Genomic DNA, 72,089 nt, shown 5'->3' on the forward strand with positions numbered 1-72,089 from the left:
CGTGGCCCTAAGCACTTTGTTTTCCAGTATTACCACCGGATACATAAATGCCACAGACACATAATTGGGTGAACCTTTTCAGATTGTGACTCAGCTTTGCTAGAGTCCCCAATTAGAGGTGTCCAGAGTTCTTAAGCACACTCTTTTGCTTTGGATCACGACTTTAACCACTCAGTCTCAAACTTTTCACTTGGACCTGCATGCCACAAGCACATGGTTAGGGACAACTTGATTTAGCCGCTTAGGCCTGGATTTATTTCCTTGGGCCCTCCTATCCATTAATGCTCAAAGCCTTCGATCCTTTTTACCCTTGCCTTTTGGTTTTAAGGGCTATTGGCTTTTTTTGCTTGCTTTTTCTTTCTCTCTTTTTTTTTTCGCAAGAATGTTTTTTTTTCACTGCTTTTTCTTGCTTCAAGAATCAATTTCATGATTTTTCAGATCATCAATAACATTTCTCTTGTTCATCATTCTTTCAGGAGCTAACAATTTTAACATTCATAAAATTCAATATCAAAAATATGCACTGTTCAAGCATTCATTCAGAAGACAAAAAGTATTGTCACCACATATAAATAATTAGAATTTTCCTTATTAAGAACTCGAAAAGATTAAATTGCCTCTTTATTAAAAAATCTACTATTTTATTCATGTTTGATGATGATGAGAAAAATAAATTATAACTTAATTGAAAATAAAATCAAAATAGATATGCTAATTACTACTACTCCTATATAACTTCTAAGGTAGAATCTTATAATAATACTATCACAGAGTTAAAGCTAGAATTAGAACTTAACAACCTGTATTTTGGGAAGTGGATGTTCCTCTAGTCTGTGGGGTGCCTTCAAGAATTAATTTCTAACGCTTCAGCTCCCTTAAGTTCACATCCTCGCTCTTCCTGTTCACTTAGGTGCCATGATCTTAATGAGTTTTAGCTCAGTGATCATGGCAAATCACACCAAACTTAGAGGTTTGCTTGTCCTCAAGCAAAAGAAAGGAAAGGAGAGGAATAGAAGGAGAGGCAGTTTCGAAAAAAAGATAAGATGAGTTGAAAAAGATATGAGAAGAAATTAAAAAGATTTGAAAAAGAATTCAAAAAGATAGATGAGTTTTGAAAAAGATTTGAAAAGAAATTAAAGAAAAATCAAGAAATATGTTTAGGATTAAAATTTTTGGAATTGAAGGATGAGATTTTGAAACATGTTTATGCAAGAAATCATGAATTGAAACATAAAAAAAATTAGAAAATTTGTGAAGAAAAATGAATTTTACCTCCTCCCCACCATCCTGGCGTTAAACGCCCAAATGTTGCATGTTTTGGGCGTTTAACGCCCAGTTGCTGCTTCTCCTGGGCGTTCAACGCCCAGTTGTTGCTTCTTTCTGGCGTTGAATGCCAGGAAGTCCTTTGTCACTGGGCGTTTTTCTAATCGCCCAGGATGCTGTAATTCTGGCGATAAACTCCCAGAAGATGCTCCTTTCTGGCGTTCAACGCCCAGAAGATGCTCCTTTCTGGCGTTCGATGCCCAGATGGCTATCCTTACTGGCGTTGAACGCCCAGTGGATGCTTCTTTTGGGCGTTCAATGCCCAAAACGTTTCTTACTGGCTTTTTCACGCCAGTGAGCTTCTAAATTCCCTTGTAACTCTGTGAATTCAAGCAATTGTTATTTTACCTTTTGAAGATACTTTGACACATACCTGTAAAAATTAACAAAAACAAAAGAAATTAAATTTTGTAAATGGCTGGGTTGCCTCCCAGCAAGCGATTCTTTATTGTCTTTAGCTGGACTATTACTGAGCTCTAATCATGTCTCAGTTTTGAGCATTCTTACTCAAAATTGCTTTCAAGATAGTGTTTAACTCTCTGTCCATTAACAATGTCTGCAATGTCTGCAAACCATGGCACTTCCTGGATGGTGAAGAGTTGCTCATCTGGAAAGTTTTCAGAGATTTCAGTAAGAGGGAGGGACACCCCTTCTACTGGTTCTATTCGGGACAGGTGGTCTGCTACCTGATTCTCTGTCCCTTTTCTGTCTCTTATTTCTATATCTAACTCTTGCAGAAGCAACACCCATCTTATGAGTCTGGGTTTTGAATCCTGCTTTGTGAGTAGATACCTAAGAGCAACATGGTCAGTGTACATAATCACTTTTGATCCTACTAAATAGGATCTAAACTTGTCAATGGCGTAAACCACTGCAAGTAACTCTTTTTCTGTGGTTGAGTAGTTCTTCTGTGCATCATTTAGAACACGACTGGCATAGTAAATGACGTGCAGAAGCTTGTCATGCCTTTGTCCCAACACTGCACCAATGGCATGGTCACTGGCATCACACATTAGTTCAAATGGTAGTGTCCAGTCTGGTGCAGAGATTATTGGTGCTGTGACCAATTTAGCTTTCCGAGTCTCAAATGCCTGCATACACTCCTTATCAAAGAGAAATGGCGTGTCAGCAGCTAGCAGGTTGCTCAGAGGTTTGGCAATTTTTGAAAAATTCTTTATAAACCTCCTCTAGAATCCTGCATGCCCCAGAAAGCTTCTGATTGCCTTAACATTGGCAGGTGGTGGTAATTTTTCAATTACCTCTACCTTAGCTTGATCCACCTCTATTCCCTTGTTCGAAATTTTGTGCCCAAGCACAATTCCTTCAGTCACCATAAAGTGACACTTCTCCCAGTTTAAAACCAGGTTAGTCTCTTGGCATCTCTTTAGAACAAGTGCTAGATGGTCAAGACAGGAGCTGAATGAGTCTCCAAATACTGAAAAGTCATCCATGAAGACTTTCAGAAATTTTTCCACCATATCAGAGAAAATTGAGAGCATGCACCTCTGAAAGGTTGCAGGTGCATTGCACAGGCCAAATGGCATCCTTCTGTATGCAAATACTCCGGATGGACATGTGAATGCCGTTTTTTCTTGATCTTGGGGATCTACTGCAATTTGATTATAGCCTGAATATCCATCCAGGAAGCAGTAGTATTCATGACCTGCTAGTCTTTCTAGCATCTGGTCTATGAATGGTAAAGGAAAATGATCCTTTCTGGTGGCTATATTGAGCCTTCTATAATCAATACACATACGCCACCCTGTAACTGTTCTTGTAGGAACCAGTTCATTTTTTTCATTATGAACCACTGTCATGCCTCCCTTCTTAGGAACGACTTGGACAGGGCTTACCCAGGGGCTGTCAGAAATAGGATAAATAATCCCAGCCTCTAGTAATTTAGTGACCTCCTTCTGCACCACTTCCTTCATGGCTGGATTCAGCCGCCTTTGTGGTTGGACCACTGGCTTGGTGTCACCCTCCCATAGGATCTTGTGCATGTATTTGGCTGGGCTAATGCCCTTAAGATCACTGATAGACCACCCAAGAGCTGTCTTGTGTGTCCTTAGCACTTGAATTAGTGCTTCCTCTTCCTGTGGCTCTAAGGTAGAGCTTATGATTACAGGAAAGGTATCACCTTCTCCCAGAAATGCATATTTGAAGGATGGTGGTAATGGTTTGAGCTCGGGTTTGGGAGGTTTCTCCTCTTCCTGAGGGATTTTCAGATGTTCTATTATTCTCTCTGAATCCTCCAAATCAGGCTGAACATCTTTAAATATGTCCTCCAGCTCTGATTCGAGACTCTCAGCCATATTGACCTCTCTTACCAGAGAGTCAATGATATCAACCCTCATGCAGTCATTTGGGGTGTCTGGATGTTGCATGGCTTTGACAACATTCAACTTGAACTCCACCTCATTGACTCTCAGGGTTACTTCCCCTTTTTGGACGTCAATGAGGGTTCGGCCAGTTGCTAGGAAAGGTCTTCCTAGAATGAGAGTTGCACTCTTGTGCTCCTCCATTTCCAGCACCACAAAGTCAGTAGGAAAGGCAAATGGCCCAACCTTGACAATCATGTCTTCAATCACGCCTGATGGGTATTTAATGGAGCCATCAGCAAGTTGAAGACATATCCGGGTTGGTTTGACTTCTTCAGTCAAACCGAGCTTTGTGATAATAGATGCAGGTATTAGGTTGATACTTGCCCCAAGATCACATAGAGCTTGCTTGGTACAATTACCCTCTAATGTGCATGGTATCATAAAGCTCCCGGGATCTTTAAGCTTCTCAGGTAAGATTTTCAGAATGACTGCATTGCATTCTTCACTGAGGTAAACTTTTTCAGTTTCCCTCCAATCCTTCTTATGACTTAAGATCTCTTTCATGAACTTAGCATAAGAAGGTATTTGCTCAATTGCTTCTGCAAACGGAATCTTTATTTCAAGAGTCCTTAGATAGTCTGCAAAGCGGGCAAATTGCTTATCCTGTTCCGCTTGGCGGAGTTTTTGAGGATAAGGCATTTTGGCTTTGTATTCCTCAACCTTAGTTGCTGCAGGTTTATTACCTACAGAACTCGGTTGGGAAGCCTTTTTAGAAGGGTTGTTATCAGCACTTGTATGTGACTGATCCCCCACTGGCATTTGAATGCCAGGGGTGGAAGCTGGAGTTGCATTAGACGCCAACTCCTTATCCGTTGCTGGCGTCTGAACGCTAGAACTGTGCTCCCTTTGGGCGTTCAACGCCAAATCCTTGCTTGTTTCTAGCGTTGAACGCCAGGAATGAGCATGGTTTGGGCGTTCAGCGCCAGCATTATTCCTCTCTGGGCTCTGATTGTCCTCAGAGGGATTTTGAGTAGCCATTTGTTCATTTCTTGGCTTCCTGCTGCTTTGAAGTGAGGTATTTAATGTTTTCCCACTTCTTAATTGAACTGCTTGGCATTCTTCTGTTATTTGTTTTGACAGTTGCTTTTCTATTTGCTTTAACTGTACTTCCATATTCCTGTTAGCCATTCTTGTTTCTTGTAGTATTTCCTTGAATTCGGCTAGTTGCTGAGTTAGAAAATCCAGCTGCTGATTGAATTCATTAGCCTAATCTACAGGACTGGGTTCAGCAGTTACTGTTTTAGCTTCTTCTTTCATGGAAGATTCACTGCTTAGGTACAGATGATGATTTCTGGCAACTGTATCAATAAGCTCTTGAGCTTCTTCAATTGTTTTTTTTATATGTATAGATCCACCAGCTGAGTGATCTAGAAAAATCTGAGCTTTTTCTGTAAGCCTATAGTAGAAGATGTCTAATTGCACCCACTCTAAAAACATTTCAGAGGGGCATTTTCTTAGCATCTCTCTGTATCTCTCCCAGGCATCATAAAGGGATTCGTTATCTCCTTGTTTGAAGCCTTGGATGCTTAGCCTCAACTGTGTCATCCGTTTTGGAGGAAAATATTGATTCAGGAATTTTTCTGACAGCTGTTTCCATGTCCTTATGCTGTTCTTAGGTTGGTTATTCAACCACCTCTTAGCTTGATCTTTTACAGCGAATGGAAACAGTAATAGTCTGTAGATATCCTGATCTACTTCTTTATCATGTACTGTGTCAGCAATTTGAAAAAATTGTGTCAGAAACTTTGTAGGTTCTTTCTGTGGAAGACCGGAATATTGGCAACTTTGCTGCACTATGATAATGAGATGAGGATTCAACTCAAAATTACTAACTCCAATGGAGGGTATACATATACTACTCCCATATGAAGCAGTAGTGGGGTTAGCATATGACCCCAGAGTCCTTCTGGACTGTTCATTTTCACTTATGTCCATGTTGGAGTAAAGGGGTAATGTGGATTTAAATTTTTAGTTTATAAATAAATAAAAAAAATTCAAAATAAAATAAAAACTAAAATAAAAATAAGATAAAATAAGAAAATTAAAATAAAAAAATTTAATAAGAATTTGAAAATATTTTATGAAGATTTTTGAAAAAGTGAGGAGAGAGAAAGTGGTTAGGATATTTTTGAAAAAGATAAAATTTTTTTTTAAACTTAAAAAGATAAGAATTGAAAAATTTTAAAATTGAAATCTGAATTTTTATAAAAAAATTTCGAAAAAATAGTTCAAAATTTGTTAGAAAAGATATTTTTTTGAATTTTGAATTTTATGATGAAAGAGAAAAACACACAGAAGACACAAGACTTAAAATTTTTAGATCTAATGCTCCTTATTTTCGAAAATTTTGGAGGTAAAACACCAAGGAACACCAAACTTAAAAATTTTAAGATCAAACACAAGGAAGACTCAAGAACACTTTGAAGATTCACAAGAACACAAGAACAAAAGAAAGAACACCAAACTTAAAATTTTTAGAAAACTTCAATAAAATTTTCGAAAATTACAGAAAGATTAACAAGAAAACACCAAACTTAAAGTTTGGCACAAGATTCAATCAAAGAAAAATTATTTTTGAAAAAGATTTTAAAGAAGATACCCAATTATCAAGAACATAAACTAATGCTCTAGCCAATTGGGCAGTAACTTTAATGTTGATTTTAAAGATGTATTATATTTATGGATAAAAGTATAAATTTTTAAAAACTAATGTTTTGAAAAAGTACAAGGAAAACACGAAAACACACAGAACAAGAAAAACTAAAGATCAAACAAGAAAAATAAACAAGAACAACTTGAAGATAAAGGAAGAACAAAGAACACTCATACGAAAAATTTAAAGGAAAATATAAAATATTCAATTGACACCAAACTTATAACAAGACACTAGACTCAAAGAAAAATTAAAATTGATAAAGAAAAATAATATTTTTGAAAAAAAAATTTTTTTTTTGAAAAAGGAATAAAGGACTCAGATTTAATGACTCTATAGCATCAATACTATATTCCTAATCTAAGCAACAAAATAAACCTTTAGTTTGTTCAAACTCGAACAATCCCCGGCAACGGCGCCAAAAACTTGGTGCACGAAATTGCAATCACACTTTTTGCAATCCGCACAACTAACCAGCAAGTGCACTGGGTCGTCCAAGTAATACCTTACGTGAGTAAGGGTCGAATCCCACGGAGATTGTTGGATTGAAGCAAGCTATGTTTATTTTATAAATCTTAGTCAGGATACCAATAGGGTTCTTTAGCCTCGTATTAAGTAAAAAGGGCATAAAATAAATAGTTGTTACTTTAATAATGGAGAATATGTTGGAGTTTTGGAGATGCTTTGTCTGCTTTATTTCAGCTTTTCTCTTGTAATCCTCTTCCCACACGCAAGGTTCCTTCCATGGCAAGCTCTATGTAGGGTGTCACCGTTGTCAATGGCTACTTCCCATCCTCTCAATGAAAACGGTCCAAATGCTCTGTCACAGCACGGCTAATCATCTGTCGGTTCTCAATCAGGTTGGAATTGAATCCAATGATTCTTTTGTGTTTGTCACTAACGCCCAGCCTTCAGGAGTTTGAAGCTCGTCACAGCCATCCAATCCCAGAATCCTACTCGGAATACCACAGACAAGGTTTAGACTTTCCGGATTCTTATGAATGCCACCATCAATCCAGCTTATACCACGAAGATTCTGATTAAGGAATCTAAGAGATACTCATTCAATCTGATGTAGAATGGAGGTGGTTGTCAGGCACACGTTCATGGGTTGAGGAAGGTGATGAGTGTCACGGATCATCACCTTCTCCTTAATTAAGCGCGAATGAACATCTTTAGATAAGAACAAGCGTGTTTGAATGGAAAACAGAAGTAATTGCATTAATTCATCAGGACGCTGCAGAGCTCCTCACCCCCAACAATGGAGTTTAGAGACTCATGCCGTCAAAGTGTATAAAATTCAGATCTGAAAATGTCATGAGGTACAAAATAAGTCTCTAAAAGTTGTTTAAATAGTAAACTAATAACCTAGGTTTACAGAAAATGAGTAAACTATGATAGATAGTGCAGAAATCCACTTCTGAGGCCCACTTGGTGTGTGCTGGGGCTGAGACTTAAGCTTCTCACGTGCCTGGGCTGTTTTGGGCGTTCAACGCCAGGTTGTGACGTGTTTTGGGCGTTGAACTCCAATTTGTAACCTGTTTCTGGCGCTGGACGCCAGACAACAGCATGATACTGGCGTTGAACGCCAGTTTACATCGTCTATCTTCGCGCAAAGTATGGACTATTATATATTGCTGGAAAGCCCTGGATATCAACTTTCCAACGCCGTTGAGAGCGCGCCAATTGGACTTCTGTAGCTCTAGAAAATCTATTTCGAGTGCAGGGAGGTCAGAATCCAACAGCATCAGCAGTCCTTTTTCAGCCTAAATCAGATTTTTGCTCAGCTCCCTCAATTTCAGCCAGAAATTACCTGAAATCACAGAAAAATCACACAAACTCATAGTAAAGTCCAGAAATATGATTTTTGCTTAAAACCTAATAAAATTCTATTAAAAACTAATTAAAACATACTAAAATCTACATGAAATTACCCCCAAAAAGCGTATAAAATATCCGCTCATCATGATGCCAGGGTATCTAGGCCAGTTTCACTGACCTTTTCTTTACTGTTTTAGGGTAGTTTCATGCATTTTCTTAGTGAATAAGGCAAGTACTTACACCTTGATTCAAGCAACTATTGTGAACTTTGCATGGTTTTATGAGAATTTTGCTAGAATTGCATGATAAATTGATGATGCATAATATCATGACTTTGGCTAGAGCTTTGATACACCTTAATTACTTGATTTCAGGGCAAAGGAAGCAAGGAAGAACCACGTTAGTATTCACGTTAACCTAGTTAACGTAAACACTAACGTGGAATGGTAAAAAGTTTGCAATGTTAATGAGAAAAGTGATCACCAATTACGCCTGCGAAGCCATCCATAGCTCACGTTACTTGCCACGTTAACTAAGTTAACTTGGTAGTTAACGTAGAAGCAAAAGAGAACTCCAACGTTAAGAGAAAACGTGAACACCAATAATATTTTTCTCCAACGTTAGTGGTAAAAGTGAACACCACTATCGTTGAAAAACTTGGTAATGATCCACGTTAACAGTCACGTTAACTTAGTTAACGTGAACTCTAACGTGGAAGAGGAAAACAAAAGCCAACGTTAGTGACACTCACTTTTGTCACTAACGTTGGACCAACTAGCATTGCCTACGTTAACTTTCACGTTAATACTATTAACATGAAAGTTAACGTGGTGTTGAGATCAAGGAGCCAATGTTAGTGACACTCACTTTTGTCACTAACGTTGGAAGATGGCATCACTACTACATTAAGAGCCACGTTAACTTAGTTAACGTGAGTTCTAACGTAGAAAATTTGGGCATTTGGAGCGTTAGTGACAAAGGTGAGCGTCACTAACACTCTCAAAGGTGAGACACACCCACGTTAAGAGTCACGTTAGCTACACTAACGTGAACTCTAACGTAGGAACAAAAGGCACCAAGAAACGTTAATGGGAAAAGTGATTCCCAATAACGTTCGCGAAGGGGTATAAGCCAACGTTATTGGGAAAAGTGAGTCCCAATAACGTTGGCCAAAAATTGAGAAGGCAACGTTAGTGGTCACGTTAAGACCACTAACGTTGGAGTTAACGTGAGTACATGAGGGCGGAACGTTAGTGGAAAAAGTGAATGCCACTAATGTTCTCGAACCCACAATGGCACTTAACGTTAATCTCACTAAATGCCCAAGCCTAATTCATATTTCTCTACAAGCTGAGCCCACTAAAGATGAGAACTGCTTCAACTCAAGATCCAGAGCCCACATCCAAGACTTGAAGAACTCACTAAAAGATCAAAAGAAGTAGTATATATAGGAGTAGTTTTGAATTATAGAGGAGCTTGGCACTTTTGGGAACTACTCTCTGTATAGTTACTGTTCTGCACTTTTAGCATGGATTCTTCTTTTCTGCTATTTTTCATTTCTATAGCTATGAACAACTAAACCCCTTTCATTGGGTTAGGGAGCTCTGTTGTAATTTGATGGATCAATTATAGTTTTCATTCTTCTTCTTCTTTCTTTTCTCTTGATCTTACTAGAAAGCTTTCGATCGTAATTCAATTGGTTAGTTGTCTTGGAAAAGAAAATCTCCATAATTGGATCTCCTTTGAGCCTTGGAAAAGGGATGAGGAGATCATGCTAGAAATGCTTTCTCATGTTAGACCAAATTGGGGTTTGGGCGGATATAGTGACATGTAATCCTCCCAACACTTTGATTTGGAAATACATGTGGTATAATCAGTGACCACACTTCATCTCTTCCCTTGAGCAATTAAATCAAGGAATTGGGCAATTGTTCAAGCTAAGAGAGATTGGATTGCCAAGGAATTGGGATCCAATCACTTAAGATTGCCAAGGAGATCAATGAATGCATTGATTGAGGAAGAGATGAGAATGAACTTGATCCGGAGAATGCAATATCTCCTGAACCCAATGATTTCCCCATTTCTGATCTTACCCATTCTCTTTACTTTCTGCCATTTATTTTCATGCTCATTACCCCAAATCCCCATTTAAGATTCTGCACTTTAATTTCTGTTATTTACTTCTAGTCATTTAAATTTCTACAAGTTCCCAATCTAAATTCTGTTTAGCTCAACTAGCATATTCTTCTAACTAAAGTTGCTTGACCAATCAATCCTTGTGGGATTCGACCTCACTCTATTGTGAGTTTTACTTTACGACAATTCGGTATACTTGCCGAAGGGAAATTTGTTGAAAGACAAGTTTTCATGCATCAAGTGGTCTGACTTCTTTAAGTCGGCCTGTCTTTTAAGTTATTTATAGCAACCTATTTTGTTAAGATCTCGTCAGGTCCTTTCTATGGATTACTTTCGATAACTTCTTGCATTATTATATTTTCGTCACTTTTTCATCTTTGCCGATATTGTAGAGATTGGGTTTTGTTCCCCATTTGGTCGACCTTTTGATGAATTCGGTTTTCATCTATTTTGGTCCTTTTCGTGATCGAGCAGTGAATTTGATTTTCACTTTCTGCTGACCTTGTAGCTTTATAATCGGGCGATGAATTTTTAGCGTATCAGATTAATGCGTCTTGAGTATTTGTAGAAAATCTAAAACTTTTTTCAAAGAGAATGCAGATATATACATGTGGGTGCTTTATCCCTCTAAGTCGGGCAATTTGTAGATCTTGGCTTGGCACCTCATTAAAAAACCTTTTCAGGAAAAAGAGTGCGCCTTATCCTAAGATCTTTATTACCTCTAACTGTAGTACCTTCTTAGGTTGCAGGTGTGCCATGACCTTGGAAACTCTCGCCCTTCGAGTTCAGACAGTCTGTAGTAGCCCTTTCCAAGTACCTCTATGACTCGGTAGGGTCCTTTCCAGTTTACCGCCAGCTTTCCTTCTCCGGGTCGAGTTGTTCCGATATCATTTCGGATTAGGATGAGGTCGTTCTCGGCAAAACCTCGTCGTACTACCTTTTGATTGTATCTTGAAGCCATTCGACGTTTTAATGCCTCTTCCCTGATCCGAGCTCTTTCTCGGATTTCTGGGAGTAGGTCGAGTTCTTCCCTTTGAAGTTGGGAGTTGGCTTTTTCATTATAGTGGATCACTCTGGGTGACCCTTCTTCGACCTCAACCAGGATCATTGCCTCCATTCCATAAGCTAATTGGAAGGGTGATTCCTTTGTGGTAGAATGTGGCGTTGTCCGGTATGCCCATAGGACTTGTGGGAGCTCGTCGACCCAAGCTCCCTTTGCCTCTTATAATCTCCATTTTAGCCCAGCCAATATGACTTTGTTGTCAGCTTCGGCTTGTCCATTGGCCTGGGGATGTTCTATGGAAGTGAATTGGTGTTTTATGTTTAGATCGGCCACCAACTTTTTGAAGCCTGCATCTGTAAATTGGGTGCCATTGGCTGTGGTGATGGAGTATGGAATCTCAAATCTTGTGACAATATTTCTATATAGGAACTTTTGACTTCTTTGAGTAGTGGTATTAGCTAAGGGTTCTGCCTCGATCCATTTTGTGAAATAGTCTACACCTACGATGAGGAATTTGACTTGTCCAGATCTTTGAGGGAAAGGACTGAGAAGGTCGAGTCCCTATTTTGCGAATGGCAAGGGTGAGGTTACGCTGATAAGCTCCTCTGGTGGGACGATGTGAAAGTTGGCATGTTTTTGGCATGGTGGACATGTCTTTATGAATTCTGTGGCTCTCTTTGTAGAGTCGGCCAATAGAATCCGACCCAAAGTACCTTTTTGGTAAGAGCCTGTTCTTCGAGAGGGTTGCCACAGATGCCACTGAGTACTTCTTCTAAGACTTCCTTTGTATTGGAAGTCGGCACACATTTTAACAACGGTATTGAAATCCCTCTTTTGTATAGGGTATTGATTATGATAGTGTAGTATTGTGCTTCCCGTTTTAATCTCTTTGCCTCCTTTTCATCTGTGGGGAGTGTTTCTGTTTTGAGGTAGCTAATTATGGGAGTCATCCATCCTTGATCCTGACCTGTTATGGCTAGGACTTTTTCTTCTTTTGAGATTGACGGGTTCTGCAGTATTTCTTGGATGAGGCTTCTATTGTTACCCCCTGGTTTGGTGCTGGCTAGTTTTGAGAGTGCATCAGCTCAGGCATTCTATTCTCGGGGTTTGTGGGGTACCTCATATTCCTCGAGTTGTCTGAGCTGTTCCCTGGTTTTGTCGAGGTACTTTTTCATGGTGGGATCTTTGGCTTGGTAGCTCCCTGCTATTTATGAAGTGACTACCTGTGAGTCACTGAAGATGATGAGCTTTTGAGCTCCAACCTCTTTAGTCAGCTTCAAACCAGCCAGTAGTGCCTCATACTCGGCTTGGTTGTTTGAGGCAGGGAACCCGAATTTGAGGGAAAGTTCGTTTTGGGTTCCCTGGTTACTTTCTATGATGACACATGCGCCGCTTCCAGTTTTGTTTGAGGAACCGTCTACATAAAGATTCCATTCTGTAGGAATTTCTGGAGTGTCTGTAAATTCTGCAATGAAGTCGGCTAGATATTGCGATTTAATGGCTGTCCGAGCTTCATATTGAAGGTCGAATTTGGACAACTCGACTGCCCATTGCAAAATTTTGCCTACTAAGTCCGTTTTCTACAAAATCCCTTTTATGGGTTGGTTGGTCCGAACCCTATGATGTGAGCTTGGAAATATGGACGGAGCCGTCGAGATATTAGTATGAGAGCATAGGTGAATTTTTCTATTTTTTGGTAGTTCAGCTCGGATCCTTGTAATGCTTTGATGATGAAGTATACAGGTTGTTGCCCATTGTCATCTTCTCGGACTAGTGCTGAGGCTACTTCCCGACTTCCTACTGCGAGATATAATATAAGCAGTCCTCCTTCTCGTGGCCGAGTTAGGATAGGTGGCTGTCCCATGAATCTTTTGAAATCTTGGAAGGCCTGCTCGCACTCCGTTGTCGATTCAAACCACTTTCCCTTCCTTAGAGTGGCATAGAAGGGGAGAGATTTTATTGCTGATCCAACTAGAAATCTGGACAAGGCTGCCAACCTTCCATTGAGTTGTTCTACTTCTTTAACACAAGTCGGGATCTTCATGTCGAGTATGGCCCGGCATTTATCCGAATCTGCCTCAATTCTTCTTTGTGTGAGCATAAAACCCAAGAATTTGCTAGCTTCTACTGCGAAGGTGCATTTTGCAGGATTATGTCGCATGCCATGCCTTCTTATAAAGTAGCTGTGTTCAAGAATCAACATATTAAACTAGGAGAATCAATAACACTATATGAATTCTGAGTTCCTATGGATGCCAATCATTCTGAACTTCAAAGGATAAAGTGAAATGCCAAAACCATCGAGGATTATAGTTATAAACTCCACTATAAAAAGTGACATGAGCTTAATCAACTCTCATTCTCATGCAAATTCACATCCTAAGCTTATATTAGTTTTGGTTGCTTGAGGACAAGCAACAGTTTAAGTTTGGTGTTGTGATGCGTGAGCATCTTTCCTATCTTTTCCTAGTGAATTTGCATCTAATTTGTTGAGTTTAATTAAGAATTAAATATATTTTAGCCACTATGGATGCTATTTTGAGTTATGTGCAATACTGTTTATTTTAGGTAGCATTCGACTAGATTTGATGGAGTTCTGTAGCACAAGAATCAAAGGGGAGAGGCTGCAAGGAGCGACGCGCATGCGTGCCTGACGCGTGCGCGTGATTTGGAAGTATCCATGGCGGCGCGTGCATGTGACCGACGCGTACTCATGATTTGAAGAATTGCACAGCGGCGCGTGCGCGTGACCGACGCGTCCGCGTGACTCACGAAAAAGACCATCGACGTGTACAGTGACTGACGCGTACGCTTGACATGTGCCACGTGCAGAAAACACAGAAACCGCTGGGGGTGATTTCTGGGCCCCATTTTAGCACCCAAGTTAGGCGCGGATGCAAGGAAACCAAGTGGTCCCCACGTTACAAGACGCGAAGTAGTTAGTTATTTCTGATTTAAATTCAAATTTGATTTTAAAATAGGAAAAGATATTATCATAATTTTAAATATTAGATTTTAAATTAATTAGAATTAGTCATAAAAAGGGGAGACTTCTCTTATATTAGGGAAAGTGTATTAGGGGAATTCCATTAGGGAATTCTATACAAATTTACATTCTACATTCCATGAGCAACTAATCCTCCATTTTTAAGGTTAGGAGCTCTGTCTATTTGTATGGATTTATTTTATTGCTTTTTCTAATTTAATTCATGTTTTAATTTGTATTTCAATAATTATTTTTGCTCTTTATTCTATGAATTTGGGTGGAACGGAAGTATGACCCGCTTTCTATTTGAGTTATTGTAAAACTTGGAAAAGCTCTTTACTTGAACAATAGCTTGAAAACATATTATCCTGAATTTTTAATTGTTTGTATTTAATGGGATACGTGACATATAATTCCCTTATTTTTGGATAATTAGGATTCTTGTGGCATATAAACTGGAATTTGATCATCACCTTCTAATTGGAATTAATTGACCAAGAAATTGGCAATTAATGAATTTTAGAGGAGACTAGGAAGGTCTAAGGAATTAGGGTCTAGTCACATATAGTTTGCCATGAATTAAATCATACATGATTAAAATAGTTAGTAAGAAAAATCAATCCGGAAAAATAGATAACTCTGAAGCCTTAATTATCTTCTCCATATTTTATTCCAAACACATTGATGCTTGCTTTCTGAAGTTCTTAATTTACTGTTTAATGCTCTTTGAATACCAAACCACTCTTTTCTGTTTGTCTAACTAAGCCAATCAATCAATCATTGTCGCTTGCTCCATCAATCCTCGTGGGATTGACCCTTACTCACGTAAGTTATTACTTGGTACGATCCGGTGCACTTTCCGGTTAGTTTGTGGGTTGTAAAAATCCCTCACCAAGTTTTTGCCGCAGTTGCCGGGGATTGACTGTGATTAATAACTATTAGTTGTTTGATTGCTTAGATTAGGTGTTTTATTTTTAATTTTATTAAAATCTATTTTAAAAAAATTCGAAAAATATATATATATATATATATATATATATATTGATTTATTTTATTTAAAATTTTTTTCCTCTTAATTTTTGAAATTAAGTTTGGTGTCCCCATAGTAATTTTTCTTTAAAAAATAATTTTTTAAAAATCCTAGTATCTTTCTTTTTTTAATTTCTGAATTTATAATTCACTTCTTTTCATTTATTTTCAAATTTTTATTATTTTTTTCCTTTTCAAAAAAAATAATATTTCTGTTCTGTCTTCTTTGCTTTCCTATTTACCACATAGTGCATTTAATTCTTTTTGGTGTTTTGTGCTAAGGAAATATAATAGAGAGAGATCACATGGGTTACTACTCACACCCAAGTAGCGATTCATATTATGGTGGATAGAGGAACTATCCAAATTTTGGTTGGCAAAGTCAAAACCAAAGAAACTTCAATGCTCCATGTTCCAACTATCTAGAGCCACCACCTCCATATTCATATCAAGAATCACCATCTCAATATTCATATCAAGAACCATCATCTTTCTATCCATATCAAGAACCATCATCTTTCTACCTATACCAAGAGCCACCATCTCCCTATTCATATCAAGAACCATCACCTCCTTCTTATGCATATCAAGAGCCACCATCTCCTTATTCATCTCAAATACTATCAGATCTTGAGCTCCTCATAAAAGAATTCCTACATGATATAAAGATGAGTGTCAAAAATGTAGAGAATTATGTGCAGACGATGATCAAGAACCAAGAAGGGAAACAAGCAAATTCCTTACCAAGAGATACAATGCAAGATCCTATGAAAAAAAAGTGAGGAAACTAATCAAAGGAGTTTATACTCCAGTGAATTAGAGAACTTTCCACCCTTATATATGGAAGAAAAGGAAGATGCAAAAACAAAGGAGGAAGATGCACCCACAAAGGAGGAAGATGCACAACCTCCCATGCCCTTGGTAAGCAATGAAGAAGAGATTGAATTAGAAGAAAGCTACCAAGAGGAAGAGGTTGAAATTGAGGAAGCTTGCAAAGAGGTAGATGAATTCAAAGAAGAACACAAGAGAGTGGAGTTTGCAAGACATCTTCCAAAGCCATCACCATTCAATACAACATTCAAGTGGGTAAAATTCCTATCCTTATCCTTTACTTTCCCACTTGAACATGGGCTACTAGAGACAGATGGTCAACTTAGAGCTCTTTGTGGCATTAAGAGTAAGAGGAAGATGGTTAGTGGCAAGAGTTGTCAAGCAAGGTTCAATATGGTGGCATGCTCCAAATTGAAGTGCAAGGATTGGTATAGAGCTAATTGAATGGGTCTAGAAGGTTGTTTGGATGTCTATATGAGAATTCAGACTGCTTGCCACCTGGTGGAAACAATGGTGATCCACAAGAAGACGGATGTAAAAGCAAGGTTTGGGACCCTAGGATTCATTCCCATAATCAACACTCTTGGGGCCTTGTCACTTGCTTCAACCTGCTCAAAGGCGTTATACGCCTAGTTTGGGATCTCGGTAGCCATTGAAATTACAAACATTGGTGGAAATTCCTGGATCAGTACAAGCACAAGCCACCATGACAAGAAGCTCACCATATGTCCAACTTAAGGACTTTAACTAAAAGTGCTTGGTGGGAGACAACCAACCGTGGTATGATCGTTCCTTTTCATTCTTAGTTGTTTTTCGTAGTAGTAGTTTTATTACTTATTTGATTTTTATTGAGTTCTTACTAATTTTCTGATCACGCAGCTATTTTAGAACAGGAACCTAAAAAAAAAGAGAAGAAGAGCACATGATGCGCAAGCGTCGAAGACACGTACGCGTCATATGCATGTGTGTGAAAAATAAAATTTAACTGAGAGTTGCACGGGAGTGGCGCAGGAATAATGCCTTTCGCACAAACAAGTCCACGCGTACGCGTACCCCACGCGTGCGCGTCATTGGTGATTTTGGCACTCCACGCGTGCACGTCACTGACGCGAACGCGTGACCTGGAAAAACGGCATAAATATGCGTTTGGGCAGAGACTTGTGCTGGTTTGGGGCTGGAAGTGTGCTAGAAGCAGAAAACTTGTTCACGCGTACGCGTCCCTGACGCGTGCGCGTGCATGACGCGAACGCGTCGTATGCCAAAATTGGTTCCCTAGCCACGCGAACAGAGAGTTGTGCGTGCGCGCGGCTGGCTTCGCACGAATCGCACAAAACCCATAGAACGCGAACGCGTTCCTGACGCTAACATGTCATTAAGAAAATTCGCGACCCATAATGTGTATGCGTCGCTTGCGGCGCACAACTCCACTAGTTCGCTGTCCAAGTTTTAATTTTCTTTCTCTCTCTCCCAATCCTAATTCTCTCTTGTTCTTTTATCCTTTTATTCTTCTTTCATCTTACTATTTGTTTTTATTTTTCAGTTCTTCTTTGCTTGAGGACAAGCAAACCTTTAAGTTTGGTGTTGACGCTTTGCTTAAGGGTTTTCTGTTTATTTTTATGGCACTAAGGGAGGTGAATCATCTTCACAAAGGAGCACAACCTGAAGAATAAAAGGACCTCTTGGATAACTAAGGTGGTTGAGTTCCTTTCATTTCTTTTATTCCTTCCCGCTTTTACTATGTTATGTTTCGGTTTTTCTGCTATTTTGCTTTGTTTGCTGCAAGATCCTTTATTAGTTAGAATCCCAGGAATAGTTTAGTTCCCCCTATTACTTTAATTCTGAAAAGATGTCTCATGTATTACTCACTAAGCTTGAATCCAAATAAAAAAATACAAGAGTGATATACTGCATGAGAAAGTGGATCTATATTGAAGAATAGTATTATTTACTTAAATGTGGTGGTATTTTCTGTGATTCAGAATGTATGACATGAACAGTGCATATTTTTTATAGTGAAGTTTATGAATGTTAAAATTGTTGGCTCTTGAAAGAATGATGAAAAAAAGAGAAATGTTATTGATAATCTGAAAAATCATAAAATTGATTCTTGAAGCAAGAAAAAGTAGTGAAAAACACAAAGCTTGCAAAAAAAATAATAAAAAAATGAAAAAAAAGGATTCAAAGCAAAAAAGTGTACTTAAGAACTCTAGGCACCTCTAACTGGGGACTCTAACAAAGCTGAGTCACAATCTGAAAAGGTTCACCCAGTTATGCGTCTGTGGCATTTATGTATCCGGTGGTAATACTGGAAAAACAAAATGCTTAGGGTCACGGCCAAGACTCATAAAGTAGCTGTGTTTAAGAATCAACATACTAAACTAGGAGACTCAATAACACTATCTGAATTCTGAGTTCCTATGGATGCCAATCATTCTGAACTTCAAAGGATAAAGTGAAATGCCAAAACTATCCAGGATTACAGTTATAAACCCCACTATAAAAAGAGACATGAGCTTAATCGAACTCTCATTCTCATGCAAATTCACATCCTAAACTTATATTTGTTTTGGTTGCTTGAGGACAAGCAATAGTTTAAGTTTGGTGTTGTGATGCGTGAGCATCTTTCCTATCTTTTCCTAGTGAATTTGCATCTAATTTGTTGAGTTTAATTAAAAATTAAATATATTTAGCCATTATGGATGCTAATTTGAGTTTTGTGCAATACTGTTTATTTTAGGTAGCATTCGACTAGATTTGATGGAGTTCTGTAGCACAAGAATCAAAGGGGAGAGGCTGCAAGGAGCGACGTGCAAGCGTGCCTGACGCGTGCGCGTGATTTGGAAGTATCCATGGCAATGCGTGCGCGTGACTGACGCGTACGCTTGATTTGAAGAATTGCACAGCGACGTGTGCGCGTGACCGACGCATCCGCGTGACTCGCGAAAAAGACCATCGACGCCTACGCGTGACATGCGCCACGTGCAGAAAATGCAGAAACCGCTGGGGGTGATTTCTGGGCCCCATTTTAGCACCCAAGTTAGGCGCAGATGCATTGAAACTAAGTGGTCCCCACGTTACAAGACGCAAAGTAGTTGGTTAATTCTGATTTAAATTCAAATTTGATTTTAAAATAGGAAAAGATATTATCTTAATTTTAAATATTAGACTTTAAATTAATTAAGATTAGTTATAAAAAGGGGATACTTCTCTTCTATTAAGGAGAGTGCATTAGGGGGATTCCATTAGAGAATTCTATACAAATTTACATTCTACATTCCATGAGCAACTAATCCTCCATTGTTAAGGTTAGGAGCTCTGTCTATTTGTATGGATTGATTTTATTACTTTTTCTAATTTAATTCATGTTTTGATTTATATTTCAATAATTGTTTTTGTTCTTTATTCTATGAATTTGGGTGGAACGGAAGTATGACCCTCTTTCTATTTGAGTTCTTGTAAAACTTGGAAAAGCTCTTTACTTGAATAACAGCTTGAAAACATATTATCCTGAATTTCTAATTGTTTGTATTTAACGGGATACGTGACATGTAATCCCCTTATTTTTGGATAATTAGGATTCTTGTGGCATATAAACTGGAATTTGATCATCACCTTCTAATTGGAATTAATTGACCAAGGAATTGGCAGTTAATGAATTTTAGAGGAGACTAGGAAGGTCTAAGGAATTAGGGTCTAGTCACATATAGTTTGCCATGAATTAAATCATACATGATTAAAATAGTTAGTAAGAAAAATCAATCCGGAAAATAGATAACTCTGAAGCCTTAACGGTTTCTCCAATATTTTATTTTCAACTTATTTATTTGCGTGCCTGCCTTCTGATATTTTCGAATTTAAACCTTTTGAATATCTCAAAACCCTTTTTTTGCTTGCCTAACTAAGTAAATCATTTAAGCATTGTTGCTTGATTCCTCAATCCTCATGGGATCGACCCTTACTCGCGTAAGGTATTACTTGGTACGACCTGGTGCACTTGCCAGTTAGTTTGTGAGTTGTAAAATACCGCATCAAGCTCTCGCATTTTTAAGTCCAAAAGGCATGACGATGTAGAAGTAGTTTGCTTTTCGGGTTAACAATGAGGTTTTTCTTGGTCGGGTTGATACATTGGGATTTGATTGTATCCCGAATATGCGTCCATAAACGAGAGGTATTTCTATCTAGAGGAAGCATCTACCAGAGCAGCGATACTTGGGAGTGGATAAGGATCTTTTGGGCAGGCTTTATTGAGATCAGTGTAGTTGGTGCACATCCGCCACTTCCCATTTGATTTTTTCACCAAGACAACGTTAGCTAGCGATAGTGGGTATGTGACTTCTCTTATGAATCCTGCCTCCAGTAGAGCTTGTACCTGCTCTTCCACAGCTTGGGATCATTCTGGCCCGAGTTTTCCACATTTCTGTTGTACTGGCCAGGATCCTGGGTAGACTGCTTGCTTGTGGCACATTAACTTGGGGTCTATGCCTGGCATGTCTGCAGCCTTCCATGCAAAGAGGTCGGCGTTATCTCGTAAGAACTGTACGAGTGATTCTTTTATGTCTCCTTTTAAGATTGTACCGATATTGGTTGTTTTATCTGGGATATCTCCGATCTGGACTTTTTCTACTTCACCTTCGGGTTGTGGGCGGAGTTCTTCCCGCCTCTGAGCTCCACCAAGTTCGATTGTATGGAATTCTTCTTCTCTGCCTCTGAGGTTTAAACTTTTGTTGTAGCAGTGACGCACCGTCTTCTGGTCTGCTTTTATTATAGCTATTCCTTCTGCAGTTGGAAATTTCATGCATAGATATGGAGTCGAGACTACTGCTCTGAGCTGATTCAATATTGCCCGACCTATTAAAGCATTGTAGGCTGAACTTACATCGACCACGATGTAGTCTATCTTCAGTGTTCTTGACTGGTTTCCTTTTCCAAAGGTCGTGTGTAGTAAGATGTATCCAAGTGGTTGAACTGGGGTGTCTCCCAGTCCGAATAGGCTGTTCAGATATGCTCTGAGTTCTAGGTCGAGTTTGTCGAAGGCAGTTTTGAAAAAGATGTCGCCGGAGTTTCCTTAGTCTATCAGTGTGCAGTGGAGATTTGCGTTTTCCAATATGATAGTGATGACCATAGGATCGTCGTGTCCTGAGATGATGCCGGATGCATCCTCTTTAGTAAAAGTAACTGTGGAGATGTCGGGTGTTTCCTCTCTTCCCTCAACATGATATACTTCGTTAAGATATCTTTTGCGAGATGATTTGGAGATCTCGCCTCCCGCAAATCCTCTGTGTATCATGTGGACGTGTCTCTCGGGTGTTCGAGGTGGTCGTTCTGCCTGTCCGACATCTTCATCCCTTCTTCTTTTTCTGGGATCGTCTGGTCGGCTCGCCAAATACCGATCTAATTTTGCTTCTCTTACCAGTTTTTCTATGATATTTTTTAGATCGAAACATTCGTTAGTGGAATGTCCATAGATTCGATAATATTCACAATATTCTGACCGGTTTCCTCCTCCTTCTTTGCTTTTGAGTGGCCGAGTTGGAGGTATCTTTTCAGTATGGCATACTTCTCTGTTGACATCCATAAGGGATACTCGAAGAGGGGTATAATTGTGGTATTTTTTTATCTTTTCCCTATGTCGATCTTCTTTTTTCTTGGATTCTTTCTCCTTATCTCGGGAGGAGTAGGAGAATCCAGATTATGAGGTCTCTCCTAGTCGAGAGTTTTCCTCCATATTGATATTCTTCTCTGCTCGTTCTTGTTCTTCATTTAGAGATGCGGGATGTTTTTTTGATATGGATTGGCTAAAAGGCCCTTCTCGTAGGCCATTGATGAGGCCCATGATGGCCGCTTCTGTGGGCAGACTTTGTATGTCTAGACATGCCTTGTTAAATCTTTCCTTGTAGCTGTAGAGACTTTCCCGATCTCCTTGTTTGATTCCTAGTAGACTTGGGGCGTGCTTGGTTTTGTCTTTCTGGATAGAGAATCTGGCTAGAAACTTTTTGGCTAGGTCGTCAAAGCTTGAGATGGACCTGGGGGGTAGATTGTCGAACCACTTAATCGCCGTTTTTGTTAAGGTAGTCGGGAAGGCTTTGCAGCGGACTGCGTCCGAGGCGTTAGTGAGGTACATTTGACTCCTGAAATTACTGAGGTGATGGTTGGGATCTGCCGTGCCATCGTATAAAGCCAAATCCGGGAGTTTAAAGTCTTTTGGGATTTTGGTCTTCATGATCTCCTTGGTAAATGGATCTTGGTCCTTGCGGGAGCTATCCTCGTGAGTGGATCGAGTCACTTTGGCTTTGAGATCAGCTTCGAGTTTTAGGAGTTTGTCCTCCAATTCCCAGCGTCGCCTTATCTCCCTTTGTAGGTCCTTCCCAGCTTCTCGTTGATGTTGGGCTTCTTCCTCAAGTTGTTTTAAACGATCTTGAAGCGTCTAAAGGGCTCCCGGGTTTGGAGAATTTTTGTCTTTGTTAGGTTGAGGAGTGTCCTTTGGTGTGGAGTCTGCGTTCTTGTGCGGCGCCTATTCTCTAAATCAGAGTCGTGGTCATTGTCAAGGTTGTCCGCCATGATGATGGGATGACTTCTAGGTTCCCCGGCAATGGCGCTAATGTTCCGAGGGTTACCTGAAACGGCAGGTCAATCTCGGATGTGATTTTCTGTACTGATCGGAGATAACGTGTCCGGCTTGTGTGTGGCGGCCGAAGCTGTCGTGTCTGACTTGTTGGACTGACAATGCTGCTGATCCTTCTTCACCGGAGGGTGGTGGTACCTGCAAGGGAATCTGGTGCGCGAAATTGTGAACAATACTTTTCACAACTCTCATAATCCCCGGTCATGAACTCCAAAAACTTGGTAGCTCAATCCCATGGCATTACACAACTTCGCACAACTAACCAGCAAGTGCACTGGGTCGTCCAAGTAATACCTTACGTGAGTAAGGGTCGATCCCACGGAGATTGTTGGTATGAAGCAAGCTATGGTCATCTTGTAAATCTTAGTCAGGCAGACTCAAATGGATATGGTGATGAACGAAAATAACATAAAAGATAAAGATAGAGATACTTATGTAATTCATTGGTAGGAACTTCAGATAAGCGCATGAAGATGCCTTCCCTTCCGTCTCTCTGCTTTCCTACTGTCTTCATCCAATCCTTCTTACTCCTTTCCATGGCAAGCTCGTGTAGGGTTTCACCGTTGTCAATGGCTACCTCCCATCCTCTAAGTGAAAACGATTGCATATGCTCTGTCACAGCACGCGGAATTTAGCTGTCGGTTCTCGGTCAGGCCGGAATAGAATCCATTGATTCTTTTGCGTCTGTCACTAACGCCCCGCCTGCTAGGAGTTTGAAGCGCGTCACAGTCATTCAATCATTGAATCCTACTCAGAATACCACAGACAAGGTTAGACCTTCCGGATTCTCTTGAATGCCGCCATCAGTTCTCGCATATACCACGAAGATTCCGGTTAAAGAATCCAAGAGATAAACATTAGAGCCTCGTTTGCTTGTAGAACAAGAGTGGTTGTCAGTCACTTTGTTCATGAGTGAGAATGATGATGAGCATCACATAATCATCACATTCATCATGTTCTTGGGTGCAAATGAATATCTTGGACAAAGAACAAGCGGAATTGAATAGAAGAACAATAGTAATTGCATTAATACTCGAGGTACAGCAGAGCTCCACACCTTAATCTATGGTGTGTAGAAACTCCACCGTTGAAAATACATAAGTGATAGTGTGATCATTGGTTTCGGCCCCAGAGAGGGAACCAGAAGAACCAAGATGAAAATACAATAGTAAAAGGTCCTATATATAGAGAACCAGTAGCATAGGGTGTACAAAGATGAGTAAATGACATAAAAATCCACTTACGGGCCCACTTGGTGTGTGCTTGGGCTGAGCAATGAAGCAATTTCGTGTAGAGACTGTTCTTGGAGTTAAACGCCAGCTTTTATGCCAGTTTGGGCGTTTAACTCCCATTTAGGTGCCAGTTCCGGCGTTTAACGCTGGGAATTCTGAGGGTGACTTTGAACGCCGGTTTGGGCCATCAAATCTTGGGCAAAGTATGGACTATCATATATTGCTGGAAAGCCCAGGATGTCTACTTTCCAACGCCGTTAAGAGAGCGCCAATTGGGCTTCTGTAGCTCCAGAAAATTCACTTCGAGTGCAGGGAGGTCAGAATCCAACAGCATCTGCAGTCCTTTTCAGTCTCTGGATCAGATTTTTGCTCAGGTCCCTCAATTTCAGCCAGAAAATACCTGAAATCACAGAAAAACACACAAACTCATAGTAAAGTCCAGAAAAGTGAATTTTAACTAAAATCTAATAAAAATATACTAAAAACTAACTAGATCATACTAAAAACATACTAAAAACAATGCCAAAAAGGGTACAAATTATCCGCTCATCACAACACCAAACTTAAATTGTTGCTTGTCCTCAAGCAACTGAAAATCAAATAAGATAAAAAGAAGAGAATATACTATAGACTCCAAATTATCAATGAAACTTAGCTCCAAATTAGATGAGCGGGACTAGTAGCTTTTTGCCTCCGAACAGTTTTGGCATCTCACATTATCCTTTGAAATTCAGAATGATTGGCTTCTTTAGGAACTCAGAATCCAGATAGTGTTATTGATTCTCCTAGTTAAGTATGATGATTCTTGAACACAGCTACTTATTGAGTCTTGGCCGTGGCCCAAAGCACTCTGTCTTCCAGTATTACCACCGGATACATACATGCCACAGACACATAATTGGGTGAACCTTTTCAGATTGTGACTCAGCTTTGCTAGAGTCCCCAATTAGAGGTGTCCAGGGTTCTTAAGCACACTCTTTTTGCCTTGGATCATAACTTTATTTCTTTCTTTTTCTTTCTTTTTTTTTCTTTCTCCTCTTTTTTTTCGTTTTTCTCCTTCTTTTTCTCCTTTTTTTTTGTATTCACTGCTTTTTCTTGCTTCAAGAATCATGTTTATGATTTTTCAGATCCTCAGTAACATGTCTCCTTTTTCATCATTCTTTCAAGAGCCAACAATTTTAACATTCATGAACAACAAATTCAAAAGACATATGCACTGTTCAATCATACATTCAGAAAACAAAAAGTATTGTCACCACATCAAACTAATTAAGCTAGTTTTAAAGATGAATTCGAAATCCTGTACTTCTTGTTCTTTTGTAATAAAAACAGTTTTCTTTTAAGAAAGGTGATGGATTCATAGGACATTCATAACTTTAAGGCATAGACACTAAGACACTAATGATCATAAGACACAAACATGGACAAACATAAGCATAAAAATTCGAAAAACAAGAAAATAAAGAACAAGGAGATTAAAGAACGGGTCCACCTTAGTGATGGCGGCTTGTTCTTCTTCTTGAAGATCCTATGGAGTGCTTGAGCTCCTCAATGTCTCTTCCTTGTCTTTGTTGCTCCTCTCTCATGATTCTTTGATCTTCTCTAATTTCATGGAGGAGGATGGAATGTTATTGGTGCTCCACCCTTAGTTGTCCCATGTTGGAACTCAATTCTCCTAGGGAGGTGTTCAGTTGCTCCCAATAGTTTTGTGGAGGAAAGTGCATCCCTTGAGGTATCTCAGGGATTTCATGATGAGTAGGGTCTCTTGTTTGCTCCATCCTTTTCTTAGTGATGGGCTTGAGGTCACGCCTTCTCAGTTGAACCGGCTTTCTTCTTGAATCTCTCTTCCATTGAGCGCCCTCTTCACGAATGTCTGTGAGGACTTGGTCCAACCTTTGATCAAAGTTGACCCTTCTTCATGGCCACAACTTCATAGAAGTGGTCTTGATACACCCTTGAGATAAATCTCTCCATCTCCCAAGACTCGGAGGTGAAAGCTTTTGCCTTCCCTTTCCTCTTTCTAGAGGTTTCTCCGGCCTTGGATGCCATAAATGGTTATGGAAAAACGAAAAAGCAACGCTTTTACCACACCAAACTTAAAATGTTTGCTCGTCCTCGAGCAAAAGAAGAAAGAAGATAGTAGAAGAAGAAGAAATGAGGAAGAAGGGAATGGCTTTGTGTTCGGCCATGTATGGGTGGGTTTGGGAGGGAAAGTGGTTTGAATTTGAAGGGTGAGGTAGGTGGGGTTTTATGAAGGATGGATGTGAGTGGTGAAGAGAAAGATGGGTTTTGATAGGTGAAGGGTTTTTGGGGGAGAGGTATTGAGATGATTGGTGAATGGGGAAGAAGAGAGAGAGTGGTGGTGTTGGTGGGGATAATGTGGGGTCCACAGATCCTGAGGTGTCAAGGAAAAGTCATCCCTGCACCAAATGGCACTCAAAATCACGTTTTGAGCCATTGCTGGCGTTAAACGCCGGGCTGGTGCCCATTCCTGGCGTTTAACGCCAGGTTCTTACCCTTTCCTGGCGTTTAACGCCAGTCTGGTGCCCCTTTCTGGCGTTAAACGCCCAGAATGGTGCCAGACTGGGCGTTAAACGCCCAACTGCTACCCTCACTGGCGTTTAAATGCCAGTGAGTTCTTCCTCCAGGGTGTGCTGTTTTTCTTCCTGTTCTTCATTCTGTTTTTGCTTTTTCAATTGATTTTGTGACTTCTTATGATCATCAACCTTCAAAATAAAATAAAATAACAAAGGAAAATATATAAAATATAACATTGGGTTGCCTCCCAACAAGCGCTTCTTTAATGTCAGTAGCTTGACAGATGGCTCCCATGGAGCCTCAGAAATGCTCAGAGCTATGTTGGAACCTCCCAACACCAAACTTAGAGTTTGAATATGGGGGTTCAACACCAAACTTAGGGTTGTGGCCTCCCAACACCAAACTTAGAGTTTGACTGTGGGGGCTCTATTTGACTCTGATTTGAGAGAAGCTCTTCATGCTTCTTCTCCATGATGACAGAGGGATATCCTTGAGCCTTAAACACCAAGGATTCTTCATTCACTTGAATGATCAACTCTCCTCTATCAACATCAATCACAGCCTTTGCTGTGGCCAGGAAGGGTCTGCCAAGGATGATGGTTTCATCCATGCACTTCCCAGTCTCTAGGACTATGAAATCCGCAGGGATGTAATGGTTTTCAATTTTCACCAAAACATCCTCTACAAGTCCATGAGCTTGTTTTCTTGAGTTGTCTGCCATTTCTAATGAGATTCTTACAGCTTGCACCTCAAAGATCCCTAGCTTCTCCATTACAGAGAGAGGCATGAGGTTTACACTTGACCCTAAGTCACACAGAGCCTTCTTGAAGGTCATGGTGCCTATGGTACAAGGTATTGAAAACTTCCCAGGATCTTGTCTCTTTTGAGGTAATTTCTGCCTAGACAAGTCATCTAGTTCTTTGGTGAGCAAAGGAGGTTCATTCTCCCAAGTCTCATTTCCAAATAACTTGTCATTTAGCTTCATGATTGCTCCAAGGTATTTAGCAACTTGCTCTTCAGTGACATACTCTTCCTCTTCAGAAGAAGAATACTCATCAGAGCTCATGAAAGGCAGAAGTAAGTCCAATGGAATCTCTATGGTCTCATTTTGAGCCTCAGATTCCTATGGTTCCTCATTGGGGAACTCAGTGGAGGTCAGTGCACGCCCATTGAGGTCTTCCTCAGTGGCGTTCACTGCCTCTCCTTCCTCTCCAAATTCGGCCATGTTGATGGCCTTGCACTCTCCTTTTGGATTTTCTTCTCTATTGCTTGGAAGAGTACTAGGAGGGAGTTCAGTAATTCTCTTGCTCAGCTGTCCCACTTGTGCCTCCGAATTCCTAATGGAGGACCTTGTTTCAGTCATGAAACTTTGAGTGGTTTTAATTAGATCAGAGACCATAGTTGCTAAGTCAGAGGGGTTCTGCTTAGAATTCTCTGTCTGTTGCTGAGAAGATGATGGAAAAGGCTTGCCATTGCTAAACCTGTTTCTTCCACCATTATTGTTATTGAAACCTTGTTGAGGTCTCTCTTGATTCTTCCATGAGAAATTTGGATGATTTCTCCATGAAGAATTATAGGTGTTTCCATAGGGTTCTCCTAGGTAATTCACCTCTTCCATTGAAGGGTTCTCAGGATCATAGGCTTCTTCTTCAGATGAAGCATCCTTAGTACTGCTTGGTGCATTTTGCATTCTAGACAGACTTTGAGAAATCAAATTGACTTGTTGAGTCAATATCTTGTTCTGAGCCAAAATGGCATTCAGAGTATCAATCTCAAGAACTCCTTTCTTCTGATTAGTCCCATTGTTCACAGGATTTCTTTCAGAAGTGTACATGAATTGGTTATTTGCAACCATTTCAATCAGCTCTTGAGCTTCTGCAGGCGTCTTCTTCAGATGAAGGGATCCTCCAGCAGAGCTATCCAAAGACATCTTGGATAGTTCAGAGAGACCATCATAGAAAATACCTATGATGCTCCATTCAGAAAGCATGTCAGAAGGACATTTTCTGATTAATTGTTTGTATCTTTCCCAAGCTTCATAGAGGGATTCTCCATCCTTCTGTCTGAAGGTTTGGACTTCCACTCTAAGCTTACTTAATTTTTGAGGTGGAAAGAACTTTGCCAAGAAGACATTGACTAGCTTTTCCCAAGAGTCCAGGCTTTCTTTAGGTTGAGAGTCCAACCATATTCTAGCTCTGTCTCTTACAGCAAAAGGGAATAGCATCAGTATGTAGACCTCAGGGTCAACCCCATTAGTCTTGACTGTGTCACAGATTTGCAAGAACTCAGCTAAAAACTGATGAGAATCTTCCAATGGAAGTCCATGGAACTTGCAGTTCTGTTGCATTAGAGAAACTAATTGAGGCTTAAGCTCAAAGTTGTTTGCTCCAATGGCAGGGATAGAGATGCTTCTCCCATAGAAATCGGGAGTAGGTGCAGTAAAGTCACCCAGCACCTTCCTTGCATTGTTGGCATTGTTGTTGTTTTCGGCTGCCATGTCTTCTTCTTCTTTGAAGAATTCGGTTAGGTCCTCTATAGAAAATTGTGCCTTAGCTTCTCTTAGCTTTCGCTTCAAGGTCCTTTCAGGTTCAGGGTCAGCTTCAACAAGAATGCCTTTGTCTTTGTTCCTGCTCATATGAAAGAGAAGAGAACAAGAAAATGTGGAATCCTCTATGTCACAGTATAGAGATTCCTTGAGGTGTCAGAGGAAAGAAAAGTAGAAGACAGAAGTAGAAAATTCGAACTTATCAAAGAAGAAGGAGTTCGAATTTTGCATTAAGGAATAGTGTTAGTCCATAAATAGAAGGATGTTAGAGGAGGGAAGGTAATTTTCGAAAATTAAGTAAAAGAATTTTGAAAACATTTTGAAAAACATTAATTGATTTTTGAAAATAAGAGTGGGAAAGAAATCAAGTGATTTTTGAAAAAGATTTTGAAATTAGAAGTCAAAAAGATTTGATTGAAAACTATTTTGAAAAAGATGTGGTTAAGAAGATATGATTGGTTTTAAAAATATGTGATTGAAAAGATATGATTTGAAAACAATTTCAAAAAGATTTGATTTTAAAAATTAATGACTTGCCTAACAAGAAAAGATATGATTCAAACATTAAACCTTTCTCAACAGAAAAGGCAACATATTTGAGATGTTGAATCAAATCATTAATTGATAGCAAGTATCTTTAAAAAAAGTAAGAAATTAATTTTGAAAACATTTGATTGAAAAGATATGATTTGAAAAAGATTTGATTTTGAAAAACTTTGAAAACTTGAAAAAAAATTGATTTGAAAACAAAAATCCTCCCCCTTGTGCCATCCTGGCATTAAACGCCCAGAATAGTGCACATTCTGGCGTTTAACGCCCAAAACTCTACCCTTTTGGGCGTTAAACACCCAACCAGGTACCCTGGCTGGCGTTTAAACGCCAGTCTGTCCTTCTTCACTGGGCGTTTTGAACGCCCAGCTTTTTCTGTGCAATTCCTCTGCTGTATGTTCTGAATCTTCAATTCTCTGTATTATTGACTTGAGAAGACACAAATTAAAAATATTTTTGGGTTTTTCAATAATCAAAATGCAACTAAAATCAAATAACAATGCATGCAAGACACCAAACTTAGCAGTTTGTATACTACTGACACTAATGAGAATGCATATGAGACACACAAAACACTCAAGTCAAGAGAATTTAAAGATTAGAGTAAGAAATCATCAATAACATCTTGAAGATCCTTAAGACACATGAATGAATGCATGCAATTGACACCAAACTTAAGATGAGACACTAGACTCAAACAAGAAACATAAAATATTTTTTTGTTTTTATGATTTTGAAAATTTTTTGTGCTTTTTTTTTTCGAAAATTATATGAAAGGAAAATAAAGGTATCAAAATTCTTAATGAGAATTCCAGGAATCATGCAATGTTAGTCTAAAGCTTCAGTCTAAAGGAATTAGACATGGCTAGCCAAGCTTCAGCAGGACATTGCATTCAAGAGCTAAATTGATGAAGATCAATCAGCTTTGGTGATGATAAGAACATCACCTTGAAACACTAGAATTCATTCTTAAGAACTCTGAAGAAAAATACCTAATCTAAGCAACAAGATGAACCTTCAGTTGTCCAAACTGAACAATCTCCGGCAACGGCGCCAAAAACATGGTGCGCGAAATTGTGAACAATACTTTTCACAACTCTCATAATCCCCGGTCATGAACTCCAAAAACTTGGTAGCTCAATCCCATGGCATTACACAACTTCGCACAACTAACCAGCAAGTGCACTGGGTCGTCCAAGTAATACCTTACGTGAGTAAGGGTCGATCCCACGGAGATTGTTGGTATGAAGCAAGCTATGGTCATCTTGTAAATCTTAGTCAGGCAGACTCAAATGGATATGGTGATGAACGAAAATAACATAAAAGATAAAGATAGAGATACTTATGTAATTCATTGGTAGGAACTTCAGATAAGCGCATGAAGATGCCTTCCCTTCCGTCTCTCTGCTTTCCTACTGTCTTCATCCAATCCTTCTTACTCCTTTCCATGGCAAGCTCGTGTAGGGTTTCACCGTTGTCAATGGCTACCTCCCATCCTCTCAGTGAAAACGATTGCATATGCTCTGTCACAGCACGCGGAATTCAGCTGTCGGTTTTCGGTCACGCCGGAATAGAATCCATTGATTCTTTTGCGTCTGTCACTAACGCCCCGCCTGCTAGGAGTTTGAAGCGCGTCACAGTCATTCAATCATTGAATCCTACTCAGAATACCACAGACAAGGTTAGACCTTCCGGATTCTCTTGAATGCCGCCATCAGTTCTCGCCTATACCACGAAGATTCCGGTTAAAGAATCCAAGAGATAAACATTAGAGCCTCGTTTGCTTGTAGAACAAGAGTGGTTGTCAGTCACTTTGATCATGAGTGAGAATGATGATGAGCGTCACATAATCATCACATTCATCATGTTCTTGGGTGCAAATGAATATCTTGGACAAAGAACAAGCGGAATTGAATAGAAGAACAATAGTAATTGCATTAATACTCGAGGTACAGCAGAGCTCCACACCTTAATCTATGGTGTGTAGAAACTCCACCGTTGAAAATACATAAGTGATAGTGTGATCATTGGTTTCGGCCCCAGAGAGGGAACTAGAAGAACCAAGATGAAAATACAATAGTAAAAGGTCCTATATATAGAGAACTAGTAGCCTAGGGTGTACAAAGATGAGTAAATGACATAAAAATCCACTTCCGGGCCCACTTGGTGTGTGCTTGGGCTGAGCAATGAAGCAATTTCGTGTAGAGACTGTTCTTGGAGTTAAACGCCAGCTTTTATGCCAGTTTGGGCGTTTAACTCCCATTTAGGTGCCAGTTCCGGCGTTTAACGCTGGGAATTCTGAGGGTGACTTTGAACGCCGGTTTGGGCCATCAAATCTTGGGCAAAGTATGGACTATCATATATTGCTGGAAAGCCCAGGATGTTTACTTTCCAACGCCGTTGAGAGCGCGCCAATTGGGCTTCTGTAGCTCCAGAAAATCCACTTCGAGTGCAGGGAGGTCAGAATCCAACAGCATCTGCAGTCCTTTTCAGTCTCTGGATCAGATTTTTGCTCAGGTCCCTCAATTTCAGCCAGAAAATACCTGAAATCACAGAAAAACACACAAACTCATAGTAAAGTCCAGAAAAGTGAATTTTAACTAAAAACTAATAAAAATATACTAAAAACTAACTAGATCATACTAAAAACATACTAAAAACAATGCCAAAAAGGGTACAAATTATCCGCTCATCAGACTCTGATGCTTAAGTTAGCAAGGGTATTAAGCAGGTTTTTCGTAGAATTAGAGTATGAGTTATACCTGGGTGCTCCAGTCTATTTATAATGGCGTAGAGTGACCTTCTTAGATAAGATAAGTTAGTTTTCTTATCTTATCTTTATCTTATCTTCAAGTGAAGTCATCTTATCTTCAAGGGAACCACCCTTCTCTCTGTAGGCTTGGGTTGCCTTAGGATTTGGGGCATGGTCCTCCATTTGGGCCCTTTTTAGGCTTTCCTGATGATTTGACCGAGCTCTTTGAGAAGAGGTCAGATTGTCCTGACCTGAAGAGGTCAGTCGACTTGTTAGTAGAACATCCCGGGTTGGACAGCTCGACCCAGGGTATAAACAGAAATAATTCCTTTAGGTAGCTCTATATCTACTTTAATGGGTGAGACACCAGAAAAATGTAGTGATCCAAGTCCATGCATGGTTACTTGTACTATTGATGGTATTCAAATTTTTTACTACATGTGTGATTTGGGTGCATGTGTGAGTATTATGCCATTGTCTGTATATGATGCTTTGAGGCTTCCTCCCTTAAAAAGGTCGGCAGCACGTTTTGTTTTGGCAGATAAAAGCATAATCTCTGTGGTTGGAATTGCTGAGGACGTGCTCATGAGCATTAAGGGGCTGACATTCCCTATTGAATTTTATACTTTAGAGATGCCCCCTAATGACTCAGGAAGACCCTCAACTGTCCTACTTGGAAGACCATTTCTGAAAACATCAAAATTCAAGCTGGACGCCTACTCAGGAACTTACTCTTTTGAGATAGATGGCAGAACAGTGAGTTTCAATCTGGATGAAGCTATGAGACACCCGCCAGAAGATCACTCTATTTTCCAATGCGATATTATTAATGAGGTCGTGGCTGTAGTCCATCAGGAAGAAATAGAACCGATGAACATGGAGCAAGATGCAAGTGTGGGGAAGCCCTCTGAGCTTTCTGAAGATATCATACTACCACACACAGCTCCAGATGATCAAGTGCCTAGCCAATAGTAGAAAATAGAACTGAAGCCCCTTCCACCCCACCTGAAGTACACGTACCTTGAGGGTAATCAGAAACTCCCAGTCATCATTGCAAAGGAACTCACTTCCCAATAGGAGGAGCAGCTGCTTAGTGTGCTGAGAAAATACAAGAAAGCAACTGGGTGGAGTTTGGCAGATATAGTAGGCATCAACCCTCGAGTTTGTGAGCACAGAATATTTTTAGAAGGGGGAGCAAGGCCTGTCCATCAACCCCAAAGAAGACTCAATCCCACTATTTTAGAAGTAGTCAAGAAAGAAGTGACCAGACTGCTAGAAGATGATATCATCTATCCAATCTCGGATAGCGAATGGGTTAGTCCAGTGCAAGTGGTACCCAAGAAGTCTGGTGTCACAACAGTGGAGAATGAACATGGAGAACTCATAGCAAAGAGAGTGCAGAACTCCTAGAGAGTCTGTATTGATTATAGGCGCCTCAACCAGGCTACTCGCAAGGATCACTACCCGTTGCCTTTTATCGATCAGAGGCTTGATTGCCTGTCAGGTAAATCACACTACTGTTTTCTAGATGGTTACATTGGCTATTTTTAGATTCATATAGCTCCTGAAGATCAGGAGAAAACTACTTTTACATGTGCCTTTGGAACGTATGCATATAAAGGGATGCTTTTTGGCTTATGTAATGTACTAGCAACGTTCCAAAGATGCATGATGAGTATTTTCTCAGATATCCTTGAGTACTGTATAGAAGTTTTCATGGATGATTTTAGTGTGTATGGTGATTCTTTCAACCTTTGCTTGGATAGTTTAGCTAGAGTATTAGACAGGTGTGTTAGTTCGAACCTTGTATTGAATTTTGAAAAATGTCATTTTATGGTTGTTCATACCCTGGGTCAAGCTGTTCGACCCGTGATGTTCTACAGATAAAGTGACCGACCTCTATAGGTCAGGACAACCCGACCACTTCTCAAAGAGCTCGGCCAAATCACCAGGAAGAGCCCAAAAAAGGGCCCAACAGAGGAACACGACCCAAATCCTAAGGCAGTCCAAGCCTATAGAGATAAGGGCGGTTCCCTTGAAGATAAGATTACCTTACTCAAAGATAAGATAAGATAAGATAAGATAAGATAAGATAAGATAACTATCTTATCTCCAGAAAGGTCACTCCACACCATTATAAATACACTGGAGCACCCTGGTATAACTGATACTCTAATTCTACTCAATACCTGCTTAATACCCTTGCTAACTTAAGCATCGGAGTCCCTTACAAGTACCCCCCACCCTCCGGGGACGAAGGAATCAGCACCACCACCAAGTCCAACAAGTCAGACACAACCGTTTTGACCAGTACAGAAGATCTCGTCCGAGATCGACCTACAGTTTCAGGTAACCCCCGAAACATTGGCGCTGTTGCCGGGGACCTAGAAGTCATCCCATCATTATGGCGGACGACCATGACAACGATCACAATTAAGATCTAGAGGATAGAATGCCGCACAAAAATGCGGACACTACCCCAAAGGATACTCCTCAACTTAACAACAAAAAGAATTCAAATGCGGGAGCCATAGAGATGCTTCAAGATCGTTTAAATAACTTGAGGAAGACGCCCTACGTCAACGAGAGGCGGAGAAAGACCTACAGAAGGAAATAAGGTGACGCCGGGAATTGGAGGACAAACTCCTAAAACTCGAAGCCGATCTCAAAACCAAAGCCAACCGATCCTCTCATGAGGACAGCTCCCACAAGGAACAAGATCCATTCACCAAGGAGATCATGAAGACCAAAATCCCTAAAGACTTTAAACTCCCAGATATGACTCTATACGACGGCACTACAGATCCTGCCATCATCTCAGCAATTTCAGAAGTAGAATGTACCTCACCGACGCCTCAGATGCAGTTCGTTGCAAAGCCTTTCTGACTACCTTAACAAAGACGACAATTAGATGGTTCGACAATTTACCTCCTAGATCCATCTCGAGTTTTGACGACTTGGCCAATAAGTTTTTGGCCAGATTCTCCATCCAAAAAGACAAGGCTAAGCACGCTCCAAGTCTATTAGGAATCAGGCAAGGAGAACGGGAAACTCTCCGCAACTACATGGAAAGATTCAACAAAACATGCCTAGACATACAGAACCTACCAACAGAGGCTGCCATTAATGGCCTCATCAATGGCTTGCGAGAGGGACCTTTTAGCCAATCAATATCGAAAAAACACCCCACATCTCTGAACGAAGTACAAGAACGAGCAGAAAAATACATCAACTTGGAGGAAAACTCTCGACTAGGAGAGACCTTGAAATCCGAATTCACCTCCCGGGATAAAGACAAAGAATCCAAAAAGAAGGAAGATCGGCATGGAGAAAAAATTAAAAATATCACAATTACACCCCCTTTCGGGTGTCTCTCATGGATGTCTACAGAGAGGTATGCAACACTGAAAGAATACCCCTAGCTCGACCACTCAAAGGCAAAAAAGGAGGAGGTAATCGGGCTGAATATTGTGAATACCATCGAATCCGCGGGCATTCCACCAATGAATGTTTTGACTTAAAAAATGTCATCGAAAAGCTAGTAAGAGAGGGGAAGCTAGATCGGTTTCTGGCCACCCAGGACGATGAACAAAGAAAAAGAAGAAGGGATGAAGATGTTGGACAAACCGAGAAGTATCCTCGTACAGCAGAGAGACACGTCCACTAATGAGCAGATAATTTATACGCTTTTTGGCATTGTTTTTAGGTAGTTTTTTGTAGGATCTAGCTACTTTTAGGGATATTTTTATTAGTTCTTATGCAAAATTCACATTTCTGGACTTTACTATGAGGTTGTGTGTTTTTCTGTGATTTCAGGTATTTTCTGACTGAAATTGAGGGACCTGAGCAAAAATCTAATAGGAGGCTGAAAAAGGACTACATATGATGTTGGCTACAGAACTCCAAATGGCGCGCTCTCAATTGCGTTGGAAAGTAGACATCCAAGGCTTTCCCCAATATATAATAGTCCATACTTTATTCGAGTTTAGACGATGCAAACTGGCGTTCAACGCCAGCTCCATGCTGCATTATGGAGTAAAATGCCAGAAACACGTCACAACCCAGAGTTAAAAGCCAAAAACACGTTACAACTTGGCGTTTAACTCCAAGAGAAGCCTCTGCAAGTGTAAAGCTCAAGCTCAGCCCAAGCACACACCAAAGTGAGCCCCGAAAGTGGATTTCTGCACTTAGACTTATTTCTGTAAACCCTAGTAGCTAGTTTAGCATAATAGAACTTTTTAGTATTGTAATAGTCTCTCTTAGACCATTTGGTCTTTTTGAACCATTAAGTCTTGGTTATCCTGGTTCCCTTTCTAGTGCCGGAACCAATGAACACCATTATCACTTATGTATTTTCAACGGTAGAGTTTCTACACACCATAGATTAAGGTGTGGAGCTCTGCTGTACCTCGAGTATTAATGCAAAGTACTATTGTTCTCCATACGGACGGTAGCCATTGACAACGGTGATCCCCCAACATACAGCTTGCCATGGAAAGGAGTAAGAATGATTGGATGAAAGCAGTAGGAAAGCAGAGATTCAGAAGGAACACAGTATCTTCATGCGCTTGTCTGAAATTCCCACCAATGAATTACATAAGTATCTCTATCTTTATTTTATGCTTTATTTATCTTTATATTTGAAAACCATTATAACCATTAGAATCTGCCTGACTGAGATTTACAAGATGACCATAGCTTGCTTCATACCAACAATCTCCGTGGGATCGACCCTTACTCACGTAAGGTTTATTACTTGGACGACCCAGTGCACTTGCTGGTTAGTTGTGCGGAAGTTGTGAAGAATGTGTGTGAACCATAGTATTGTGCACCAATTTTTTGGAGCCATTACTAGGAATTGTTCGAGTTGTGAAAAGTATGAGTCACAATTTTGCCTATCAAGTTTTTGGCGCCGTTGCCGGGGATTGTTTGAGTTTGGACAACTAACGGTTCATCTTGTTTTTCATATTAGGTAATTTTCTTCTTATTTTGTTTTCAAAAAGTTTTCAAAAATCTTTCAAAATTTTTCTTCTTTTTCATTTTTCCAAAAAATATAATTTTTGAAAAAATCCAAAAAAATTTTTAAAATTATAAAAACCAAAAATATTTTTGTATTTCTTGTTTGAGTCTTGAGTCAAGTTTTAAGTTTGGTGTCAATTGCCTGTTTTTTAAAATTTATGCATTTTTTCGAAAAATTCATGCATTGCATTCTTCATGATCTTCAAGTTGTTCTTGGTAAGTCTTCTTGTTTGATCTTCATATTTTCTTGTTTTGTGTCTTTTGTTGTTTTTCATATGCATTTTTGAATTCATAGTGTCTAAACATGAAAAATTTCTAAGTTTGGTGTCTTGCATGTTTTTCTTTTCTTGAAAATTTTTCCAAAATAAGTTCTTGATGTTCATTATGATCTTCATAATGTTCTTGGTGCTCATCTTGACATTCATAGTGTTCTTGCATGCATCATTGGTTTTGATCCAAAATTTTCATGTTTTTGGTCATATTTGTGTTTTTCTCTCTCCTCATTAAAAATTTAAAAATAAAAAATATCTTTCCCTTATTTTACTCATAAATTTCGAAATCTTTGGGTTGACTTAGTCAAAAATTTTTAAAATAAGTTGTTTCTTGTTAGTCAAGTCAAGATTTCAATTTTAAAAATCTTATCTTTTCAAAATCTTTTTCAAAATCAAATATTTTCTTTTTCCTTTTGTTATTTTCGAAAATTTTTTAAAATTGATTTTCAAAATCTTTTTCTTATCTTTATTTCATGATTTTCAAAAACTTTACAACAATTAATGTGATTGATTCAAAAATTTGAAGTTTCTTACCTTCTTGTTAAGAAAGGTTCAATCTTTAATTTCTAGAATCATACCTTTTAGTTTCTTGTTAGTCAAGTCATCAATTTTAAAAATCAAATCTTTTTCAACCATATCTTTTCAATCATATCTTTTTCAAAATTAATTTCAAAATATTTTCTAACTTCTTATCTTTTCAAAATTGATTTTCAAATCTTTTTCAAATAACTAATTGACTTTTTATTTGTTTTACTATTTCTTATCTTTTTCAAAACCACCTAATTACTTTTCTCTCTCTAATTTTCGAAAATCACCTCTCTCTTTTTCAAAAATCTTTTTATTTAACTAATTATTTTAAATTTTAATTTTATTCCTTTTTATAAATTCGAATTTTAACTTTAATTTAAAATAAAAACAAAAATATTTTTCTTTTATTTTAGTTAATTTTCGAAAACTTCTCTCTCTCATCTTCTTCTATCTATTTATTTATAACTAACACTTCTCTTCTACTCAAAATTTGAACGCTCTTCTCCCCTCTACCTGTGTTCGGATTTTCTTCTTATTTTCTTCTACTCACATAAAAGAATCTCTCTACTGTGGTAAAGAGGATCCCTATTATTATTTTCTGTTCCCTTCTTTTTCATATGAGCAGGAGCAAGGACAAGAACATTCTTGTTGAAGCAGATCCTGAACCTAAAAGGACTCTGAAGAATAAACTAAGAGAAGCTAAAAATACAACAATCCAGAGAAAACTTTACAGAAATTTTCGAAAAAGAAGAGGAGATGTCAGCCGAAAATAATAACAACAACAATAATGCAAGGAGGATGCTTGGTGATTATACTAAACCTACTTCCAATTTTTATGGAAGAAGCATCTTAATCCTTGCCATTGGAGCAAACTATTTTGAGCTGAAGCCTCAAGTAGTTGCTCTAATGCAACAGAACTGCAAGTTTCATGGACTTTCATCAGAAGATCCCTATCAGTTTTTAACTGAGTTCTTGCAGATCTGTGATACTGTTAAGACTAATAGAGTAGATCCTGAAGTCTACATGCTCATGCTTTTCCCTTTTACTGTAAGAGACAAAGCTAGAACATGGTTGGACTCACAACCTAAAGATAGCCTGGAATCTTGGGATAAGCTGGTCACGGCCTTCTTGGCCAAGTTCTTTCCTCCTCAAAAGCTGAGCAAGCTTAGAGTGGATGTTCAGACCTTCAGGCAAAAAGATGGTGAATCCCTTTATGAAGCTTGGGAAAGATACAAGCAGTTGACTAAAAAGTGTCCTTTTGACATGCTTTCAGAGTGGACCATTTTGGATATATTCTATGATGGTCTATCTGAGTTCTCTTAGATGTCACCAGACCATTTTGCAGGTGGATCCAATCACCTAAAGAAAACACCTGCAGAAGCTCAAGAACTCATTGACATGGTTACAAATAACCAATTAATGTACACCTCTGAGAGGAATCCTGTGAGTAATGGGACACTTCAGAAGAAGGGAGTTCTTGAAATTGATGCTCTGAATGCCATACTAGCCCAGAATAAAACATTGACCCAACAAGTCAATATGATATCTCAGAGTCTGAATGGATTGCAAAATGCATCTAACAGTACTAAAGAAGCATCTTCTGAAGAAGAAGCTTATGATCCTGAGAACCCTACAATGGCAGAGGTGAATTACATGGGTGAAGCCTATGGAAACACCTATAATCCCTCATGGAGAAATCATCCAAATTTCTCATGGAAGGATCAACAAAAGCCTCAACAAGGCTTTAATAATGGTGGAAGAAACAGGTTTAGCAACAGTAAGCCTTTTCCATCATCTTCTCAGCAACAGATAGAGAATTCTGAGCAGAGCCCCTCTAGCTTAGCAAACATAGTCTCTGATCTATCTAAGGCCACTTTACGTTTCATGAATGAAACAAGGTCCTCTATTAGAAACTTGGAGGCACAAGTGGGTCAGCTGAGTAAGAAAATCACTGAAACTCCTCCTAGTACTCTCCCAAGCAATACAGAAGAGAATCCAAAAAGAGAGTGCAAGGCCATTGATATTATCAAAATGGCCGAATCCAAAGAGGAAGGGGAGGACGTGAATCCCAATGAGGAAAACCTCATGGGACGTCTTCCAGACAGAAAGGAGTTCCCTATTGAGGACCTAAAGGAATCTGAGGCTCATATAGAGACCATAGAGATTCCATTAAACTTCCTTCTGCCATTCATGAGCTCTGAGAACTATTCTTCCTCTGAAGAGGATGAAGATGTAACTAAAGAGCAAGTTGCTCAATATCTAGGAGCCATCATGAAGTTGAATGCCAATTTGTTTGGTAATGAGACTTGGGAAGATGAACCTCCCTTGCTCATTAGTGAACTAAATACATGGGTTCAGCAAACTTTACCTCAAAAGAAACAAGATCCTGATAAATTCTTAATACCTTGTACCATAGGCACCATGACCTTTGAGAAGGCTCTGTGTGACCTGGGGTCAGGTATAAATCTTATGCCACTCTCCATAATGGAGAAACTAGGGATCTTTAAGGTACAAGCTGCAAGAATCTCATTAGAGATGGCAGACAAGTCAATAAAATAAGCTTATAGATTGGTAGAGGACATGTTAGTGAAGGTTAAAGGCCTTTACATCCCTGCTAATTTCATAATCCTAGACACTGGAAAGGATGAGGATGAATGCATCATCCTTGGAAGACCCTTCCTAGCCACAGCAAGAGCTGTGATTGATGTTGACAGAGGGGAGCTAGTCCTTCAATTGAATGGTGACTACCTTGTGTTTAAAGCTCAAGGATCTTCCTCTGCAACCATAGAGAGGAAGTATGAACAGCTTCTCTCAATACAGAGTCAAACAAAGCCCCCACAATCAAACTCTAAGTTTGGTATTAGGAGGCCACAACCAAACTCTAAGTTTGGTGTTGAACCCCCATATTCAAACTCTAAGTTTGGTGTTGGGAGGCCCTCATCATGCTCTGATCATCTGTGAAGCTCCATGAGAGCTCACTATAAACCCCTCCATCCTTCTTCATTTTCATACAACACTACCCTCTCTTCTCCCCCTTGGCTGAAACCCACACCTCTCTCCTTCTCCTCCATGTCTTCTTCTTCTTCTTCTATTCTTTCTTCTTTTGCTCGAAGGCGAGTAACATTCTAAGTTTGATGTGGTAAAAGTATAGCTTTTTTGTTTTTCCATAACCATTGATGGCACCTAAGGCCAGAGAAACCTCATGAAAGAGGAAAGAGAAGGAAATTGCTTCCACCTCTGAGTCATGGGAGATGGAGAGATTCATCTCAAAAGCCCATCAAGACCACTTCTATGAAGTTGTGGCCAAGAAAAAGGTGATCCCTGAGGTCCCTTTTAAGCTCAAAAAGGGCGAATATCTAGAGATCTGACAAGAGATTAGAAGAAGAGGATGGGAAGTTCTCTCCAATCCCATTCAACAAGTCAGAATCTTAACGGTTCAAGAGTTCTATGCAAATGGATGGATCACTAGGAACCATGATCAAAGCATGAACCCAAAACCAAAGAATTGGCTTACAATGGTTTGAGGAAAATGCTTAGATTTCAGTCCGGAGAACGTGAGGTTGGCATTCAACTTGCCTATGATGCAAGAAGACGCACGCCCCTACACTAGAAGGGTCAACTTTGATCAAGGGTTGGACCAAGTCCTCATGGACATATGTGTGGAAAGAGCTCAATGGAAAAGAGACTCAAAAGGCAAGCCGGTTCAATTGAGAAGACTGGACCTTAAGCCTGTGGCTAGAGAATGGTTGGAGTTCATCCAATGCTCCATCATCCCCACTAGCAACCGATCCGAAGTAACTGTGGATCGGGCCATCATGATCCATATCATCATGATTGGAGAGGAAGTAGAAGTTCATGAAGTCATCTCTCTAGAACTCTACAAAGTAGCCAAAAAGCCCTCCACCTTGGCAAGGCTAGCTTTTCCTCATCACATTTGCCATCTATGCAACTTAGATGGAGTTGTCATAGAAGGAGATATCCTCATTGAAAAGGACAAGCCCATCACTAAGAAGAGGATGGAGCAAACAAGAGAGCCCATTCATGGATCTCAAGAGACGCATGAGGAAGCTCATCATCAAGATATCCCTGAGATGCCTCAAGGGATGCATTTTCCTCCAAACAACTATTGGGAACAACTCAACACTTCTCTGAAGGATTGAGTCATAATGTGAACCAATTAAGGGTGGAACACCAAGTTCACTCCATCATTCTCAATGAGATTAGAGAAGATCAAAGAGCTATGAGGGAGGAGCAACAAAGGCAAGGAAGAGACATAGAGGAGCTCAAGAACACCGTTGGTCCTTCAAGAAGAAGGAGCCACCCTCACTAAGGTGGACTCATTCCTTAACTTCCTTGTTCTTATTTCTTTGTTTTTCGATTTTATGCTTTATGTTTGTCTATGTTTTGAGTCTTTACTACATGATCATTAGTATTTAGTAACTATGTCTTAAGGATATGAATAATTCCATGAATCCTTCACCCTTTTTAAATGAAAAATGTTTTTAATACAAAAGAACAAGAAGTACATTAGTTTCAAATTCATCCTTGAAATTAGTTTAATTATATTGATGTGGTGACAATACTTTTTGTTTTCTGAATGAATGCTTGAACAGTGCTTATTTTTTATCTTGTTGTTTATGAATGTTAAAATTGTTGGCTCTTGAAAGAATGATGAAAAAGAGAAATGTTATTGATGATATGAAAAATCATAAAATTGATTCTTGAAGCAAGAAAAAGCAGTGAAGAACAGAGCTTGGAAAAAAAAAGAAGTGGCGAAAAAAAAATTTTTTTAAGAAAGAAAAAGAAAAAGCAAGCAGAAAAAGCCAATAGCCCTTAAAACCAAAAGGCAAGGGTAAAAAGGATCCAAGGCTTTGAGCATCAATGGATAGGAGGGCCCAAGAAAATAAAATCCAGGCCTAAGCGGCTAAATCAAGTTGTCCCTAACCATGTGCTTGTGTCATGAAGGTCCAAGTGAAAAGCTTGAGATTGAGTGGTTAAAGTCGTGATCCAAAGCAAAAAGAGTGTGCTTAAGAGATCTGGACACCTCTAACTAGGGACTTTAGCAAGGATGAGTCACAATCTGAAAAGGTTCACCCAGTCATGTGTCTGTGGCATTTATGTATCCGGTGGTAATACTGGAAAACAAAGTGCTTAGGGTCACGGCCAAAACTCATAAAAGTAGCTGTGTTTAAGAATCAACATACTCAACTAGGAGAATCAATAACACTATATGAACTCTGAGTTCCTATGGATGCCAATCATTCTAAACTTCTAAGGATAAAGTGAGATGCCAAAACTGTTCAGAAGCAAAAAGCTTCAAGTCCCGCTCATCTAATTAGAACTAATATTCATTGATATTTTGGGATTTATAGTATATTCTCTTCTTTTTATCCTATTTGATTTTCAGTTGCTTGGGGACAAGCAACAATTTAAGTGTGGTGTTGTGATGAGAAGATAATTTATACGCTTTTCGGCATTGTTTTTAGGTAGTTTTTAGTAGGATCTAACTACTTTTAGGGATGTTTTTATTAGTTCTTATGCAAAATTCACATTTCGGGACTTTACTATGAGTTTGTGTGTTTTTCTATGATTTTAGGTATTTTCTGGCTGAAATTGAGGGACCTGAGCAAAAATCTTATAGGAGGCTGAAAAAGGACTACAGATGCTGTTGGATTCTGACCTCCCTGCACTCGAAATGGATTTTCTGGAGCTACAAAACTCCAAATGGCACGCTCTCAATTGCGTTGGAAAGTAGACATCCAAGGTTTTCCATCAATATATAATAGTTTATACTTTATTTGAGTTTAGATGATGCAAACTGGCCTTCAACGCCAGCTCCATGCTGCATTCTGGAGTAAAACGCCAGAAACATGTCACAAACCAGAGTTAAACGCAAAAAACATGTTACAACTTGGCGTTTAACCCCAAGAGAAGCCTCTGCAGGTGTAAAGCTCAAGCTCAGCCCAAGCACACACCAAAGTGGGCCCCAGAAGTGGAATTCTGCACTTAGACTTATTTCTGTAAACCCTAGTAGCTAGTTTAGTATAAATAGAACTTTTTACTATTGTATTAGTCTCTCTTAGACCATTTGGTCTTTTTGAACCATTAAGTCTCTGTTATCCTGGTTCCCTCTCTGGGGCCGGAACCAATGAACACTTTTATCACTTATGTATTTTCAACGGTGGAGTTTCTACACACCATAGATTAAGGTGTGGAGCTCTGCTGTACCTCGAGTATTAATGCAAAGTACTATTGTTCTTCTATTCAATTCACACTTATTCTTATTCTAAGATATCCATTCGCACCCAAGAACCTGATGAATGTGATGATTATGTGACGCTCATCACCATTCTCACTTATGAACGTGTGCCTGACAACCACTTTTGTTCTACATGAAAATAAGCTTGAATGAATATCTCTTGGATTCTTTAATCAGAATCTTCGTAGTATAAGCTAGAATCCATTGGCAGCAATCTTGAGAATCCGGAAAGTCTAAACCTTGTTTGTGGTATTCTGAGTAGGATTCAGGGATTGAATGACTGTGACGAGCTTCAGACTCGTGATTGTAGGGCGTGGTGACAACTCAAAAGGATAGTAAATCCTATTCTTACATGATCGAGAACCGACAGATGATTAGCCGTGCGGTGGCAGCGCACTTGGACCATTTTCACTGAGAGAACGGACGGTAGCCATTGACAACGGTGATCCCCCAACATACAGCTTGCCATGGAAAGGAGTAAGAATGATTGGATGAAAGCAGTAGGAAAGCAGAGATTCAGAAGGAACACAGTATCTTCATGCGCTTATCTAAAATTCCCACCAATGAATTACATAAGTATCTCTATCTTTATTTTATGCTTTATTTATCTTTATATTCGAAAACTATTATAACCATTAGAATCCGCCTGATTGAGATTTACAAGATGACCATAACTTGCTTCATACCAACAATCTTCGTGGGATTAACCCTTACTCACGTAAGGTTTATTACGTGGATGATGAGCGGATAATTTGTATACTTTTTGGCATTGTTTTTAGTATGTTTTTAGGATGATCTAGTTAGTTTTTAGTATATTTTTATTAGTTTTTAGTTAAAATTCACTTTTCTGGACTTTACTATGAGTTTGTGTATTTTTCTGTGATTTCAGGTATTTTCTGGCTGAAATTGAGGGACCTGAGCAAAAATCTGATTCTGAGACTCAAAAGGACTGCAGATGCTGTTGGATTCTGACCTCCCTGCACTCGAAGTGAATTTTCTGGAGCTACAGAAGCCCAATTGGCGCGCTCTCAACGGCGTTGGAAAGTAGACATCCTGGGCTTTCCAGCAATATATAATAGTCCATACTTTGCCCAAGATTTGATGGCCCAAACCGGCGTTCAAAGTCACCTCAAGAAATCCCAGCGTTAAACGCTGGAACTGGCACCCAAATGGGAGTTAAACGCCCAAACTGGCACCAAAGCTGGCGTTTAACTCCAAGAAGAGTCTCTACACGAAATTGCTTCATTGCTCAGCCCAAGCACACACCAAGTGGGCCCGGAAGAGGATTTTTATGTCATTTACTCATTTCTGTACACCCTAGGCTACTAGTTTCTTATAAGTAGGACCTTTTACTATTGTATAAAAAAATCTTTTGATCACTTTTAGATCTCTAGATCATCTTTGGACATTTTAGTTCTTAGATCATTGGGAGGCTGGCCATTCGGCCATGCCTAGACCTTATGCTTATGTATTTTCAACGGTGGAGTTTCTACACACCATAGATTAAGGTGTGGAGCTCTGCTGTACCTCGAGTATTAATGCAATTACTATTGTTCTTCCATTCAATTCCACTTGTTCTTTTACCAAGATATCACTTGTTCTTCAACATGATGAAGGTGATGATTGACGCCCATCACCATTCTCACCCATGAACAAGGTGACTGACAACCATTCTTGTTCTACAAGCATCTGAGGCTTAGTGAATATCTCTTGGATTCCTGATTGCACGATGCATGGTTGATCGCCTGACAACCGAGTGCTCGCCTGACAAACGAGCCAGCCATTCCGTGAGATCAGAGTCTTCGTGGTATAGGCAAGAACTGATGGCAGCATTCAAGAGAATCCGGAAGGTCTAACCTTGTCTGTGGTATTCTGAGTAGGATTCAATGACTGAATGACTGTGACGTGCTTCAAACCTGTAACCTACTGGGCGTTAGTGACAGACGCAAAAGAGTTATTCTATTCCGGTAGGGGAGGGAACCGAACCGGTGATTGGCCGTACTGTGACAGAGTATTGAGCATTAGCTTTCACTGCGAGGATGGGAGGTAGCTGCTGACAACAGTGAGACCCTATACGAGCTTGCCATGGAAAGGAGTAAGAAGGGTTGGATGAAGACAGTAGGAAAGCAGAGAGACGGAAGGGAAGGCATCTTCATGCGCTTATCTGAAGTTCCTACCAATGAGTTACATAAGTATCACTATCTTTATCTTTTATGTTATTTTCGTTCATCACCATATATATCTGAGTTTGCCTGACTAAGATTTACAAGATGACCATAGCTTGCTTCAATACTAACAATCTCCGTGGGATCGACCCTTACTCACGTAAGGTTTATTACTTGGACGACCCAGTGCACTTGCTGGTTAGTTGTGCGAAGTTGTGTAATGCCATGGTATTGAGCGCACCAAGTTTTTGGAGCCATTACCAGGGATTATGAGAGTTGTGAAAAAGTATAGTTCACAATTTCGCGCACCAAGTTTTTGGCGCCGTTGCCGGGGATTGTTCTAGTTTTGAGCAAGCCTTTGGTAACATCAGTGCCAAGATCCGGCAACAACATCAAATTTTTGGTGTTATTGCCTGGGATTGTTTAGGCTGGACAACTGATGGTTCATCTTGTTGCTTAGATTAGGTATTTTTTTTCGAAATTCTTGAAGATGAATTCTAGAGTTTCATGATGATTTGTTGAAATCTGGCTGGCTGAGAAGCCATGTCTAATCTGATTGGACCGAGGTTTCAACTTATCACCACAAGAGCTTGTTGATTTTGTATCAATCTTGCTTTTGGAGCAATGATTTGCTAAGGCTTGGCTGACCTTTGGTCATGTCTAGTGTTTTGGACCGAAGCTTTCTTTGAAAGCTTGGCTGGCTGTGAAGCCATGTCTAATTCGTGGACCGGAGTCTTAGACTAGCATTGCACTGATTCCTGGAATTCTCATTAAGAATTTTGATACTTTTTTTTCCACTTAATTTTCGAAAAATACAAAAAAAAAATTTGCAAAACCATAAAATTCAAAAATATTTCTTGTTTGAGTCTAGTGTCTCATCCTAAGTTTGGTGTCAATTGCATGCATTCATATGTCTTAGTGATCTTCAAGATGTTCTTGATGATTCACTTGCTCTGATCTTTGAATTCTATTGACTTGAGTATTTTGTGTGTCTCATATGCATTTTCAGTTCATTAGTGTCAGTAGTATACAAACTGCTAAGTTTGGTGTCTTGCATGCATTGTTATTTGATTCTTGTTGCATTTTTATTATAAAAAATCCAAAAATATTTTTAATTTGTGTCTTTTCAAGTCAATGATACAAGGGATTGAAGATTCAGAACACACTGCAGAGGAATTATACAGAAAAAGCTGAGCATTCAAAATGCCCAGTGAAGAAGGCAGACTGGCGTTTAAACGCCAGCCAGGGTACCTGGTTGGGCGTTTAACGCCCAAAAAGGTAGCATTTTGGGCGTTAAATGCCAGAATGTATACCATTCTGGGCGTTTAACGCCAGGATGGTGCTAGGGGGAAGATTTTGTTTTCAAATCAATTTTTTTTCAAGTTTTCCAAAATCAAATCTTTTTCAAATCAATTCTTTTCAATCAAATGTTTTCAAAATCAATTTCTTTCCTTTTTCAAAGATACTTACTAACAATTAATGATTTGATTGAACATCTCAAATTTGTTGCCTTTTCTGTTGAGAAAGGTTTTATGTTTGAATCATATCTTTTCTTGTTAGGCAAGTCATTTGTTTTCAAAATCATATCTTTTCAAATTGTTTTCAAATCATATCTTTTAAAATGGTTTTCAAATCATATCTTCTCAATCACATCTTTTTAAAACCATAACTTTTCAATCAAATCTTTTTAACCACATCTTTTTCAAAATAGTTTCAATCAAATCTCTTTGACTTCTAATTTTAAAAATCTTTTTCAAAAATCACTTGATTTCTTTTCCACTTTCAATTTTCGAAAATTATCAACATCTTTTTAATTGAATTTTCGAAAATTCTCTTCCCTCCTTCCCACATCCCTCTATTTATGGAGTACTACTCCTTCTTAATGCACAATTCGAACCTTATCTAATTAAAGTTCGAATTCTTCTTCTCCTTCTTCTTTCTATTTCTCTTTTCCTCTGACATTTCAAGGAATCCCTATACTGTGACATAGAGGATTCCACATTTTCTTTTTCTCTTCTCTTTCATATGAGCAGGAGCAGAGACAAAGGCATTCTTGTTGAAGCTGATCCTGAACCTGAAAGGACCTTGAAGAGAAAGCTAAGAGAAGCCAAAGCACAACTCTCTTTAGAGGGCCTGACCGAATTCTTCAAGGAAGAAGAACACATGGCAGCCGAAAACAACAACAATGCCAACAATGCAAGGAAGGTGCTGGGTGACTTTACTGCACCTACTCCTGATTTCTATGGGAGAAGCATCTCTATCCCTGCCATTGGAGCAAACAACTTTGAGCTTAAGCCTCAATTAGTTTCTCTAATGCAACAGAATTGCAAGTTCCATGGACTTCCAATGGAAGATCCTCATCAGTTTTTAGCTGAATTCTTGCAAATCTGTGACACAGTCAAGACTAATGGGGTTAACCCTGAGGTCTATAGACTGATGCTATTCCCTTTTGCTGTAAGAGACAGAGCTAGAATATGGTTGGATTCTCAACCTAAAGAAAGCCTGGACTCTTTGGAAAAGCTAGTCAATGCCTTCTTGGCAAAGTTCTTTCCACCACAAAGATGGAGTAAGCTTAGAGTGGAAGTCCAAACCTTCAGACAGAAGGATGGAGAATCCCTCTATGAAGCTTGGGAAAGATACAAACAATTAATCAGAAGATGTCCTTCTGACATGCTTTCTGAATGGAGCATCATAGGTATTTTCTATGATGGTCTCTCTGAACTATCCAAGATGTCTTTGGATAGCTCTGCTGGAGGATCTCTTCATCTGAAGAAGACGCCTGCAGAAGCTCAAGAGCTAATTGAAATGGTTGCAAATAACCAATTCATGTATACTTCTGAAAGAAATCCTGTGAACAATGGGACTAGTCAGAAGAAAGGAGTTCTTGAGATTGATACTCTGAATGCCATTTTGGCTCAGAACAAGATATTGACTCAACAAGTCAATTTGATTTCTCAAAGTCTGTCTGGAATGCAAAATGCACCTGGCAGTACTAAGGAAGCTTCATCTGAGGAAGAAGCTTATGATCCTGAGAACCCTTCCATGGAAGAGGTGAATTACCTAGGAGAACCCTATGGAAATACCTACAATTCTTTATGGAGAAATCACCCAAATCTCTCATGGAAGAATCAAGAGAGACCTCAACAAGGTTTCAATAACAATAATGGTGGAAGAAACAGGTTTAGCAATGGCAAGCCTTTTCCATCATCTCCTCAGCAACAGACAGAGAGTTCTAAGCAGAATACTTCTGACTTAGCAACAATGGTCTCTGATCTAATAAAGACCACTCAAAGTTTCATGAGTGAAACAAGGTCCTCCATCAGAAATTTGGAAGGACAAGTTGGTCAGCTGAGCAAGAAAGTTACTGAACTCCCTCCTAGTACTCTCCCAAGTAATACAGAAGAAAATCCAAAAGGAGAGTGCAAAGCCATAACCATGGCCGAATTCTGGGAGGAAAGAGAGGAGGTGGACGCCACTGAGGAAGACCTCAATGGGCGTGCACCAATCTCCTATGAGTTCCTCAATGAGGAACCTTTGGAATCTGAGGCTCAAAATGAGACCATAGAGATTCCATTGGACTTACTTCTGCCATTCATGAGCTCTGATGAGTATTCTTCCTCTGAAGAGGATGAGTATGTTACTGAAGAGCAAGTTGCTAAATACCTTGGAGCAATCATGAAACTGAATGACAAGTTATTTGGAAATGAGACTTGGGAGGATGAACCACCCTTGCTCACCAAAGAACTGGATGACTTGTCTAGGCAGAAACTGCCTCAAAAGAGGCAGGATCCTGGGAAGTTTTCTATACCTTGTACCATAGGCACCATGACCTTCAAGAAGGCCTTGTGTGACTTAGAGTCAAGTGTAAACCTCATGCCCCTCTCTGTAATGGAGAAATTAGGGATCTTTGAGGTGCAAGCTGCAAGAATCTCATTAGAGATGGCAGACAATTCAAGAAAACAAGCTCATGGACTTGTAGAGAATGTTTTGGTGAAGATTGAAGACCATTACATCCCTACTGACTTCATAGTCTTAGAGACTGGGAAGTGCATGGATGAATCCATCATCCTTGGCAGACCCTTCCTAGCCACAGCAAAGGCTGTGATTGATGTTGACAGAGGAGAGTTAATCATTCAAGTGAATGAAAAATCCTTGGTGTTTAAGGCCCAAGGACATCCCTCTGTCATCATGGAGAGGAAGCATGAAGAGCTTCTCTCAAAACAGAGCCAAACAGAGCCCCCACAGTCAAACTCTAAGTTTGGTGTTGGGAGGCTACAACCAAACTCTAAGTTTGGTGTTGAAACCCCACATTCAAACTCTAAGTTTGGTGTTGGGAGGTTTCAACACGGTTCTGAGCATTTCTGAGGCTCCATGAGAGCCCTCTGTCAAGCTAATGACATTAAAGAAGCGCTTGTTGGGAGGCAACCCAATGTTTTATAATTAATTATTTTCTTTTGTTATTTTATCTTTTTTAGGTTGATGATCATAAGAAGTCACAAAAACAATGAAAAAAGCAAAAACAGAATGAAAAACAGGAAGAAAAACTGCACACCCTGGAGGAGAAGAAGCTGGCGTTCAAACGCCAGTAATGCTAGCTGTTGGGCGTTTAACGCCCAGTCTGGCACCCTTCTGGGTGTTTAACGCCAGAAAAGGGCACCAGAATGGCGTTAAACGCCAGTAAAGGGCAAGAACCTGGCGTTAAACGCCAGGAATGGGCACCAGCCCGGCGTTTAACGCCAGAAATGGCTCAAAACATGATTTTGAGCAACATTTGGTGCAGGGATGACTTTTCCTTGACACTACAGGATCTGTGGACCCCACAGGACCCTACCATCACTCTCTCTCTTCTTCCCCCATTCACCAATCACCTCAACACCTCTTCCCCAAAAACCCTTCACCTATCAAATCCCATCTTTCTCTTCACCATTCACATCCATCCTTCATAAATCCCCACCAACCTCACCCTTCAAATTCAAACCACTTTCCCTCCCAAACCCACCCATAATGGCCGAACCTTTACCCCCCTTTTCTCCTATAAATACCCTTCTTCAACTCTTCAATTTCACACAACCTAAACACCACTTCTCCCCCTCTTTGGCCGAACACACTACCATCTCCCTTCTTCCTCATTTCTTCTTCTTCTACTCTCTTCTTTCTTCTTTTGCTCGAGGACGAGCAAACATTTTAAGTTTGGTGTGGTAAAAGCGTTGCTTTTTCGTTTTTCCATAACCATTTATGGCATCCAAGGCCGGAGAAACCTCTAAAAAGAGGAAAGGGAAGGCAAAAGCTTCCACCTCCGAGTCATGGGAGATGGATAGATTCCTCTCAAGGGTGCATCAAGACCACTTCTATGAAGTTGTGGCCTTGAAGAAGGTGATCTCCGAGGTCCCCTTTTCACTCAAAAAGGGTGAATATCCAGAGATCCGCCATGAGATCCGAAGAAGAGGTTGGGAAGTTCTTACCAACCCCATTCAACAAGTCGGAATCTTGATGGTTCAAGAGTTCTATGCCAATGCATGGATCACAAAGAACCATGACCAAAGTGTGAACCCGAATCCAAAGAATTATCTCACTATGGTTCGGGGGAAATACTTGGATTTTAGTCCGGAGAGTGTGAGGGTGGCGTTCAACTTGCCTATGATGCAAGGAGATGAGCATCCTTACACTAGAAGGGTCAACTTTGATCAAAGGTTGGACCAAGTCCTCACAACCATATGTGAAGAGGGCGCACAATGGAAGCAAGATTCAAGAGGAAAGCCGGTCCAATTGAGAAGGCATGACCTCAAGCCCGTGGCTAGAGGATGGTTAGAGTTCATACAACGCTCAATCATCCCCACTAGCAACCGGTCCGAAGTTACCATAGACCGGGCCATCATGATCCATAGTATCATGATTGGAGAAGAAATAGAGGTTCATGAGGTTATAGCCCAAGAACTCTATAAGGTGGCGGACAAGACCTCCACCTTGGCAAGGTTAGCCTTTCCTCATCTCATTTGTCACCTCTGTTATTCAGTTGGAGTTGACATAGAGGGAGACATTCCCATTGATGAGGACAAGCCCATCACCAAGAAAAGGATGGAGTACACAAGAGATCTCACTCATCATGAGATCCCTGAGATTCCTCAAGGGATGAATTTTCCTCCACAAAACTATTGGGAGCAACTAAACACCTCCCTAGGAGAACTAAGTTCCAACATGGGACAACTGAGGGTGGAGCATCAAGAACACTCCATCATCCTTCATGAAATTAGAGAAGATCAAAGAATCATGAGGGAGGAGCAACAAAGACAAGGAAGAGACATTGAGGAGCTCAAACACTCCATAGGATCTTCAAGAGGAAGAAAGAGCCGCCATCACTAAGGTGGACCCGTTCTTTGATTTCCTTGTTATTTGTTCTTCTGTTTTTCGAATTTTAATGCTTATGTTTATCCATGTTTGTGTCTTATGATCATTAGTATCTTAGTGTCTATGCCTTAAAGTTATGAATGTCCTATGAATCCATCACCTTTCTTCAATAAAAACGTACTTAATTGATAAAAGAAAGAATTGCATGAATTTTGAATTTTATAATAGTTTAATTATTTTGATGTGGTGGCAATATTTTTGTTCTCTAAATGTATGCTTAAACAGTGCATATGTCTTTTGAATTTGTGGTTCATGAATGTTGGCTCTTGAAAGAATGATGAAAAAGGAGACATGTTACTGAGGATCTGAAAAATCAATAAAATGATTTTTGAAGCAAGAAAAAGCATTGCAAAAACGAAAAAAAAAAGCAAATGAAAAAAAAACCGAAAAAAAAAGGAAAGAGAAAAAGAAAGAAAAAGAAAGAATAAAGTTGTGATCCAAGGCAAATAAGAGTGTGCTTAAGAACCCTGGACACCTCTAATTGGGGACTTTAGCAAAGCTGAGTCACAATCTAAAAAGGTTCACCCAATTATGTGTCTGTGGCATGTATGTATCCGGTGGTAATATTGGAAGACAGAGTGCTTTGGGCCACAGCCAAGACTCAATAAATAGCTATGTTCAAGAATCATCATACTTTACTAGGAGAATCACTAACACTATCTGGATTCTGAGTTCCTAAAGAAGCCAATCATTCTGAATTACAAGGGATAGAGTGAGATGCCAAAACTGTTCAGAGGCAAAAAGTAAAAGCCCCGCTCATCTAATTAATACTGATCTTCACAGATGTTTTTGGAATTCATTGCATATTCTCTTCTTTTTATCTTATTTGATTTTCAGTTGCTTGAGGACAAGCAACAATTTAAGTTTGGTGTTGTGATGAGCGGATAATTTGTATACTTTTTGGCATTGTTTTTAGTATGTTTTTAGTATGATCTAGTTAGTTTTTAGTATTTTTATTAGTTTTTAGTTAAAATTCACTTTTCTGGACTTTACTATGAGTTTGTGTGTTTTTCTGTGATTTCAGGTATTTTCTGGCTGAAATTGAGGGACCTGAGCAAAAATCTGATTCTGAGACTCAAAAGGACTGCAGATGCTGTTGGATTCTGACCTCCCTGCACTCGAAGTGGATTTTCTGGAGCTACAGAAGCCCAATTGGCGCGCTCTCAACGGCGTTGGAAAGTAGACATCCTGGGCTTTCCAGCAATATATAATAGTCCATACTTTGCCCAAGATTTGATGGCCCAAACCGGCGTTCAAAGTCACCTCAAGAAATCCCAGCGTTAAACGCTGGAACTGGCACCCAAATGGGAGTTAAACGCCCAAACTGGCACCAAAGCTGGCGTTTAACTCCAAGAAGAGTCTCTACACGAAATTGCTTCATTGCTCAGCCCAAGCACACACCAAGTGGGCCCGGAAGAGGATTTTTATGTCATTTACTCATTTCTGTACACCCTAGGCTACTAGTTTCTTATAAGTAGGACCTTTTACTATTGTATAAAAAAATCTTTTGATCACTTTTAGATCTCTAGATCATCTTTGGACATTTTAGTTCTTAGATCATTGGGAGGCTGGCCATTCGGCCATGCCTAGACCTTATGCTTATGTATTTTCAACGGTGGAGTTTCTACACACCATAGATTAAGGTGTGGAGCTCTGCTGTACCTCGAGTATTAATGCAATTACTATTGTTCTTCCATTCAATTCCACTTGTTCTTTTACCAAGATATCACTTGTTCTTCAACATGATGAAGGTGATGATTGACGCCCATCACCATTCTCACCCATGAACAAGGTGACTGACAACCATTCTTGTTCTACAAGCATCTGAGGCTTAGTGAATATCTCTTGGATTCCTGATTGCACGATGCATGGTTGATCGCCTGACAACCGAGTGCTCGCCTGACAAACGAGCCAGCCATTCCGTGAGATCAGAGTCTTCGTGGTATAGGCAAGAACTGATGGCAGCATTCAAGAGAATCCGGAAGGTCTAACCTTGTCTGTGGTATTCTGAGTAGGATTCAATGACTGAATGACTGTGACGTGCTTCAAACCTGTAACCTACTGGGCGTTAGTGACAGACGCAAAAGAGTTATTCTATTCCGGTAGGGGAGGGAACCGAACCGGTGATTGGCCGTACTGTGACAGAGTATTGAGCATTAGCTTTCACTGCGAGGATGGGAGGTAGCTGCTGACAACAGTGAGACCCTATACGAGCTTGCCATGGAAAGGAGTAAGAAGGGTTGGATGAAGACAGTAGGAAAGCAGAGAGACGGAAGGGAAGGCATCTTCATGCGCTTATCTGAAGTTCCTACCAATGAGTTACATAAGTATCACTATCTTTATCTTTTATGTTATTTTCGTTCATCACCATATATATCTGAGTTTGCCTGACTAAGATTTACAAGATGACCATAGCTTGCTTCAATACTAACAATCTCCGTGGGATCGACCCTTACTCACGTAAGGTTTATTACTTGGACGACCCAGTGCACTTGCTGGTTAGTTGTGCGAAGTTGTGTAATGCCATGGTATTGAGCGCACCAAGTTTTTGGAGCCATTACCAGGGATTATGAGAGTTGTGAAAAAGTATAGTTCACAATTTCGCGCACCAGTGGACGACCCAGTGCACTTGCTGGTTAGTTATGCGAAGTTGTGAAGAATGTGTGTTAACCGTAGTATTGTGCACCAATTTTTTGGAGCCATTACTATGAATTGTTCGAGCTTTGAAAAGTATGAGTCACAATTTTACCTATCATCCACATGATACACGGCGGATTTGCAGGAGGAGGAGTCTCCAAATCATCTCGCAAAAGATATCTTAAAGAGGTATATCTTGTCGAGGGGAAAGGGGAAGCGCACGACATCCCCCCGATTACCTTCACCAAAGAAGATGCATCCGGGGTAATCTCAGGACATGACGATCCCATGGTCATCACGGTTATATTGGCGAATGCAAACCTCCATTGAACACTGAAAGACCAGGGGAGCTCCGCCAACATCTTGCTCGAAACTGCCTTCGACAAGCTCGATTTGGAAGAAAAGAAACTCAGAGCATACCTGAACAGCCTGTTCGGACTAGGAGACACCCCGGTTCAACCACTGGGATACATCTCATTGCTCACAACCTTTGGAAAAGGAAATCAATCAAGAACACTCAAGAAAGATTACATCATGGTCGACGTAGGTTCAGCCTATAACGCCTTAATAGGCCGGACAACATTAAATCAGCTTGTTGCAATAGTCTCAACTCCACATCTATGCATGAAATTCCCAACTCCAGAAGGGACAGCTACAATAAAACCAGTTCAGAAGATGGCACACTACTGTTACAACAAAAGTCTAGACCTCAGAAGCAGAGGAAAAGAATTTCACACAATCGAGCTCGGTGGAGTTCAGAGGCGGGAAGAACACCCCCACCACCTGAAGGCGGAATAGAGAAAATCCAGATTGGGGATACCCCGGACCAAACGACCAGTATCGGCACAATCCTATATGGAGACATAAAGGAATCACTCAAACAGTTTTTACGAGATAACGTTGACCTCTTTGCAAGGAAGGCCGTAGACATGGCAGGCATAGACCCCAAGTTAATGTGCCACAAGCTAGCAGTCTACCCAGGATCTCGGCTAGTGCAACAGAGGCATAGGAAGCTCGAACCAGAACGCTCTCAAGCTGTGGAAGAGCAGGTACAAGCTCTACTGGAGGCAGGATTCATAAGAGAAGTCAAATACCCACTATGGCTGGCTAACGTCGTCTTGGTTAAAAAATCAAATGGAAAGTGGTGAATGTGCACCGACTACACTGATCTCAATGAAACCTGCCCAAAAGATCCTTATCCACTCCCAAGTATCGACGCACTGGTCGATGCCTCCTTCGGATATAAATACCTCTCGTTTATGGACGCATACTCAGAATACAATCAAATCCCAATGTATCCACCCGACCAAGAAAAAACTTCATTCTTAACCCCAAAAGCAAACTACTGCTACATCGTCATGCCTTTTGGTCTTAAAAGTGCGGGAGCTATTTATCAGAGATTAATGAATAAGGTCTTCTCGGATCATATCGGAAAAATCATGGAAGTCTACGTGGACGACATACTCATAAAGACACAAAATGAAGAGATGTTATTGTCCAACCTGACCCAAGTATTCGACATGGCATGCGACTCAATCCCGTAAAATGCGCCTTCACAGTGGAAGCTGGCAAATTCTTGGGCTTTATGCTCACACAGAGAGTAATCGAGGCAAACCCGGATAAATGCCGGGCCATACTCGACATGAAGAGTCCGACTTGTGTCAAAGAGGTACAACATCTCAACGGGAGGTTGGTAGCCTTGTCCAGATTTCTAGCCGGATCAGCAATAAGATTTCTTCCCTTCTACGCTACTCTAAGGAAGGGAAAGAAGTTCGAATGGACAACGGAGTGCGAGCAGGCCTTCCAAGATTTCAAAAGATTCCTGGGACAACCACCTATCCTAACTCGGCCACAGGAAGGAGAACCATTCATATTGTACCTCGCAGTAGGAAGTCGAACAGTAGCCTCAGCACTAGTCTGAGAAGACGACAATGGGCAGCAACCCATATACTTCATCAGTAAAGCGCTACAGGGAGCCGAGCTGAACTACCAAAAAATAGAGAAGTTTTCCTACGCTCTCATACTAACATCTCGACGACTCCGTCCATACTTCCAAGCCCACACCATCAGGGTCCGGACCAACCAGCCCATAAAAGGGATCTTACAAAAAATAGACATGGCAGGCAGAATCTTGCAATGGGCCATCGAGTTGTTCGAATTTGATCTTAAATACGAAGTGCAGATAGCCATCAAGTCACAATACCTGGCCGATGTTATTGCAGAATTTACAGATACACTGGAAACCCCCACAGAATGGAATCTCTACGAGACGGGTCCTCAAATAAAACTGGAAGTGGCGCGGGTGTGATAATTAAAAGCGACCAAGGAACAAAAATCGAACTCTCCCTCAAATTTGGTTTCCCTGCCTCAAACAACCAAGCGAAATATGAGGCACTGCTAGCTGGTTTAAAGCTGGCTATGGAAATTGGAGCTCAAAAGCTAAGCATCTTCAGCGATTCACAGGTAGTCACTTCGCAAATAGCAGGAAGCTATCAAGCCAAAGACCCCACTATGAAAAAATACTTGGACAAAACCAGGAAACAGCTCGGATAACTCAGAGAATATGAGATCCGTCACATACCCCGAGAACAGAATGCCCGAGTTGACGTACTCTCAAAACTAGCCAGCACCAAACCAGGGGGCAACAATAGAAGCCTCATCCAAGAAATTCTACAAAATCCATCAATCTCAGAAGAATATGGTCAGGATCGAGGATGGATGACTCCCATAATTAACTACCTTAAAATAGAAGCACTCCCCATAGAAGAAAAGGAGGCAAAGAGGTTGGAACGGGAGGCACAATACTACACTATCATAAACGATACTCTGTACAAAAGAGGGATTTCAATACCATTGTTAAAATGTGTACCGACTTCTAATACAAAGGAAGTCCTAGAAGAAGTACACAGTGGCATTTGTGGCAATCACCTAGGAGCAGAGGCACTTACCAAAAAAGTACTTCGCGCAGGGTTCTATTGGCCAACTCTATATATAAAAGGAAGCCACAGAGTTCGTAAAGACGTGTCCGTCATGTCAGAAACATGCCAACTTACACATCGTCCCACCAGAGGAGCTCATCAGCGTAACCTCACCTTGGCCATTCGCAAAATGGGGACTCGACCTTCTCGGACCCGTTCCTCAGGGATCGGGACAAGTCAAATTCCTCATAGTGGGGATAGATTATTTCACAAAGTGGATCGAGACAAAAACCCTAGCTAATGCCACTGCTCAAAGAAGTCGAAAATTCCTATATAAGAACGTTGTCACAAGGTTCGGGGTTCATACTCCATCACCATAGACAATAATACCCAGTTCACAGATGCAGGCTTCAAAAAGCTAGCGGCCGACTTAAATATAAAACAGCAATTCACTTCCGTAGAACATCCCCAAGCCAATGGACAAGCTGAAGCTGCCAACAAAGTCATACTGGCTGGGTTGAAAAGGAGATTACAGGATGCAAAAGGAGCTTGGGCCGAGGAGCTCCCCAAGTCTTATGGGCATATCAAACAACGCCACATTCCACCACAAAGGAATCACCCTTCCGATTAGCGTATGGAATGGAGGCAATGATCCCAGTGGAGATCGAAGAAAGGTCGCCTAGAGTGATCCACTATAGCGAAGAAGCCAACTCCCAACTTCAAAGGGAAGAGCTCGACCTACTTTCGGAAGTCCGAAAAGGAGCCCGGATTAGGGAAGAAGCATTAAAATGACGAATGGCTTCCAGATATAATCAAAGGGTAATACAGCGAGCTTTTGCTGAAAACGACCTCATCCTAATCCGAAATGACATCGGAACTGATGACAAGTCATCATATACCCATTTTTCAAGCTAATTTCACTTGTTTCACTAGTCTTTATTCACTTTCTTACATCCTAAGTAAGTAATTTGGAATGAAAATGCATGACTTCTTTAAATCAAACAACTACCATTTAATTGATGCTAAATCAAGAGGTTTGAGCTAAAATTAATTGATTTTTAATGAATTATAAACCTTATGAGTTTGGAGATACTTTGATTGGTTGCTTTGATTTCTTGTAGGTGAAGAAAAGAAGAAAAGAAGAAAAACGTGGCTTAAGAAGTGTGGCCAAGGGAAGAAATTGGTGTGGTGAAAGACGGAGAAGCGTGGCGCAACATTGAAGGAGGAAGCAACACTGCTCTCCACAAGAGCACACTGCTCTCCAAGAGAGCAGCATAATGAACCAAGCTTCCAAAACATCACTGCCCTGCCCTCCATAAGAGCGGAGCACAATTCTATGCCAAGGACCAAAGGAAGAAAAAATTATGCCCTGCCCTCCTCAAGAGCAATATCGGGCTCCATGCAAGAAAAATTCAAAGGAAATTGTCTCCTAGTGCTACCCATGGGTTTCGAACCCAAGACAAGAGGGGAAGGAAGTAGCGCTCAAAAACAAGGAAAATTGGCTTGTTTTCAACCTTCAAGGATCGAACTCAGCACCTTGGGGAAGCAAGGAATTAGGCACTATTTTGGTGCCAGGAAACCAAGGAAGAAATGCAACAATCTCCCTTCATCAAGTTTCGAACCAGGGACCCTTGGGAAACTTTGTTGCGCTGCCCACAAGGAGAGCAGGGCAGCGTTCTTTAGCATGGCACGGGCAGCAATTTTGGCACGGCTAGGAGCTTGGGTGCGCACACAAGCACGCACGGCCAGGACGCAGCACAAGCGCGCACCATGACACCCCTGCCCTGCTCTCCCCAAGAGCAGGGCAGAATCCTGATGTCCCACACTCAGCACGCACGCAATATGCATCCCCATGCAAGACTTCACTACTCTGCTTTCCACAAGAGCAGAGCAGCCTCCTGGAGCCAATTTCTTCATGGGCTGAAAATTGGATTAAAAATCCAATTTAATTCATTTCTTCACCAAATCAAAAGCCCATCCAAATTCCAAAATCCAAGAATAGAAAGTGTATAAATAGGAGATAGTTTGATGTAATTAGGACCTTTCTTTTGATTTTTGAATTTTTACATCTTTAGACTTCATTTTCTTTGAGAGCTTAGAACCGAGATCTGAGAAAATTGGGAAGGAGAATTGATCTCTCTTCTTCCTTGTTCTTGCTTGAGCACTTTTTACTTTTCTTGTTTGAGTCTTGGGTGTGAAGAATTGAGGAATTTCTGTCTCAATCTCCATTTAAGATCTCTTTGATTTTCCTACTGCATAATTGAGTTGAATTCAATTTCCTTTATTGCTTCAATCTTCAATTTCTCTTTAATTGCTTTGTGAACTTGGATCTGGGAAGGTAATTGTGATCTAGACTTTGCTATCTAGTCTCTGGAGTCCTGAGATCCAATTTTCCTTTTGGTTCTTCTGTTGAACCACTGCTGCAATCAAATTTCCATTTCTGTTTGAGATCTAGATAATTTTAATTCTTCTCTTGCTTTGTTAATTGCTGCAATTTGATTTCCCTTGCTTAAATTCTGAATTCCCAGTCCTCAAATCCCTTTTCCATTCAAGCAATTTATATTTCTTGCACTTTAAGTTACTGTAATTTACATTTCTTGCACTTTAAGTTTCAGTCATTTAATTTCTTGTTCTTTAAGATTCAGCACCTTTACTTTCAGTTCTCTTTAATTTCTGCAATTCATCCCTCTCCCTTTACATTTCCTGCTGTTTACTTACTGTTGGATACAAAATCACTCAACCAATACTTGATTCGCTTGACTAAATCAACCACTGAACTAAAATTGCTCAATCCTTCAATCCCTGTGGGATTGACCTCACTCCCATGAGTTTTATTACTTGATGCGACCCGGTACACTTGCCGGTGAGTTTTGTGTTGGATCATTTTCCACACATCAGGAACAACTCGACCTGGAGAAGGAAAGCTGGCAGCAAACTGGAAAGGACCCTACCGAGTCATAGAAGTACTTGGGAAGGGCTACTATAGACTGTCCAAACTCGATGGGCGGGAGCTTCCTAGGTCATGGCACGCCTGCAAACTAAGAAGATACTTTAGTTAGGGATGATAAAGGATCTTGGGATAAGGCATACTCATTTTCCTGAAAGGGTTTTTTAACGAGGCGCCAAGCCAAGACCTACAAATCACCCGACTTAGGGAATTGACCCCCCGCATGTATATATTTGCATTCTTTTTTTTTTAATAAAAACTGTTCAGATCTTCTACAAATGCTCAAGCTGCATTAATCTGAAACATTCATCGTCTGATTATAAAGCTACAGATCGACAGAAAGTGAAAGTCAAATTCACTACGTGATCACGATAAAGAGCAAAAATGAAAACCAAATTCATTAAAAGGTCGACCAAACGAGGGTTAAAACCCAATCTCTACGAAATCAGCAAAGATAAAAACAGAATAACGCAAGAAGTTATAGAAAGTGATCTATAGAAAGGACCTGACGAGGTCCTAATAAAATGGATTGCTATAAAATAACTTAAAGGCTGACCGACATAAAGAAGTCGGACCAGTCGTAAAAACTGAAGTTATAAGTAAAGCCCTGGAAAGAGGTCTGGCCATCCTTATAAAAGAGGATTACTATAACTTAGAAGAGCCCCACACGATGAAGTCGGACTCCCGCAAAACAAGTTATAAAAGTAATCCTTGAAAGAGACCTGAACAAGGTCCAAGAAAGAGGATTACAAAAATAACTTAGAAGAGCCCGACATGATGAAGTCGGACTTCCACAAAACAAGTTATAAAAGTAATCCCTGAAAGAGACCTGAACGAGGTCCAAGAAAGAGGATTACAAAAATAACTTAGAAGAGCCCGACACGATGAAGTCGGACTCCCACAAAACAAGTTATAGAAGTAATCCCTGAAAGAGACCTGAACAAGGTCCAAGAAAGAGGATTACAAAAATAACTTAGAAGGACCCGACGTGATGAAGTCGGCCCCAAAGTATAAAGTTATAAAAAGTAATCCCTGAAAGAGACCTGAACAAGGTCCAAGAAAAAGGATTACAAAAATAACTTAGAAGGACCCGATGTGATGAAGTCGGCCCCAAAGTACAAAGTTATAAAAAGTAATCCCTGAAAGAGACCTGAACAAAGTCCAAGAAAGAGGATTACCAAAATAACTTAGAAGGACCCGACGTGATGAAGCCGGCCCAAAACATAAAGCTACAAAAGTAACCCCTGAAAGAGACCTAGATGAGGTCCAAAAAAAGAGGGTTACAAACAACAACTCGGACAAAAATCGACCTGACAAAATCGGCAACCTCAGCGTTATGCAAAGTAATTCCAAACAAAAATCTGAACAAAATTCAAATAAAACGAATTGCAGAAAATAGCATCAGGCAAAGGAATCAAGCCAATCAGGTCAGACACAGTTCCAACACTCACAAAGCCTATGAAGGTACCAAGACGAGCGCAAACAGGCATGATATAAAAGCTACTAGTTATGATAAATAACAAACTTCAGAGGCCACCAGAGTCAGCCCCAAAAGCTCAGAAACTACTTTGTTTTTCAGATAAAGTTGGTAAACAAGCAACTAAAAAGGTATCAACAGTCAGCAAAACATCATTTACAAAATAAAGAGTTTAAAAAAGCCCACAGGCTGGGCTATCTACACAAGCACTCGAAGGCTTCCCGGCAGCATCAACACAGGGTGAAGGAGGACGAGTCTGAAGAGGCACAAGAACTCGAACTCTGGCGCAAGAACTCGAACTTGCTCCTTCATATTCTCATAAGCAGCAATAACGCTGCCTACAAGGTGACTTTGAAGTTCGGTATAATCGGCCCGGACAGATTCCAAACTATTCCTGAGATCCATCACCTCTCTGTAGGTGGTAACATAGCTATCCTTATGTTTTAACACCGTATCCTCAGCTAGTTGCACAGTAGTCGCCAGACCAATAGCCCGACTCTTTTCCCCCTCCAGCTCCTTCTCTAGCTCGGTCACTTTCACCTCAAGCTCCTCTTTCAAACCGTTAATGTGGTCAAACTCTGACTTCGCCTCCTCCATAAAGGCCTTTGTAGCATGGATAGGAAGATCCTGAGCGGTCCGGTATAAAGCCGCTCCCATGTGTGCCAGTTTAATGCCACTGCGAGTAATAAAATCCAAATGATGAAGAATGGATACATCATCAGTAGGCATGACACCACAGGGAGCAATCTGTGGATCTACAAACCCGACAGCATCAAAGTCGGGAGCATCCAGACTAAAAGGCTCGATAGTTCGAGGTCTTTTTGGAGGAGGAACTACGGAAGGAGAAGGGGTACCAGCAGAAGTTTGAGAAGAATCAACCAAACAAACTCGAGGAGTAGGGATAACTCTCCTCGGCCCAAGAGAACTCTAACCAAAGGCTTCGATGAAACCTGAGAAGTCCCCTCCCCGGCCACCTTGGCCGAGGCATTCTGAACTCCAGTAGCCTTCCTTGCCCTTTTAAAAGCCTTCATGGATTCGTTGTTCTTAATCATCTCTGCAAACAAACATCACAGCAGGAAACCAAACTACAAGTCAGAAAAAGATCTCACAAGAGACAAACTCGACAAAACGATAAGCAAAACCAATAGAAAAATTGACCACTAACCAGATCAGCTCGGAGGAGAGAGGGGTTAGCTATAAATTTCTTTGTGTCAAGATGAGGAGGCTGCCCCCAATTTTCTTCCAGCATAGTCACAAAAGCTTGTTCAGCCTCATCTAACATCTCCCACGAATATCTCAATACCACTACATTCTTTTCCCATTCTAAAGGAAATGTGGGCTCATCATTCTCATCCAGAAAAAAGGGCCGAGCTCCTTCAACAGCTCGGACCCTAAAAAAGTAATTTTTGAAATCGCAAAAAGACTCATCAAACATGGAGAAAACCTTTTTCCCCTGGGAAGCTCAGAAAGAAACCAAACTCACCACACAGCAGCTAAAAGATTTTTATAAAACCCCAGGAATTGGGGTGAAGTTGGGATGGAGCTACATTATAGGACCATAACAGGTTGGTCTCAAAGGGGGTAAAAGGAAGAGTAATATTCATTTGACCAAAAAAGAAGTCATAGGTATAGAAAAAGGGGCGCTTGGTGCACGAAATTGCAATCACACTTTTTGCAATCCGCACAACTAACCAGCAAGTGCACTGGGTCGTCCAAGTAATACCTTACGTGAGTAAGGGTCGATCCCACGGAGATTATTGGTTTGAAGCAAGCTATGTTTATTTTATTAATCTTAGTCAGAATGCCAATAAGGTTATTTGGATTTAATTGTAAGAAGTAAAAGTGTTTGGAATAAGTAATTGTTACTTTATTAATGGAGAATATGTTGGAGTTTTGGAGATGCTTTGTCCTCTGAATTTCAACTCTTCCTTGAAATCCTTTTCCCACACGCAAGGTTCCTTCCATGGCAAGCTGTATGTAGGGTGTCACCATTGTCAGTGGCTACCTCCCATCCTCTCAGTGAAAACGGTCCAGATGCTCTGTCACAGCACGGCTAATCAGCTGTTGGTTCTCGATCATGTTGGAATAAGATCCATTGATCCTTTTGCATTTGTCATCACGCCCAGCAATCGCGAGTTTGAAGCTCGTCACAGCCATTCAATCCTTGAATCCTACTCGGAATACCACAGACAAGGTTTAGACTTTCCGGATCCTCAAGAGTGGCCGCCATCAATTCTAGCTTATACTACGAAGATTCTGATTAAGGAATCTAAGAGAAGCTCATTCAATCTGATGTAGAACAGAGGTGGTTGTCAGGCACACGTTCATGGATTTGAGGAAGGTGATGAGTGTCACGGATCATCACCTTCTTCATGTTTAAGCGCGAATGAACATCTTAGATAAGAACAAGCGTGTTTGAATGGAAAACAAAAGTAATTGCATTAATTCATCGAGACGCTGCAGAGCTCCTCACCCCCAACAATGGAGTTTAGAGACTCATGCCGTCAAAGTGTATGAAATTCAGATCTGAAAATGTCATGAGATCCAAAATAAGTCTCTAAAAGTTATTTAAATAGTAAACTAATAACCTAGGTTTACAGAAAATGAGTAAACTATGATAGATAGTGCAGAAATCCACTTCTGGAGCCCACTTGGTGTGTGCTGGGGCTGAGACTTAAGCTTCTCACGTGCCTGGGCTGTTTTGGGTGTTCAACGCCAGGTCGTAACCTGTTTCTGGCGTTGAACTCCAACTTGTAACTTGTTTCTGGCGCTGGACGCCAGATTGCAACATGGAACTGGCGTTGAACGCCGGTTTACGTCGTCTATCTTCGCGCAAAGTATGGACTATTATATATTTCTGGAAAGCCCTGGATGTCTACTTTCCAACCCGATTGAGAGCGCGTCAATTGGACTCATGTAGCTCCAAAAAATCCATTCCGAGTGCAGGGAGGTCAGGATCCAACAACATCAGCAGTCCTTTTTCAGCCTCACTCAGATTTTTGCTTAGCTCCCTCAATTTCTGCCAGAAAATACCTGAAATCACAGAAAAATACACAAACTCATAGTAAAGTCCAGAAATATGATTTTTGCCTGAAAACTAATAATATTCTACTAAAAACTAATTAAAACATGCTAAAATCTACATGAAATTACCCCCAAAAAGCGTATAAAATATCCGCTCATCACAACACCAAACTTAAACTGTTGCTTGTTCTCAAGCAGCTAGACAAATAAAATAGGATAAAAAGAAATTAAGAAGTAATAATATCTCAGAGTTTTAAGTGGAGCTCAGATTCTTATTAGATGAGCGGGGCTTGTAGCTTTTTGTTTCTGAACAGTTTTGGCATCTCCCTTTATCCTTTGAAATTTAGAATGATTGGCATCGATAGGAACTTAGAATTCCGATAGTATTATTGATTCTCTTAGTGTAGTATGTTGATTCTTGAACACAGTCACTTTATGAGTCTTGGCCGTGGCCCTAAGCACTTTGTTTTCCAGTATTACCACCGAATACATAAATGCCACAGACACATGACTGTGTGAACCTTTTCAGATTGTGACTCAGCTTTGCTAAAGTCCCCAGTTAGAGATGTCCAGAGCTCTTAAGCACACTCTTTTTGCTTTGGATCACGACTTTAACCACTCAGTCTCAAGCTTTTCACTTGGACCTGCATGCCACAAGCACATGGTTAGGGACAGCTTGATTTAGCCGCTTAGGCCTGGAACTACTTCCTTGGGCCCTCCTATCCACTGATGCTCAAAGCCTTGGATCCTTTTCACCCTTGCCTTTTGGTTTTAAGGGCTATTGGCTTTTGTTCCTTTTCTTGATTCAATGATTCCTTGTAATTTTTTTTTTCACTACTTTTTCTTGCTTCAAGAATCAAATTCATGATTTTTCAGATCATCAATAATATTTTTCATGTTCCTCATTCTTTCAGGAGCCAACATTTGTCAAATTCAGGATAAAATATGCACTATTCAAGCATTCATTCAGAGAACAAAAAGTATTGCCACCACATATAATTAATTATAATTTTTATTATTAAGAACTCAAAAAATATAAATTACTTATTTATTCTAAAAATCTACTATTTTATTCATGTCTGATGATGATGAGAAAAATAAATTATAACTTAATTGGAAATAAAACCAAAATAGATATGCTAATTACTACTACTACTACTATATATCTTCTAAGGTAAATTTCTATAATAACACTATCACAGAGTTAAAGCTAAAATTAGAACTCAACAACCTGTATTTTGGGAAGTGGATGTTCCTCTGATCTGTGGAGTGCTTGGTCCTTCAAGGATTAATTTCTGGCGCTTCAGCTCCCTTAAATCACGCCCTTGCTCTTCTTGTTCCCTAAGCAGTTTGCAAAGCATGCTACTTTGATTGTTTTGTTCTTCCTTTATTTGGTTCATAGCTTCTTGCAATTTGCAAATAGATGCCTCAAGATGTTCCCAATATTCGAATTGAGGAAGTTCTGGGAGGAATTCTTGTGCCTTCCTCTTGATTGGATCATCCTGCAGCTGTTGTTTTTCCATTGATATTTTAGTGATTGATCTCTCAACTGAGATATACTCAGTTATTCCCATCTTCACTCCGGCATCTCTGTAGAGCATAGAAATTAAGCTTGGATAGGCCAATCTGGCGTCCTTGGAGTTCTTGTTTGCTATTTTGTATAGTTCACACGAGATCAGTTGATGGACTTCTACTTCTTTTCCCAACATGATGCAGTGAATCATCACTGCTCTTTTAACAGTAACTTCAGAACAGTTGCTGGTGGGCAATATAGAACGCCCAATGAAGTCCAGCCAGCATCTGGCAGCTGGTTTGAGATCTTCTCTTTTGAGTTGATTTGGGATGCCAGTGGTGCTGGTGGTCCACCTGGCTTCAGGGATGCATATATCCTCTAGAATCTTGTCCAGGCCTTTGTTTACCCTTATCATTCTCCTATTAAAGGAGTCTGGGTCATCTTTCAGTTGAGGAAGTTTAAAGATCTCCCTGATTTTGTCAGGATGGGTATGAACAATCTTTCCTCTAACTAAGGTCCGATGGTCATAGAGGGCAGCTCCAATTATTCTTTGCCTGTCTGTCTGCCATAAATTAGCATAGAACTCCTGAACCATGTTCCTTCCCACTTTTGTTTCAGGATTAGCTAGGATTTCCCAGTTCCTGTTTCGAATTTGTTCTTGGATCTCCGGATATTCATCTTCTTTCAGATCGAACTTGACTTCCGGGATCACTGATCTTAGACTTATTATTTTGTAGTAATGGTCTAAATGTTCTTTAGTTAAGAACTTTCCTTGATTCCAAAGTGGCTTTGGAGTATTCTCTTTCTTGCCTCTTGAGTTGGGTTGTTTTTCTTTAGGGGCCATGATCAAAGTGGGTATATTTTTGTGATCACGGCTAAGCACACCAAACTTAGAGGTTTGCTTGTCCTCAAGCAAAAGAAAAGAGAGGAGATGGATAGGAGGAGAGCAAGTGTGGAATGGTGGATGATGAGAGGGGGGCTGGAAGTGGATATAAAAGGAGGGGGTGGGTTTTCGAAAATAAGAAAAAGATATAAGATAAAAGATGAATATGATAAGAAAAGGATATAATTTAAAAAGATATGAATGATATTTAAAAATAAATTTGAAATTTATAATTTGAAAAAGATTTTAAAAGATAAATAAGTTTTGAAAAAAAATTGGAAAAAGAGTTGGATTGGATTGGAAAAGGTTTGTGTTTATGAATTAAGATACATTTGATATTTTTGAAAAAGGGATTTTAGAAATTAGGGTTTTTAGAAATTAGGATTAAAATTTTTGGAATTAAAGGATGATATTTTGAAACATGTTTTATGCAAGAAATCATGAATTGAAACATAAAAATTAGAAAATTTGTGAAGAAAAACGAATTTTACCTCCTCCCCACCATCCTGGCGTTAAACGCCCAACTGCTACATGTTTTGGGCGTTTAACGCCCAATTGTTGCTTCTCCTGGGCATTCAACGCCCAGCTGTTGCTTCTTTCTGGCGTTGAACGCCAGGAAGTCCTTTGTCACTGGGTGTTTTTCTGGACACCCAGGACGCTGTCAATCTGGCGTTAAACGCCCAGAAGGTGCTTCTTTCTGGCGTTCAACGCCCAGAAGATGCTCCTTTCTGGCATTTAACGCCCAAATGGCTACCCTTACTGGCGTTGAACGCCCAGTGGGTGCTTCTTTTGGGCGTTCAACGCCCAAAATGTTTCTTACTGGCTTTTTTTCGCCGGTGAACTTCCAAATTCCCTTGTAACTCTGTGAATACAATCAATTGCTATTTTACCCTTTGAAGATACTTTGACATATACCTGTAAAAATTAATTAGCAAAAACAAATAAAATTAAATTTTGTGAATGGCTGGGTTGCCTCCCAGCAAGCGCTTCTTTATTGTCTTTAGCTGGACTATTACTGAGCTCTAATCAAGTCTCAGTTTTGAGCATTCTTGCTCAAAATTGCCTTCAAGATAATGTTTAACTCTCTGTCCATTAACAATGAACTTTTTGTTAGAGTCATTATCCTGAAGCTCTACGTATCCATATGGTGATACACTTGTAATCACATATGGACCTCACCACCGGGACTTCAATTTCCCAGGGAATAATTTGAGCCTAGAATTGAATAGCAGAACTTTCTGTCCTGGCTCAAAGACTCTGGATGACAATTTCTTATCATGCCATCTTTTTGCTTTCTCTTTGTATATTTTTGCATTCTCGAAAGCATTGAGTCTAAATTCCTCTAGCTCATTTAACTGAAGCAATCGTTTTTCTCCAGCTAACTTGGCATCAAGGTTCAGGAATCTGGTTGCCCAGTAGGCCTTATGTTCCAGTTCCACTGGCAAGTGACATGCCTTTCCATACACAAGCTGGTATGGGGAGGTCCCTATAGGGGTCTTGAATGCTGTTCTGTATGCCCACAGAGCATCATCCAAGCTTCTTGCCCAATCCCTTCTACGGTTAATTACAGTCCGTTCCAGGATTCTTTTGAGTTCTCTATTTGAGACTTCAGCTTGCCCATTAGTCTGTGGGTGATATGGAGTGGCCACCCTGTGGCTAACTCCATAACGAACCAAAGCAGAATGAGCTGTTTATTGCAGAAATGAGTGCCCCCATCACTGAATAGTACTCTAGGGGTGCCAAATCTGCTGAAGATATGTTTCTGGATGAATTTTAACACTGTCTTAGTGTCATTAGTGGGTGTTGCAATAGCTTCCACCCATTTGGATACATAATCCACTGCCACCAGAATATAAGTGTTTGAGTATGATGGTGGGAAAGGTCCCATGAAGTCAATACCCCATACATCAAACAACTCAATCTCCAAGATCCCTTGTTGAGGCATGGCATAACTGTGAGGCAGATTGCCAGATCTTTGGCAACTGTCACAATTAAGTACAAATACTCGGGAATCTTTATAGAGAGTAGGCCAGTAGAAGCCACATTGGAGGACTCTTGTGGCTGTTCGCTCACTTCCAAAATGTCCTCCATACTGTGATCCATGGCAGTGTCAGAGGAACTTCTGTGCTTCTTCTTTAGGCACACATCTACGGATTACTCCGTCTGCACATCTCTTGAAGAGATATGGTTCATTCCAAAGATAGTACTTTGCATCCGTGATCAACTTCTTTGATTGCTGCCTACTGTACTCTTTGGGTATGAATCTCACTGCCTTGTAGTTTGCAATGTTTGCAAACCACGGCACTTCTTGGATGGCAAAGAGTTGCTTATCCGGAAAGGTCTCAGAGATCTCAGTAAGAGGGAGGGACGCCCCTTCTACTGGTTTTATTCGGGACAGGTGATCTGCTACTTGGTTTTCTGTCCCTTTTCTGTCTCTTATTTCTATATCAAACTCTTGCAGAAGCAACACCCATCTGATGAGTCTGGGTTTTGAATCCTGCTTTGTGAGTAGATATTTAAGAGCAGCATGATCATTGTACACAATCACTTTTGATCCTACTAAATAGGATCTGAACTTGTCAATGGCATAAACCACTGCAAGTAATTCTTTTTCTGTGGTTGTGTAGTTCTTCTGTGCGTCATTTAAAACACGGCTAGCATAGTAAATGACGTGCATGAGCTTGTCATGCCTCTGTCCCAACACTACACCAATGGCATGATCACTGGCGTCACACATCAATTCAAATGGTAGTGTCCAGTTTGGCGCAGAGATGACTGGTGCTGTAACCAGCTTAGCTTTCAGAGTCTCAAACGCCTGCAGACACTCTTTATTAAAGATAAATGGTGTGTCAGCAGCTAACAGATTACTTAGAGGTTTGGCGATTTTTGAAAAATCCTTTATAAACCTCCTATAGAATCCTGCATGCCCCAGAAAGCTTCTGATTGCCTTAACATTGGCCGGTGGTGGTAATTTTTCAATTACCTTTACCTTAGCTTGATCCACCTCTATTCCCTTGTTCGAGATTTTGTGCCCAAGGACAATTCCTTCAGTCACCATAAAGTGACACTTCTCCCAGTTTAAAACCAGGTTAGTCTCTTGGCATCTCTTTAGAACAAGTGCTAGATGGTTAAGGCAGGAGCTGAATGAGTCTCCAAACACTGAAAAGTCATCCATGAAGACTTCCAGAAATTTTTCCACCATATCAGAGAAAATTGAGAGCATCCACCTCTGAAAGGTTGCAGGTGCATTGCACAGGCCAAATGGCATCCTTCTGTATGCAAATAGTCCAGATGGACATGTGAATGCCGTTTTCTCTTGATCCTGGGGATCTACTGCAATTTGATTATAACCTGAATATCCATCCAGGAAGCAGTAGTATTCATGACCTGCTAGTCTTTCTAGCATCTGGTCTATGAATGGTAAAGGAAAATGATCCTTTCTGGTGGCTATATTGAGCCTTCTATAATCAATACACATACGCCACCCTGTAACTGTTCTTGTAGGAACCAGTTCATTTTTTTCATTGTGAACCACTGTCATGCCACCTTTCTTAGGGACAACTTGGACAGGGCTTACCCAAGGGCTGTCAGAAATAGGATAAATAATCCCAGTCTCTAGTAATTTAGTGACCTCCTTCTGC

At 40.2% G+C, this 72,089-nt stretch overlaps 3 non-coding genes across 3 annotated transcripts; 1 reads left to right on the forward strand and 2 right to left on the reverse strand.

Annotated features, from left to right (window-relative positions):
• Positions 1-28,539: 28,539 nt before the first annotated feature.
• On the forward strand, positions 28,540-28,647 carry LOC130937238 (small nucleolar RNA R71). Its single transcript, XR_009068464.1, has one exon. It is a non-coding gene; the product is annotated as a small nucleolar RNA R71 (small nucleolar RNA).
• Positions 28,648-39,381: 10,734 nt separating this feature from the next.
• Positions 39,382-39,489, reverse strand: LOC130937890 (small nucleolar RNA R71). The gene has a single exon (XR_009069083.1). It is a non-coding gene; the product is annotated as a small nucleolar RNA R71 (small nucleolar RNA).
• A 9,723-nt stretch (positions 39,490-49,212) lies between these two features.
• On the reverse strand, positions 49,213-49,320 carry LOC130937586 (small nucleolar RNA R71). Its single transcript, XR_009068798.1, has one exon. It is a non-coding gene; the product is annotated as a small nucleolar RNA R71 (small nucleolar RNA).
• Between the last annotated feature and the right edge of the window lie 22,769 nt (positions 49,321-72,089).

This window comes from Arachis stenosperma, chromosome 6 (genome assembly GCF_014773155.1).
Source record: "Arachis stenosperma cultivar V10309 chromosome 6, arast.V10309.gnm1.PFL2, whole genome shotgun sequence".
NCBI classification, from domain to species: domain Eukaryota; kingdom Viridiplantae; phylum Streptophyta; class Magnoliopsida; order Fabales; family Fabaceae; genus Arachis; species Arachis stenosperma.